The following is a 72,089-nucleotide window of genomic DNA, read 5'->3' as shown; positions in this document are numbered from 1 at the left end:
AACTTATGTTAGAATACTATGCCATTTGTATTTTCTAGCATTAAAAGAAATTAAGGATTTCAAAAAGTTCTCTAAACCTAACCATCACAAATGTCAAATGCCAACTCTATGTGAGGGTTTTGCTGAAAAATGATACAATCAATTTTACATGCAGCATCTCAGCAAAACAAATTAACATTACTAACTTATCAGACATTTGACATTTAAATGAAGATTGTCATGGTCAATATACTTTGGATAACAATATTTAGTACTAGTGATAGTATCTTTAATAAAATAGATTTTGAGAATTCTCCTTTTGTAAATGCGTTCAGAGTCTGAAGTCCAGTTTCTTGTACATTAACCAAGAGTGGAAATTGTTGTTCCTTTAAGGGCAATTCAACACAAGTGAGAAGGTGTGGAGAATTACTTTTGAAAACTGCATTCATCCTTCTGCTCCAGTCTTCTTAATATAATAAATAATGGGAAAACTAGACTGGATAAAATATAACCAAGATAATTGTAAAGTCATACTGAGCTTATAAGCAAGTAAGGAAAATGCTTAGCAACTGAAGATTGAAAAGGAACCTGCAAACCAGAGTGGTGGTCATGAGAAGTTGCTTGGGCTGCAACAAAGATTTTGCCATTACACGAAACATAGGTCTATGGCTTAAAGAGCTCAGTGGGGGATGGGAGGATATGTCTTGAATATGCTGATTGTAGATGCACTCAAATCAAAAATCTCAGTACACAATGGCTTAGAAAAATATCACCCTTGGAAAATATCTGCTTTGGCAAAAAAAATGTATCACCTGAGGATTTGTAACTACCTCCCTGCAATTCTCATGGGTTTGTAGTTAAAATTCTCATTCCTAGATAAGAAATTAACAGAAAATCATGGTGGCTTGTGACTACATTAACTATTTGGCTGAAACAAGGTAAAATTCTGAGGAGGAATATGCTAGTAATCCAGATTCCTTAATATTCCTGCATATCAAATCAGTAAAAATGATATTATAATTCAAAAATGTTTAAGGAATACAAAGGAAAATGTCATCCTGAACAAAACTTAGCAGAAACAATAAATAGCAGAAATGAATAAAATAGGATTTGGGATATTGGACATATCAGGTATAGAATATAGAATAGTAGATTCTTATTATTGAAAGAAATTTTAAAAATGAAAATCAGAGCAAAGATAAAATGATAAACCATGAATATTCACAAAAGTAATTTGTAGATTTCCTTTAAAAAATGTCATTGAAATGAAATACTCTTTTAGGAGTTAACAAAAAAATTAAAGACTCCTGAAAAGAGAATTTGTGAGCTGGAAGACATATATGAAGGAATTCCCCAGAATATGGGACATAGTGACAATGATATGAAAAGTATAAAAGAGAGTTTAAGAAATGTGGAAGTTAGAATAGTAGGCATTAAATTGGCATAGGAAAAGGAAATGGCTGAGAAGTTCTGAGACATGCCAAAAGGTAAAAAAAAAAAATTGGAAGGTATGAAGAATCTCAAGCAGCAAAATAAAAAATTGTCTACATCTGTTGTAAAACAAAGTAAGACAAAAAAGGAAAGATCACAAAAGCAGAGCAAAAGAAGAGAATGACAGTCTCTGAAAAAGCAGACATCCCAATAGTTACAATAAAAACCCGAAGAGACAAAAATAAAATTTTCAGAGTGCTATGAGAAAATAATCACAGCCCAGAAATGTGTACCTATATAAATAGTGAAAAAGGGATGACAAAAACATCGCCTACTTTTTTTTTTAATGCCAAAATGTTTTTCATGAATCTAATCATGATGGAGAAACTTGAAAAAATTCATATGGTGGGGAATTCTAAAAATTAACTTGATTGAACACCTAACAATATCAATTTTGTAAAAGACAAAGAAATAATAAAACAGGGAACTGTTCTAGATTTTAAAATACAAGAAGATGGGGCTGGCCCCGTGTCCGAGTGGTTAAGTTCATGCACTCCGCTGTGGGCAACACAGTGTTTCGTTGGTTTGAGTCCTGGGCACGAACATGGCACTGCTCATCAAACCATGCTGAGGGAGCATCCCACATGCCACAGCTAGAAGGACCCACAACGAGGAATATACAGCTATGTACCGGGGGGCTTTGGGGAGAAAAAGGAAAAAAATAAAATCTTAAAAAAAATAAAAATAAAATAAAATCTTAAAATACAAGAAGATGTTATATCTAAATTTAATAAACAATCATTGATTGGATCCTGAATCTGAAAATAAAACATCTCCTAATGATATTGTTGAGAAAACTGGGGGAATTTGAAGAGTGATTATATATTAGATTATGTTATTTTATCAACATTTAATTCCTTTGGTGTGAAAAGTTGGTTTTAACAAAGGTTTCTTTCTTTTTTCACTTAGCTTGTGGAAGATTGTCTTCGAGCTAACATCTGTGCCAATCTTCATCTATTTTGTACGTGGGAGGCTGCCACTGCATAGCTTGATGAGTGATATGATGGTCTGCAGCCAGGGCCCAAACCTGCGAAACTCAGGCTGTCAAAGCAGAGCAGGCAAATTTAAGAGCTACACCACTGGGCTAGCCCCTGTAGGATATATATATATATATATATATATACACACTGAATAGCTCTACTCTATCCATTTGTCTATGTAGAGACAAAGCAAAATGAAAAGAAAAAGAATTGGTTAATCTAGGTGAAGCATATACCATTTCACCATACTATCATTTTAACTTTTGTGTGTGTGTGTGTATGTGAGGAGGATTGGCTCTGAGCTAGGATCTGTTGCCAATATTCCTTTTTTTTTCCTTGATTAAGACTGTCCCTAAGTTGAGATCCATATGAAAGTTCCTGTATTTTGTTTAGGGGATGTCACCACAGCATGGCTTGATGAGTGATGTGTAGGTCTGTGCCCCAGATCTGATCCCAAGAACCCCTGGCCTCTGAAGAGGAATGCACAAACTTAACCACTATGCCACTGGTCCAGGCCTCATTTTAACTATGATGAAGATTTTACATTTAAAAATAAGAAGGTAAGGAAAAACAAGGAGAAAATGAAAGATTTTCATGTGAAAACAAATGGATAAAGTTTACCATCAACAGTTGTAGACTAAAGACACTTCTAATGACTGTTGTTCAGAAGAAAGTAATATGATCTCTGAAAAAAGTCTCAGAAGCAAGAAAAAATGGTGAGCTTAAAAGTTGGTAAACATGGGAAAAGTGGAATACAGGAAGTATAAAATATTAACAATATTGTCCATGGGGAAGTGATAAAATAAAAATAGATAACGCTAATATAGGATTGGGGGATTCATTAGATTTAAGGTGCTTTAAAATTCTTGTACTTTAGACTTTTACTTAGATGTACATATTTTCAATAATTAGAAAAGATAAAAATGTAGTTTTTTCAAAGTGTATGGCAATAAAGGGAATTTTAAAAATCAATCTGAATAAATATAATGAAAGAGATAAAAAATAATAGAAAAAAACTAAGACAAATGTAAATCACCTGAGAAGGCATAAATAAATCCAAATTAGTTAGTAAGAAAAGTATCAGTGGACTAAACTCATTGTTAAAATTCAAATATTGTCAAATGAGATTTTAAAAAGCTAAAATCAAGTCGGATATAATTGAAGAAAAATTGAAAAGAATATAAACAACTAATGATTAATGGTATAGAAATCATGGTATAGGAAAGAATAAAATACTTTGCATCAGTGAAGATGAAATGCCCTACATGGCTGCAATTTCCATATTAAATGACAGCAGACATTTCCTGCATGTCTTTCAGAGATTTCCATCTTTCCCCCAGCTTTATTGAGATATAAATGGCATAGGACATTGTGTAAGTTTAAATCGTGCAATGTGATGAATTTGATACGCATATATACTGTGAAATGTTAATCATAATGTTAGGTAACACATCCTTCACCTCACATAATGATCATGTTGGTGCTGTAGTTTTGACAGGAAGATTTAAAATCTACTCTCACAGCAACTTTCACATTTACAATGCAGTATTGTTAACTACAGTCACCATGTTGTACTTTAGATCCCCAGATCCAGTTCCTCTTATAACTGGAAGTCTGTGCCCTTTGACCAACATCTCATTTCTCCCACCCTCTGGCCCCTGGAAATCACTGTTCTACTCCAAGTTATTCTTAAGTAATTTTTTTTACCTTTTTATTGAGATTATGATAGTTTACAACCTTGTGAAATTTCAGTTTCACATTATTGTTTGTCAGTCTTGGTGTAGGTGCACCCCTTCACCCTTTGTGCCCACCCCAACCCCCACTTTCCCCTAGTAGCCACTAATCTGTTCTCTTTGTCTACATGTTTAACTTCCACCTATGAGTGGAGTCTTACAGAGATTGTCTTTCTCAATCTCGCTCATTTCACTTAACATCATATCCTCAAGGTCCATCCATGTTGTTGTGAATGGGACGATTTTATCTATTTTTAAGCCTGAGTACTCCATTGTGTATATATAGCATATCTTCGTTATCCACATTTTGCCTCCACATCTTGGCTATTGCAAATAAAGCTGGAATGAATATAGGGGTGCATGGGACTTTTGGAATTTCTGATTTCAAGTTTTTTGAATAGATACTCAGTAGTGGGATGGCTGAGTCATATGGTATTTCTATTTGTAATTTTTCGAGAAATATCCATACTGTTTTCCATAGTGGCTGCACCAGCTTGCATTCCCACCAGCAGTGTATGAGGGTTCCTTTTTCTCCACAACCTCGCCAACATTTTTTACTTTTTGTTTTGGTTATTTTTGCCATTCTAATGGTTGTAAGGTGATATCTTAGTGTAGTTTTGATGTGCATTTCCCTCATGATCAGGGATAATGAGCATCTTTGCATGTGCCTATTGACCATCCGTTTATCTTCTTTGGAAAAATGTCTGTTCATGTTCCCTGCCCATTTTTTCATCGGGTTGTTTGATTTTTGTTGTGGAGTTGTGTCAGTTCTCTATATATTATGGAGATTAACCCTTTGTCGGATATATGACTTGAAAATATGTTTTCCCAATTGGTGGGTTTTTTTTGTTTGTTTGTTTCAATCCTGTTTTCTCTTGCCTTGAAGAAGCTCTTTAGTCTGATGAAGTCCATTTGTTTATTCTTTCTATTGTTTCCCTTGTCTGAGAAGACATGGTGTCTGAAAAGATCCTTTTGATACTGATGTCAAAGAATGTCCTGCGTATATTTTCTCCTAGAAGCCTTATGGGTTCAGGTCTTACCTTTAGGTCTTTGATCCATTTTGAGTTTAATTTTGCGAAGGGTGAAAAAGAATGGTCAATTTTCATTCTTTTACATGTGGCTGTCCAGTTTTCCCAGCACCATTTGTTGAAGAGACTTTCTTTTCTCCACTGTATGTCCTCAGCCCCTTTGTCAAAGATTAGCTGTCCATAGATGTGTGATTTTATTTCTGGGCTTTCAATTCTGTTCCATTGATCTGTGTGGCTGTTTTTGCACCAGTACCATGCTGTTTTGATTTCTGTAGCTTTGTAGTATGTTTTGAAGTCAGAGATTGTGATGCCTCCAGCGTTGTTCTCGTTTCTCAGGATTGCTTTAGCAATTCAGGGTCTTTTGTTGCCCCATATGAATTTTAGGATTCTTTGTTCAATTTCTGTAAAGAATGTCCTTGGGATTCTGATTGGGATAGTGTTGAATCTGTAGATTGCTTTAGGTAGTATGGACATTTTAACTATGTTTATTCTTCCAAACAATGTGCATGGAATGTCTTTCCATCTCTTTATGATGTCATCAATTTCTTTCAGGAAAGTCGTGTAGTTTTTCGTTGTACAGGTCTTTCACTTCCTTAGTTAAATTTACCCCAAGGTATTTTCTTCTTTTTGTTGTGATTGTGAATGGTATGTCTTCTTGAGTTCTTTTTCTGTTTGTTCGTTATTAGAGTATAGAAATGCTACTGGTTTATGTAAATTGATTTTATACCCTGCAACTTTGCTGCATTTGTTGATTATTTCTAATAATTTTCCAATGGATTCCTTGGGGTTTTCTATATATAAGATCATGTTGTCTACAACAGTGAGAGTTTCCTCCTTCACTTCCTATTTGGATTCCTTTTATTACTTTCTCTCTCCTAATTGCTCTGGCCAAACCTCCAGTACTATGTTGAATAGGAGTGGTGACAGAAGGCATCCTTGTCTCATTCCTGTTCTCAGGGGTATGGCACTCAGTTTTTGCCCATTGAATATGATGTTGGCTGTGGGTTTGTCATATATGGCCTTTATTACGTTGAGGTAATTTCCTTCTATCCCCATTTTGTTCAGTTTTTACCTTAAATGGCTGTTGGATCTTGTCAAATGTTTTCTGTGCATCTATTGAGATGATCATGTGATTTTTATTCCTCAATTTGTTGATCTGGTGTATATGTTGATTGATTTTCCGAGGCTGAATAATCCTTCTGTGCCTGGTATGAATCCCACTTGATCGTGATGCATGATCCTCTTGATGTATTGATGAATTTGGATTGCCAAAATTTTTTTGAGAATTTTTGCATCTACGTTCATCAGTGATATTGGCCTATAGTTCTCTTTTTTCGTGCTGTTCTTGTCAGGTTTTGGTATCAGAGTGATGTTGGCCTCGTAGAATTTGTTAGGAAGTGTCCCATCATCCCTAATTTTTTGGAATAGCTTGAAAAGAATAGGTATTAAATCCTCTCAGAAAGTTTGGCAGAATTCCCCAGGAAAGCCATCTGGTCCTGGGGTTTTATTCTTTGGGATGATTTTGATTACTGTTTCAATCTCTTTCCTTGTGATTGGTCTATTCAGGTTGTCTGCTTTTCCTTGATGTAGCTTTGGGAGGTTGTAAGAGTCTAAGAATTTATCCATTTCCTCTAGGTTATCCATTTTGTTGACATATACTTTTTTGTAGTATTCTCTTACAATCCATTGTATTTCTGTGGAATCCATTGTTATTTCTCCTCTTTCATTTCTGATTATGTTTATTCGAGATTTCTCTCTTATTTTCTTTGTAAGTCTGGCAAGGGGTTTGTCAATTTTATTTATCTTCTCAAAGAACCATCTCTTTGTTTCATTGATCCTTTCTACTGCCTTTTTTGTTTCAATACCATTTATTTCTGCTCTGACTTTTATCTTATTTCTCTTCTGGTGACTTTGGGCTTTGTTTTTTCTTCTTTTTCTAATTCAGTTAGGTGTAATTTGAAATCCTCTATTTGGGATTTTTCTTGTTTGTTAAGATGTGCCTGTATTGTGATGAATTTCCCTCTTAATACAGCTTTTGCTGTATCCCACATGAGTTAGGATGGCATGTTATCATTTTCATTTGTCTCTTGATATTTTTTGATTTCTTCTTTAATTTCTTCAATGATCCCTTGCTTGTTCAATAGCATATTGTTTAGTCTCCACATCTTTGTCCCTTTCTCAGATTTATTCTTGTAATTAATTTCTAGCTTTCTAGCATTATGATTGTAGAGGATGCTTGTTATTATTTCAAATTTCTTTAAATTTATAGAGGTTTGCCTTGTTTCCCAACATATGGTCTATCCTTGAGAATGATCCATGTGAACTTGAGAAGAATGTGTATTCTGCTGTTTTCGGAGGGAGTGTTTCATATATGTTTATTAAGTCCAACTGTTTTAGCTTTTCATTTAATTCCACAGTTTTTTGTTGATTTTCTGTCTGGGTCATCTGCCCAATGATGTGAGTCAGGTGTTGAGGTCCTCTACTATTATTGTGTTATTTTTGATGTCTTCTTTTAGGTTTCTTAATAGTTGCTTTATGAACTTTGATGCTCCTGTGTTGGGTGCATAGATATTTATAAGCATTATTTCTTATTGATGTAGTGTCCCTTTGATCATTATATATTGCCTCTCTTTGTCTCTCTTTACCTGCCTTATCTTGAAATCTACTTTGTCTGGTATAAGTATTGTGATACTTGCTTTATTTTGTTTGCCATTAGCTTGGAGTATCGTCTTCCACCCCTTCACTCTGTGCCTGTATTTGTCATTGGAGCTGAGATGTGTTTCCTGGAGACAACAAACTGTTGGATCTTGTTCTTTAATCCATCTTGTCACTGTGTCTTTGTTTTGGAGAGTTCAATACGTTTACATTGAGGGTGACTATTGATGTATGAGGGCTTCATGCTGTCATTCTGTCACTCGTTTTCTGGTTTTCCTGTGTTTCCTTTGTTTCTTGTCCTGTGTGTTTTGGTCTACACTTTTACTTCTGCAGTTTCTTACGCTGTGTTTATTAGTTTTTTCCTTATTTATTTTTTGGGTCTCTGTTCTGCTTTTTAGTTTAGTGGCTACCCTGAAGTTTGTACTCAGAATCTCATGCATAACATAGTCCATTTTCTGATTGGTCTCTTATTTCCTTAGTCTAAACTGATTCAGTCTATTTCCTGCCCCCTTCCTAAGTTATTATTCTCATATCTTATTCCAATTTGTGTTGTGAGTTTGAGGTTAAAGTGACAAGAATGTCCTTGAAAACAAGTGGTTTTCCTTCCCTTTATCCTAATGCTATAGTTGAATATTTCCTATCCTGTTTGTATTCTGTTTGTCACCTTACTCAGCATTTTGTGACCCCTTTCTCCTTGTTTTTTTAATGTATGAGGACATACTTGAGGATATCTTGTAGGCAGGGTCTTGTGGCTATGAAGTCCCTGACCTTCTGTTTGTCTGGGAAAGATTTAATTTCTCCCTCATATCTGAAGGATATTTTTGCTGGGTAGAGTTATTCTTGGCTGAAGAATTTTATCTTTTAAAGTTTCCAATATGTCATTTCATTCTCTCCTAGCTTGTAAGGTTTCTGCAGAGAAATCTGCTGAAAGTCTGACAGGGGTTTCTTTGTAGATTATTTTCTTCTGTCTTGTTGCCCTGAGTAGTCTTTCTTTGTCATCCATTTTTGCCAGTTTTACTACTTCATGCCTTGCAGTAGGTCTTTTTACATTGACATATCTAGGAGATCTGAAAGCTTCCTCCACACACATTTCCATCTCACTACTTAGATTTGGGAAGTTCACTGCTATTATTTCTTTGAGCATGCTTTCTGCTCCATTCTCCTCTTCACCTTCTGAGATACCTGTAATTCTTATGTTGCCTTTCCTCATTCAGTCGGGTATTCCTTGGAGACTTTCTTCATTTCTTTTAGTCTTAGTCCTCTCTCCTCCTCTGGAACAATTCAACATGTCTATCTTCAATAATGCTGATTTGCTCCTCTAAGGTGCCCACACGATCATTCAGGGAATCCGTATTTTGTTTTATCTCTTCTGTTGTGTCTATCATCTCTAGTATTTCTGATTGATTCTTCTTTATAGTTTCAATCTCTTTTGTGCAGCAGCTCCTGAACTCCTTGAATAGTTTCTCTATATTTTCTTTTACATCATCCAGTTTTTTGATGATAGCTATTCTGAATTCATTATTGTTTAGTTTAATTATTTCTGAGTCCTCAGGACATAATTCTGGGTGTTTATTGTATTCCCTCTGGTTTGGAGATTTGATGAACTGTTTGATGCTGGAAGTATGGTTTTCCCCATTATGATATTTTGTCATTGCAATTACATCCTATCGCCAATAGATGGTGGTCTATAGCCACATATTCTGACCCCTCTGCCTATAGCCAAAACAGCACAGACCAGTGCAGGTAGGGGGCACATTTTCTCTAGCAGGGCAGTCCCAGGTTTCCTGATCAGCTCTCACTATCTGGTTTCCTGGGGTCTTGCCTTGGTGAGATCAACCAACATGAAAGCTTTGGCCCCATTAGAGTCCTTCCCTCTAGGCTGCAAGGGTGCTAGGGAACCCTGGGTGATCCTCAGGACATGCAACCCCTTCCCCTCTCCTTCCCTCAGGAAGCTGCCTGCAGCAGTGATCCCAGTCTTTAGGGGAGGGAGTGAAGTTCTCTCTTACTCCATTCAAGCTCCTCTGAGGGGGACTCCAGCCTCTCTGGCCTCCATTGTGTGGCTGCCATGATTCTCCAAGGATTCCTGTGCTATTAGAGTATTTTCTGATGCTATATGGTTTCTCCTTTTTGTTGTATGTTGGAGGGGAGAGAGTCCTGGGAAAGCTCACTCCACCATGATGCTGATGTATCTCCCCTTAAGTAAAGTAAATTTTAAGTCTATGCCTGACTTCTCCCTTTCTCAAAGTGTTAGTTTGCAACTAAGATGAATTATTACAATCACAAAACTTAGAGCATTGACAATATTCAAGACATTGTTTTAGGTACTGAATGCCCAAAGTGCTCCAAACTAACCCCATCAGCATATTCTGCTACTCTGTTTCCATGTTTGATTTTCAGGAGAAAGATTTTCTGGAGCCTGCAAAGAAGCAAAGATAAAATTTTTGGTGTATTTCTTGGAATTCAAGAGTTGGATTTTCCTTTCCTACAACCAGCATCTGCTTAGAAAAATACAAGAATTACTTTTTGAAAAGTCATATTTATATGGAATATCCCTTTCTACACCTGCTGTAAAGGTGATAGTTTTGCTTTTGTTACAAATGTGGGTTTATTTTTGAAGGCCGTGGGATTAAGACCTATTCCCATTTAAATCTTAGATACTGGGGACTGTGTTGAATGTATAGTATTGAGCTTGCCAGGTGAGACCATTATTTTTTTCCCCCAATTTTCCGTCCTTTAGGGACTTTGCACCTTGTTTACTTCCATGAGCTTGGGGAACATCTGTTCCAACTTGGGGCTAATCTTGGTTTTTGAAAACCAGTTTCTTCATCCTGGATCTTCCACTCATTCTCAACCTCAGTTTCTCCATTTATAAAATAGGGTTAATGACACTAGTCATAGCCACCTCAGTGGTGCTGGAAGAGCAAGCGAGGGAATGCACACGCACATTGTTTTTGAACTGTGAAGGGCTTTGGCATGAAAAGGTTTTCATGATTGTCATTTTTAGAAGGCTCTCCAAATCTGGGTGCCACTTTTTCCTCTTTCACTGCTGAAGCTGTTGTCGTTCTCACATAACTTGAGGACCTTCTTGGCCCCTATACAGACAGGCTCTTCCACTGAAGCTCTGCCTTGAAAAGCAGCAGAGACATTCACATGCCTTTTTAACTTGATTAGCTCCATGCCTCACTTTATTAACCTTGTGGTAGTTATTAAAAGAAAGACCACAGGCATTATTCTATAGTTCTAGACCATCATTTCAGAAAGTTCTTTACGTACCCTCCCTGAGTTCAATATATGAGAGATCCTTCAGAATTGTCGTCCTTTCTCCTCTTGTCTATAAATGCTCTCCCTGGTAGGGACTCTGGCCAAACAACAAGTGGTTGCCTTTTATTACTTCCTCTTCTTACATTCAGTGATCTCTCAGTTTTTATCAGGAAGTATTAAATGGCCGTCTTCCTTGATCTTTTTCCTAGAAGGATGGGCAAGGTGATAAGCTCTGTGGCATAGGGGTTTAAATTATGAAGTATTCGAGTCACCTATGTCCAAATGTTGATTATATCACTTATTAACCAAGTGAATATTGACAAAGTAGTGAATCTGTTGGAGACTTCAGACTTCAGGTTTCCTGGGTTTAAGGATTGTATGATGCATTCTATTATGTAATCCATGTTTATTGTAGTGCTTGATACATGTGAATCTGTTGCCTGAATATCTAGCAAGTAGCAGGCATCAGTGTCTGCCAGTTGCCAGCCCTGGTGGTCTAGAGATTAAGATACCTCACTCTCAGCACTACAGATATGGTACATTTCCCAGTCATGGAAGCACACCACATATCTGTCAGTTGGCATGCTGTAGCAGCTGCATGTTGCTGTGACATGGAAACCTATGCCACCAATATTTCAAATACCAGCAGGTTCAGCCCTGGTCGACAGGTTTCAATGGAGCTTCCAATCCTGATGGGCTAGAAAGGAAGATCTGGCCACTCACTTCTGAAAAACAGGCCATGAAAACTCTATGAATATCTGTGCAATATTGTCTGACATAGCACCAGAAGACGTAAGGATGGTGCAAAAACACTGTGCAGCATTCTGTTCTTCAGTACGTATGTTCACTAGAAGTCACAATTAACTTGATGGCACTAACAACAACAAAGCAGGTATTATTCCTGTTGTACTTTGATTGAACAAGTGATCACTGTACTAGAAGGATAATCCACACTGAAGATTGATATTGGTGATGAGCACAGCTTACCATGTTTTAATTTCATCAACTGTCCCACCACATCTTCATCATGGGCTGTGCTTAATCACTCATGACTCAAGTCTTAGAGCATGCCTAAAAGGAAATTAAATTTCACAATCCTAAAACTAATGAGGCCTATGGTTCCCTTCCATTGGCCATACTTGGGTTTCTCAATCTGGTTTTTGAACGCCTCGTAAACCCAAGTTAATTCTACTTCTTCCTATGTCTCCTACTTCCTATCTCCACAGCCAGTGCCTTAGTTCACAACTTTGCTACTCCTGCTCAGGGTTACAAACCTAACTTCCTAATAAAACTTATATTCACAACTCTTACCTCCCACAAATCCAGTCTTTCTTAAATGCACATCTGGTGATGCATCTTCTCTGACTTAATTCGTTCCATGATGCCTCATTCTTTCAGGATAAAGTTCAAACTCTTTGGCTCAGCACAGACGATGTCTCACCAACTTCCCCCTGCTGTCTGCTCCAAATGTCCCAAAGGCATCATTGCTGCTCTTCAAACCATGCTGTTTCCTGCAAAGCATTCTGAGACCCACTGTCGCATCCTTCCATCCACTTTCCCACAACTCACACTTTTTCTGACTAATTTGACTCTTAGTTCAGGGAAATGTGCATCTACTTCCTCCTCATCCCTTGTGACTCAGATATTTCTGTCTTTCTTCCCATAGCCAATAGGCATGTATGTATTCTTTGTCCCTATATGCTAGCTACTAATGTGGATCATTTGTTTGCAATGGATGGTGTGCTACTTGAGGGCAAGTACACTTATTTGTAGGTTATGCTTAGCATGGCATCTGGAAATAGAATGTATTCCAAACTTCATGGAATACATAAATGAATGAATGTGAATGAAAGAGGCAAGATCTTTGATAGAGAAATCTATCCCTTCAAATTTATGCCAATGACAACTGTGAGCACAAAACCAACATTGGCTACAGTAGTAATGTTTATTGAAGAGTTGCCATTTCAAGACATTGAACAGAAAGCTTTTACATGCATTGTCTTGTTAATCTGCCCACACCTTATGGTGTGAGTACTGTTATTATCTGCATTTTACAGACAAAGGAGAAGAGGTGCAGAGACATGAATGAAAGGAGTCAGCCAAGACCACAGGGATGGTACAGGATTAAGATGGAATTCAAATAAGTCAGTTGGAATTCAGAATTTAAGATCTTAGTCATCAGGCTGGACCGGACCCAAGATTGAAAAGAACTAAAATGGAGAAATATTATATCTTCTTGAGGAAAAACAAAGTTGCAATGATTGTATTTTAAATGTTCCATGTTATTGCAATAGATAATATTAGCACTTAATGCCTGCCAGATGCCTTTTTAGGCACTGGGGACACCTAGGAAACAGAAACATATGGCTATAACTTTCATGGAATTTGCATCCTAGTGTGTGTGGAGAGCAGAGAATAAACAAGGAAATTCACTAATAAGAAAGATAATTTCTACCAAGGATAAGTACAAGAAGGAAAATATACTATGGTATTAAGGTGCCTAAGAGGAGGCACCCCCTCAGTCAGGAGAGGTCTCTTTATTCAGATACTATGGTGGGAAATGCAAACACATCTGAGGCAAAAGATTGTTCATAATCTTTAAAATGAGAACTGGAATAAGCTTGCCTTGTTTGTGTGCTCCAAGGACAAGAAAGCAGCCTGGAGGGACAGAAGGAGAACACGTTACACATTGGGTCAGAGGCCCAGGCAATGGCCTTATAACATAGTGTCTTTGGGGTCTTGGTGAGGAGTTTGGCTTTCATCCTAAGTGTGATAGGGTGTCAATGTAGGGTCAGTGGGGAAGTGACATTGGATAAATCATTGCAGTGGACAAATTATTCTTGTTTCTTATTGGAGTATAGATTATATTAACAAGAATGGAAGTTGTGACCCCATATATGAGGCTAGTTCAGTCTTTCAATTGGGAGATAACAGTGGCTTGAGTAGGGTAATGTGAGGGAAGTGGAGACAATGATAATTAATTTCACTTTTTTGAGAAGGTAGAGTTTCTAGAAATTGCTTTGGTTTGAATGTAGTAAGTGAAAGAAACAGAGAAAAGCTGTTTGACTCTAGGATCTTATTCTAATCAATTGCGTGATGATGGTGCACTTAACTGTGATGGAGAAGACAGACAGAGTAGGGTAAAATAAAGTGCAGATAAATCAGATAAGACATTATGAAAAAACACCACAAAATCCAGCCTCAGCATAATTTAAATATAAAGTGGATTTCACAAGGCTTCATAAGGCACATTGTCAAAACTGAAAATGGTGAAAAACTGCTAACCAGGGTCCACAGGGGTCCAAGGAGACAAAAACAGATTCATTTGGTCCCTTTACAAAACTCCTCCATAGCTGAGTTGCAGAGTAAACAATCCCCAAGCAGCCCACTGCAAAGGCAAACAACCAGAGCTCCCATTTTAGCTGACCCCTTATCTGCTTAAACTTCCTGAGGGGAGCTCAGCTGAGTCCTTGTCAACCTCCTGTAGAAATCAGCAGGTAACCTACAACCAGACCTACAGCTTTGAGGGAGCAGGAGTAGCTTGTTTCCATATACCTTCTTTTCTGATAGTCTATAGTCTGTTGTTGAGGTAGGATAGGTAAGGCACATTAATCCTTTTCACCTGACACACCTACCTGTTTATTACCACTCCATACTGGTATCTCTTAGTCTTATTTGCCTTCCATGATCCATAAGGGTATTTCCTCCAATTACTTGCTACACAACTCCACTTAGGTTTTCTTTCACTACAGTAAACTCGTTAGTTAGAAGGGTCCTTTAAAAGCAACCCTTCACTTTTGCTCCATCTTTTCCTCCCCTGATTAATGTCACCACCTATGATTGAAACTTTAGTTTGTCTTTAGGTTTCCCCAGTGTTTAGTTACTTACCATGTTCAGGGACCCAGCCTTGGCACCACATCTCAATTTATTCATTTCCATTTCATATTTGTACCACCAGCTGCATTCAGGTTTCTTTTCTCTCTTGTACAGGTTGTGGCAATTGTCAACTCTGGTGTCTTACACTCCATGCCACTCACTCTTCCAATCTTCCCTTTGTGTGGCTTCAAGAAGGGTCCTTCCAGAGCCCAATTCCAATTACACTGCTCTACAGCTCAAAGATTCTCTGTGGACCCATGTCGTCTACCTAATCAAGCATTTAATTTCTAGTCTGACATTTTAGATATTTTTCAATATGAACTCAAATTTCACTTTCCAGGCTTATCTAGCATTTCTCTAATTAATTAATTATCTAAGTAATCATCAAAATATTTATTGAATGCCAAGTCAATGTGCTACAATGGACTAAGGCTGGTGATAAAATGGTGAGTAACTGCATACTCCCCTCATGGAGTTTTCAGTCTAGTGGGTGTACAGGCAGAAATAAGTTGTATAAGTGATGTACACAGGGCAAAATAGCTTATAAAGAGAGAATTAACCTGGTCAGTTAAATCAGAGAAGACGTCTTAGAGAAAACTAGGCTCATAGACATAACAGAAAAGTTTTCTTTCAATGGTGCTGAAAGGCCAAGGTGAACCTACTCTCAAGAAATGAAGTTGAAGCGATACTGAAGGCAAGATCTAGCACTCTGTGCCACAGTCCTGCAGACCCTCTGCTCTGCTCTTTGAACAGGAGCTCATTCCTGCCTCAGGGCCTTTGCACTTGCTTCCTATGATCCTGCTCCTCAGGATCTCATGGCAGCCTTCTTCACATTCTTCTCACATTCATCTTTCCCTGACCTCCTTATCTAAACTAGTCCCCTACTTATCAATCTCTCTCCTCATGCCCTATTTTCTTTATGCTATCATCTTGATTTTTCTTCCATTTACTTGTTTATTGACTCTCTTCTCTAGATTGTAAGCTCCAAAAGGCCAGGCTCCTGCCTCTCTTGTTCACATCACCTAGCCAAATGTGTGACATAAGGTAAGTGCTCAATAAATGTTGTCAAATGCAAAAGAAGGATGAAGATAAATATATTTATATATATAAATACATGAAAAATAATGAAAGATAAGTGTATGCATGAGAAGGTTTATTCTGTTTTGAGTTAATATTTGATTTTGCATAAAGTTAACTATATTATATTCCCTTAACATAGCAAAATTCCCTTAAAGATGAAGCTTCTACTGAATTTTCACCAAGTCTTTACTGAAGAGGAGAAATATGCTTTGTTGTTTGCATAATCTGAGGTTTATTTTTAAAAGTAACACTCTGTAAATTTACTTTGAAGTGCATTAACGAATAAGAGGGATTAATATGTAGAGAGATAGGTAGATGGACAAATATGAAATGAAAAATGTTTACTAAAATGTTCAAGTTGAAATTTAGGTGATGGCTATACACATGTTCATTGCAATATTCTTTCAATGTTGCTGTGTGTTTGCAAAGTTTAATAAATGAAGTCAAGAAAGAAGAAGTGCATTCTGAGTATAGTCCTGCCATCAATAGTGTTGAAGTTCAAACTCCTCTACTTTCTGCAACTTTAGAGTTGGTGCTTAACAGGGAAATAGTCGAGATAGTCCTTTATAATATACTGGTTGTGCAACAAATGGTGCTTATATTTGGTATGATTTCCAACAGTAAGAACTGTGCACTCACATGGTTAACCAGAAGTTTATCTGATTAGAACCCCTGGTTGTCTATGGTCCCTCAGGCCTGAAATGCGCACACTGGTCCCAGATGTTTTAACACAGTCAGACATGCAAGTTTACAGGGGTGTTACTTCTTGTAACAGGAGACATTCTTTTTTCCCTTGTGACTCATAAGCCTGTCATCTGTGTAAAAGTGCTCCAGTCATTGTTAAAATGACTCAGTGTCTTTCTATCCTTTGGGCCTATGTGATCCTAAAGCCTTTCTTGCTTTTGGTGGGTCTAGAATGAGAGGAACCCTCACTATAATAATAAGAACAATAATCAGCATCTGAATGAGTATTCTTGGTTTATGAAACTGTTCCATTTTCCTTAATTCATTTGGTTGTGCCAACCATGCTATGATTCATAAAGGCAAGGTAATATTATGCTCCATATCGATTTTAGAGATTGCAATAGGAAGTGTATAAAGGGTCTGGCCAATTTCACTATACAGCCTTAAGTGAAGGAACAGAAATTGGAATCTAGGTTCTGGACTTCCAATCCAGTCACCCTTAACTAATGCTGAACTGAATATGCACACAATTTCCCACAGCTTAATTTTAAGAAGAGGAGTGAAAATTTAGAGGATACAAGGTCCAGGAAAACTTCATGAAAATAGCTACAGGGAAGGTGAATTCTTCTTGCCTTGAATTCCTGCTCAGGAGCCACAAAATCTCAAATCCATTTTTTATAATGTTCGTCCATGCTTAATGGGTGTCTGTCCTTTATGAAAAGTTAAATCTCACCTTGGCTACCCCCAAATGAAAGTTCTGTGAGCTGGATACTCTTTCAGGATTGTTGGCTAGACGTAATCACCAGGGACGCTTTCTAAGTTGCTGCTGTGCCTGTCATGGGATCCTCACAACTTCTCCTCCCCAGGCACCTGTTCTTACTGAGATGGAATGATAACCACCTTAATGCTTATTCTTTCAGCTTCTGGGAACCTATTAGAGATATTCCAGAAATGCCAACTGACCCTGTCTTCTGCATTTCATCTTAGCCAAAAAGCCAATAAGCAATTGCCCTTGTCTTCTAATGCCTCTTAACTCCCCTTTATTTTGAATTGCGTGACATGGAAATTAATGAGTGTTGACTATGGAGTCAGTCATCCTTGGATCTGAAACTTTTTTGTTCATTTTCTACCTTGATATCAGGCGTGTTGTTTTGCCTCCTTAAGCCTCAAGGTTTTCACCTGTAAAATGAGATTAATTATAAGACTTACATCATGAGGTTGTTGTAAGGATTAAATGAAACAATGCCCGTGAAGATGTAGCTCAGTACTTATCGCTTTGTAGAGTCTCTTAACTTTTGGTAAGAATTTTAATAATTCAGAGTTAGAATGTAGAACTGCTCTTCATATATTTGCTAAAATTTACCTTTGTATCTAATTAGAATGAATTATATTCACATACATCTATTCCTTCCTTTGTCCCTCCCTTCCCCCCTCCCTTCCTCCTTTTCTAAATCCCTTTATCCCTTCTTTCCATCCTTCCTTCCTTCCTTTCCTCTGAACATCTTTATTGAATGTGTAACATGTCACCCAGCCCCTGCCGTGAAGGATATTGCAGACTAGAGTGGAAGACAAACAAATTAATTAAGGAATCACAGAAATACATGTAAAATTACACCTGTAACAATTACTACACAATATATTACAGAAGACCTTGACTTATGTTGGAAGCTTTCCTTGGGATGTGATAATGGTGCTGAGATCTGCAGGTGAGTGGCAGCTAACCAGGTGAGAAGGAGTGAGGGCAGGAAGAGTGAAGGAGCAGTTCAGACACTGGGTTCAGGAGCAAGGACCCTGCGGCAAAAGGGAGTGTGATGATTTGAAAGAAGCCTTTGGGGCTGAAATAGAGGAAGCAAGGGCCAGAATGGTACAACGCAGGGCAGAATGCATAGGGTAGGGCTAATGCAGGCAAAGTTTGTTGGCAATCTTCAGGGTTTGTCCATGGAAGAGTTTTAGGTAGGGCTGTAACATAACTCTCAGGAGTCATTTAGCTTAAAGAGGCAGAAGGCTGGCTGATTAAGCTGCTTTCATTCATACAACCACAGTTCAGAGCCCTACAGTATAGAGGGCAGAAATCAAATGATGTGTCACTAGGTGATTTCATGATTATGTGAACATCATAGACTGTACTTACAGAAACTCAGATGGTATAGCCTATTGCACCTAGGCAACAGGATACGTATGAGGCTGCTGCTGGAGTAACAGGGCATACTGTTTCACAGCAAACTTTCTTTTTCCTGCTTTTTTCTACCCTAATCCCCCCAGTACACAGTTGTATATATTTTCATTGTGGGTCCTTCTAGTTGTGGCATACAGCAAACTTTTTTTATAAGTAGGAAGAGTATACTCTAAAATAAGGATAAGAGTATAGTATATTAAATACGTAAACCAGTGAGGTAGTCATTTATTAAAATTATCAAGTATTACTTACTGTACGTAATTATACAGCATATACTCTTATTTGACTGGAAGAGCAGTAAATTTGTTTATACCAGCATCATCACAAACTTGTGAGTCACATGCCGTCCGTCAATGTTATGACAGCTATGACATCACTAGGTGATAGGAATTATCCAGCTCCATCACAATTTTATGGTACCACTGCTGCATATTATGTTCATTATTGACTGAAACCATATTATGTGGTACATGGCTGCACTATGAGAATCCTGAAGTCAACAAAGCCTTTTTTCCTTTTCATTCTCTGCCCAATTTCCCCATCTGATATTTTTATTTGATATTATTACCACTTCATTGCCCAATTCTCCCAGACAACCAGTTAGCTTTTCTTAGCTTTGGCATGCATGGCTTAGTCCCAGGACTGCAGAGCAATTTAACGTACTGTCATTCATTGCTCCACCTTGTACTACTCTGGCCCTTGTGCCCTCTGCCTCAGCCCCAATGGCTTCTTTCAAGTCATCACATTACCTTCTGCCACAGGGTCTTTGTTTCTGAATCCAGGGATTTAATTATGAAACAATCAGACAAAAAGAGTACTTTGTAGTATTTGAAATAAGGGAATGAAATGCTCCCTGGTAGAATACAAGAAAAGAGAGAAACTCATACTGTTGACTCATTTGGAGCTGAGGATGGAAGCTGGTAATATTGTCCATTCCCTCCATACAGCTAAGGTCAGCTTTAACATGCCCCCATGATTACATGAGCAGAAGCACAGACTCTAAATATTAGTATACTTCTGAGAATGTCCACTCATCCTATAGCATTGAAACTTTCTCATCCTAAGACATGCTTAACTCAATGCCAAGCTTGAAAAATGCCTTGACACAGCCTGGAGTCTACATTATAGAAAACAGTTTCCTTTATTTCATTAGGGTCACCCAATGACGAGGTACCATAGTTCTGTTCTGGTCGGGAGAGATTAGGCAAACAAATCTTACACTCAGGGACACTCAATTCTTTACTAGAACACTAATCACCTTCAAAGATTGAACCTTGATCTGCATGATCGGTTGCTTTTGGGACTGGATGTAGAAAGCTCCTTTAAGAGATTTCATAACTTGGACAAAAAAATGTATATCTATACACGTTTATTACACATAGGCATGTATAATATTGAAAATCTAAGGTGAATATTGAAATATTTAGAGACTTTAATGTTAATTATACTGAATTCTTAAATAAATGAAGTTCACACATTTGAAAGAAGAATAAGCAAAATTTCGTACTTCAGTAGGAAGTTCTTAAATATATGATTCTCTTCTAAAAGCAATTGCACTCATTTCCAAAGTACCCCATTAGTGGTCTCTGCTCTGACCCAATGCTGCCTATGCCCTCTTCATCAGTCAAGCTTTTGCCTGGTCCCTCGCTTCCTGCACAGTGATCAAGATAATCTGACTAAGGAATACTGGTAGAAATAAGTTTAAGATCCTATTGAAAAAAATGAAAATATTGGCTCCCATTTCCCTTTTGTCACCCTGACCAAAGCCACCTTGTGTTTCCTCTGCTTCTTATTTGCAGAGAAAACCTTCAGGGAAGGGAGTCATCATGTGTCCTTGAAATTCACACTTTTGGCACACTCAGGTATGCCAATGGTGTTCACAGTTAAGCAGGAAAAAACTCCTACACATTCACCTACCCCTTCAGAGATGCAATTATGTGCATATTAACTCTGAGATTCTGCATCATGTTTCCCTGTTTTGTAGTAAGCATCCTTCCAGAGGGCTCCAGATTTCTTCAGTGCCCTGTGGGAGGGGTAAACAAAATCACCAGAAGGTGAGACTCTAATATAAAAGGAGCTACTCCACAGATCATTTGTTCTTTTACCTGGTTCAGGGCAATGTTATCATTTTCAACTATATCTGCAAAATGTCTTTATCTGTTTCCCAGTAGAGGGAGTCAAATGCACTGAATTGATTTTTAGCAGGTGAGTTCATCTTTCCTTTATGGATGAGATTGAGGTTTTTTTTCAACTTATTTTGTTACGTACCCAAAAACATCACCTATACTTTTCTCTATTTAAAATAAAATTTCTCTGAGTCACTAGAAGATAAGGCAGATACTTGTAAACCAGCCCACCCTATTTCCACCTACCCATGCTATTTTATAATGTGAAACAAATTTTTTTAGGCTCTGGAAATACAGCAATGAAAAGAACAGAAGTGACTCCTGTGCACATGGAGTTCCTGGTCTAGATTTGGAGATATACATTAGATAATTTATCAACCAATATGTTATTTAGTCATTATTGTGGTAAAGGTCATGAATGAAGAGATCCAGGTACTACAAGAGCATGTGATGAAATTTGTGTTAGGGCCAGGGAAGAATGAGATGAGGAAAAGGCATTTGATATGAGCCTTGGAGAGTAAACAGAAATTGACTAGATGATATGAAGGGAGGGGGTGCGTTGGAGGAACCCTCTAAGCAGAAGAAAATGTGGCAAAAAAATAAAATAAAATGGCACAGAGCAAAGAGTTATTCAGCAACTGAAGGGAGGCCAGAAATCTGTAGGGTAAAAAAGTAGGAAGAGAGTCGCAGAGAGTCTCAAACTTGAGCAGTAGGCAGGGATCAGATCAGACTGGGCCTGGCGTTGTTGGCATCATCCAATATAATGTTTTGTTTTCAATCCTAAACAAAAGAGAAAGTTATTAAACTCAGATCACTGGCTGTTAATTTCACCAGCACAATGTTCTCTAGGGAACAGTGAATGCTTCAGGATGAGGATGGGTTTTCAGTTTCTCCAAGTCTGAACACTCTTGGTTAGTCACCCCTGTGGTCAGTATAGAGGAGATCAGTCACCCCTTCCTGATCCACACACTTATGCCCCACCACACCCTGCAGGTATCCAAGTTTGCAACACTGGACCAGATGATTTGACCATCTCTTCCACCACTTAAATCTAAAGCAGGTAGAGTTTCAGCAGGGGATACAAAGACAAACGTAGCCCTGATTTTAAGAAGCTTGAAGTTTAGTAGGGCAGTAGGGCACTTTCACTAAGAAGTACTTAGAAGGCAGTAGGTAACAGTAAGAATTATGATTATCATTACTGTCATTGATGTTGGGCCCTGTAGAGTCTCATGTCCACAGTGGGCATACACAGCTGCTCCTTAATGAATGTTTGTTGGGTGAATGAATCCAAAGTCAGAGAATATTCTGACGAATGGCAGTGAAGGGAAATGAGAGCTTTGAGTTGAGAGAGACTCTTTATTGCCTGACAATATCTCCAAACGCTTTCAACAAGGGCTTGTTCACATACTGCAGTCCATGCTTGGCACACAGTGACCTCACCAGAGGTGCCACCTTGTGATAATTATGGCGTGGCATTGTGGGGAATAGACTAGGGAAAGAGAGATGAGAGATATAATACTTGGGCCTAAAGAGAAACTCAAAGCACAGACGTCTTTCCCCTATTATTCAATAAAATTATATCAGCAATGCAGACACAACCTTGACCTTGCACAATGCTTCTGTTCTGGGAAATTCAAAAACTCTTGGCAAAACACTGTCATTTCTCCTCACCCTCTGTGAGCCCTGTGGGTGGCAAATGTTGAGGAAGGGCTAAGAGAAAAAATATTAGCTCCATTGAAAGTGTTCATATTTGGCCAGGGCAATGGAAGCTTGGGTTTTTTAACCATTATTTTGAAGGACCAAGAGAATTAGAGATAACCACACTTCATCTCTGTGTCTGTTTCTCTCTATCCTTCTAACTACTGTGTCATGGAAATGATCTAGTAATGATATGTGGGGAAAAGTCCTAAGACAGGAGTAAGAAGTGAGGAGAGGTGAGATTTTATGCAAGTTTTCTCTAATCACCAGATGACCTTCTAGAGTTTCGAGCTCCTCCTTGGTAAAATAGGAATAATAATCCTTTCTCTTGTTGCAGATGTTTTAAAAGACTAACATGAGAGCAAGGATGAGAACATATCATGAATAAATCTAAGATCTCTTTCCTTCTCTGACTGTCACAGAAATGGCTTAGACAGAGAGGATCTGGAAAGTCCCTCCCCTGAATATTCTAGACTGACTGACTCTCAAAGTATTATCATTTTCTCTTTCTTTGGGGCATGTCTACCTAACTGACCCATTGGTAAATTATTTCCAGGTACCATTCAGAAATTGCAGGAGGGATTGGATTCTCTCATGGATTATTTTCTAACCTTGGCTCTAAAGATATAGATATAGATAGATAATTAAATTGTAATTAAGTTAAACACAAATTTTCATCCAAGTGATAAAATTTTTCTTGGATTTTTCCAACAAACCAAATGCAAAAAAAAAAAAATCACCAATTTCTAAGTCATAGGAATCTGGAAATTCAGGCGCTGGTACTTTTCTAAGATTTCACTCCATCTACTCAAAACTATTATACATCCTTCTTTTATTTCTTCCTTTCCTTACCATTGATATTAATGGAAAGATAGATGCCTTTAGAGAATTCTGGTTCATATTTTCCTTCTGATATCTCAACACCAGGGCTCTGCTCTGGACTGTATGGGAGTGATGTTATAAGTGATAGCCCTTGCCCCTGTGATCACTAATATCACTGTTCCTATCACTCACTGGTACTTGATTTGGAAGTTCAGGTGCCCTGTGAACCAGTCATTGAAAAAGGACTGTTCAACATTACAGCTTGTCAAGACCTGCAAAGAAAAAGATTACATTAGATGTAAATGAGCCCAAGGGTCAAAGAAAGAAAATGTTTATTTATTCTTTTATTCAGTCAACAAGTGCTTATTGAGTACCTATTTTGTGTAAGAAACTGTGAGGGATAAAAATTATACATGGTCGTACATCTCAAGGAACTTACAATTTAACAAGGCAATAAGATATTTTGCTAAGAACTACATACAAGGCAACAGACGTGAAAACATATGTAGGATGTGAAGGGGCTATGTCACTACCATCCCTTGGATACAGAAGACTAAGGTGTCATGAGTGAAGACTTTGGAAGTTAGAAGTGGGATTGTAAGGATCTGGTAAAGATGTAGGGGTTAGAATACCATGTCCATTGAGTGGACTCCTAAATGCAGAGTAAGGCATTCAATAGTTCTGTGCATATTAGTGCAGTCAAATATAACTGGCTTCCTTTGTAGTATAATGTATTCTATTTTATGGATTTAAAAAACATTATTCTGAGAATGAATTCATAAGCTTCTCCAGACTACCAAGATTAAGAACCCTCATGAAGGTCATTTGATTCAACGCCTTTCTAAGGTTTAATTCCAGTTGGGGTTGTTGTCATTTTGAATGCAATTTTTCTATTTGTTCTATGTCAATGTTTCTCAAAGTGTACTTCAGAAAAACTTGGGATTCTGTAGGATTTTTTCAGGGGGTCTTCAGTTTCAAAACTATTCCTGTAATTCTTCTAAGATATTATTTGCTCTTTTTATTCTCATTCTTTTGTCCTTCTATAATGTATTTTTCCAGAGTTTACTAAACATGGGATGGCATCATGAATCTTATGTTTTCATGTATTGGTTTTATTCTTGTTATTTTAAACTCAATAATTTAAATTTTCTCCATTTTATTTTCAAATACAATAAATATAAATACATATGACCTATGTAAACAAAAGCTCTTTGAGCTTCTCAATAACTTTTAGAAATGTAAAATTGTTCTGTGACCAAAAGGTTTGAGAACCACTATTCTATACACCATGGAAGGTCCCTTGAGCTTGGGAAGGAACTTGGAGGAGGGATAAGCATATTGGCTGGATTCTGGAGTTAATTATGGCAGGACTACTGCAAGGCTGAGGAGGCAGGGGTGTTCTGCATTGATCACAAATCTGTTGATCATTAGTGGCATGCTTAGAGAGCATGCCATGTATTCTCTCTTAGACTCTCTTTATATAAATGAAAGGAGGTGAATTCTAGGGTCTTTCTAGGTTAAAACTTCATTCTGTAATTCCAGGAGTCTTGTAATCACTTGAAAGTCTGTGTCATGTGATGGTTTAAAGCAGGGGTCTGTAAACTTTTTCTACAAAGTGCCAGAAGGTAAAGATTTTAATCCTTTGCCAGAGCTACTGAATTCTGCTGTCATAGCATGAAAACAGTCATAGATAATATGCAAATGAGTGAGCATGGCTGTGTTCCAACAAAACTTTACTTGTGAAAACAGGTAGTGAGCTGGATTTGACCCTTGGACTGAAATTTATTGACCTTTGCTTGAGTGCAAGAGCTCTGAAATCCTACTGCTAAGGTTTAAGACCTGCTTCTACCACCTAGTATCTCTGTGACTTTAGGCAAGTTACTCAACTTCTTCATGCCTCAATTTCTCATCTATAAAATAGGAAAAATCATAGCACTTCCCATATGTAGTTGCATGCGAAAAAGTAGACAGTGCTTGGCCCCCAGCACACATTCAGTAAGTATGAATTACTATTATTATTATTAATTTTTTGAGTGGAGTTGTAGAAGATTGCTCCTGAGTTATCTGTTACCAATCTTTCTCTTTTTGTTTGAGGAAGATTCTCCCTGAGCTAACATCTGTGTCAATCTTCCTCTGGATGGTATGTGAGAGGCCATAACATCATGGCTTTATGAGCCCTGTGTAGGTCTGCACCCTGGAGCTGAACACAAGAAACCCAGATCACCAAAGCGCAGCATGTAAACTCAACCACTATACCACCTGGCCAGCCTCCAAATTATTATTATTTTAGGCAATCATACTCTTAATCAGTATGTTTTGAATTATCATCTTCCAGGATCTCCATTATTACCTGAGTGCTGAGCCAGTCCCGATTCTCTTCTCTGCTTATTTTCATTGGTATGTGTCTCGTCTGGGTGACATATACTATCCAGGGACTTTCAAGACACTTTTCAGAGAATAAAAGGGGAAGTGATGACTCCATGGGGTGCTATAGTTCCAATCACAAGGCTGCAAGAGCTAGCTGAGCATAGGGGGAAATGGAAGAGACTCAACAGTTACCCGAAAATGGTAGTCATTTGTTGCTCTTTTTATCTGGAGATGACACTTTCAGCATTTGTTTACATAACTTGTCATACTGCCTATTGTGTGAGAGCAGTGCCCCAATAATTTGCTGTAAACATTGGTGCAGGATCAAAAGATATCTAGAGAAATTAACTGCATATGCAAAATGATTGACAGCCTAAATTTTGTCATCAGGTAGAGCTGGTTCCAATCTCTGGTTTGGCACTGCCAGTGGCACTTACTGGCTTTAGAAACTTGGGAAAGTGATTCTATCTTTCTGACTTTGGTTTGGGGAGACTCTCTAGTCATGAAGTAACTTTAAAAATTCCTCTCCTTGTATTATCTTTGGGAAGGTTTATGGGTGTACAACTGGATTATAATTTTAAAGGATTTGGGATTAGATGGAATACTGAAATTGTGAATAAAGAAAGTGGGGGGAAAAGAGAAGATTGGTTAATGTTTTTCCAAGTATCTCTGTGTATTAAACTATTTCAACCAATTATTTTCACACTATTTTGCTAATGTCACAGTTATAGAGAATGGGACATATTGTCATAATCTTCTGAAAATCACAAATAGAGTAGACAAGGAATGTAAGAGGACCATCCAGGTTATTGGAATAAGAGGATATTCTTGCTTTCTTACTTGAACAAATAGATGAGGCCCAGGTTTCCACAGATTCCATAGAAATGGCCAAATATGATGAAATAGCGGATGTAAAAACTGCTGACCCAGGCCAGATCCTGTAGAGAGAAGTGCTCAAAAGTTAGATGCCTTGAACACAATTTCAATTCCCCTTCATTGGGCTAGGGTCCCTTCACATACTTGCTAAATCTTATGCCCTGTTATTCAAGGAAGTTACATCTGGAAGGGACAAAGCATTTTCATTTCCCATTTTCAACCTGATCTAGCTTCAGAGAACGAGTCAAGTTAATCACCCCCCACCACCTTCACAAGTACAGCAGTCGCACGGATACCCTGTTGACATATGTCAGCATGAATAAGGGAAGAAGAACTGAAGAAATACAAAAGAAAATATGGTGAATGAATGAGCAGATTGTGACCTCAAGTGAGCAGGAGTCTATCTTTTCCCCATGCCACCCCTGGAATATTGCCCCTGAGAAGGAATGCAAGGTGTAGATCTAAAACCACATCCTAGACTCCACTGCGCTTTTCCAGTCTTTTAGGATGAACCAGGAATTTGGTTCAAATTCCCTCAAGGAGAGTAGAAAAACTTTGAAGATTTGGGTCATTCTTGATTGAAGCATCCTGGAAGAGCTTCTGCTGTGAGCTTTCAAGTTTACTCAAGGTCGATGGAATCCATCAGTCCTTCAATTTCTTTAGGATTCATCACTGTCACAGTATGCCAAGGTGGCAGAAATAAAGAAGGTGTACTCATTGACTGGGTAGAGGGTTACGTACTTGCTTGTCCCCTAGAACCAATGAGGCTGCCTAGAGCACAAAGGCATTTATGGAGAGCCTTTGGGTTTTGACAGACTCTCTCCTTGACCAAACTTTAGTCAAGTCCTCTGAATCCTCTTCTTGACTAGGCCACAGCATTGGTCTACAAACTCTTAACCTCTGCAAACTCTCAACAAAAATGATTTCATCTACCCTCCACACTAAGAGACTTGAACAAACACCAGCATAGCTTCTAATAGGTCAAAGCCACATCTCTGGGATGACGCCAGCCCCCTTAAAGTTCCTTCCTGAGAAAGTTCAAGACTGCCCACAGAAGGCACTGCTTGTTCAAGCCAAAACTTGACTATGGGCCTCTGACCTCCCTTTTCATTTCTGCTAGAAAACTTACAACTATAAACCTTTTCTATGTCCCTTTGAGATGTAACTTCTACATGCAGAAATATCTTTCTCAAGGTCCTGGGAGTCATCCTTTGGAAAAATAATCATCAGGAAGGATAGGGCCCTGCATCCATGTCTCTGTGGGAGGGTAGGGGCCTAACACAGATTTCCTAATCACATTTAGGAGCTTCCCCTCCCATCAACGTCTTTCACTAATTTCCTTTAGCATGGCCCAGGGTTTAATGTCTCCCACTTCTTGATTCACCAGAATCGAGCTCCACTTATACAGAAGTTTCTGTTTCCTATGGTGGTAGCTTGAATAAAATCTGTCTTGCCAAGTTTAAGACAAGACCAGCTCTGTTTCTCTTTGACAACTTGAGGATGACTCATTTTTACCCATGTTGCTAAGCTGGCATTTGAAGGGACAGGGTACAGTGAAAATCTACTGCTGAGCGCAGTGTAGTTTGTTAGGTGGGCATTCTGCAGTGAATCCATGCCCTTCATCCATTCTTCACAAGCTAAGGGTATGTTGCATCACTACAGACATGGTAGGTGAGTCCAGAAAAGAAACTCCAACTGCTTTATTCTCTTATATGAACACACATCTACTTAGTCTGGGGGTCATATTCTTGTCAAAATGGGGCACCGTTGTCCTCATTCCTCTTTTTGGTCATGGAAGAAAAGGAGCAGGTGACTAGCATAGGAAGGGGCTGCAGAATTCCAGTATGTGCAGCAGTGGCAGTTGCCCCCATATCTCAAAAAATTAGCTTACGTGACACTCTTTTCAGGCATGTTACCGATGACCACTGGCAACCAAAATCTTGGCAAATCAGATCATATGCAACAGAGTTTCCCAGCCTTACCACTGTGGACATTTTGGACCAGACAATTATTTATTGTTAGGGATTGTCTTATGGACTGTAGGATGTTTGACAGTGTCCCTGGTTTTCTACACACCTGGCAGCTACTACCATATTTTCCTCTCTGTTATAATAACCAAAAATGTCTCCAGACATTGTTAAATGTCCCATTGGCAGCAACGTTACTCCTGGTAAAGAACCAGTGATCTGCAGGAGATGTTTGGGACATTCCCTGATTGGGGGTTATTTCCTGAATATTTTAGATGAGCATATTTTGAGGTTCCATGAAACCTTTATTTGGGAGCTCTTATGAGTTTAATTTTGATTTAGAGCAAAGCACTTTTATTACTGTCAGCATTATTCAGTTACCCGGGTTTTTTTTCACCCTGGACCAGATTCAGACCTAATATGTATATGTATATGTATATGTATATGTATATGTATATGTATATGTATATATAGATATATACACATATTTATATACATATACATATATATATGTCAAAAGATAGATATAGATATATAACAGGTACACATATGTATATCCAAACTATGTATATATATTATGGTCTACCAAGATATCTTGTACAGCTATGTGTAACCTGTGGGAACAGCCAACATTCCTTCACACAGAAGCTGTATAGGTGTCTTTTACTCCCAGAGCTCTACATTTCCTGGCATCATACTGTCCATGCTTTGGCATTCTTTTCCTATCTCTCTTTTCTCCTGATCCAAATACCGCTATTCTTTTCTTCTTGACAGGTCTTTAGTCTATCCAGGATGAGAGTCCCAGATGCAAATTCCCTTGATTGACATCCTGCCTTCCATCCTTCTTGGAGCATCTCCTTCCCTGCCTCATACCCAGAGTGATGAGATGACTATTAAAAATTCCCATTTGCTTCTCCATTTTACTTTTCAGATTTTCACCCCAGGAATTCTGAAAGAAGACATGCTGCTTTTCTCAGTCACAATAAGACAGTGGCTTGTCTCTGTTGGCGGGTTCCAGTCTGCCTTCTGGCTTGACAACTGCTTGCCTCAAGGAAATGGAATGAGAAGAAATGTGGCTGCAAGGAGACTCACCCGTGTAGAAGAACAGGTGCTGCTTCTCATAGTTGATGTATTTGATTTTCTTCTTGCAATACTGCATGGAGAGAGAAAGAAACTCAGATGGAACACAATACCTCTGGCCACTACAGTCAAGGAAATCTGTGTGTATGAATAAGTGGATATCTGAGTGTCTAAAATCTCTATGCAAAGAGCGATCTGATCAACGTTGACTGGTGGTAATATTTGAGGCACTAGAAGACCAGAACAGGGATGGGAGGAAATATTGTGGCATCTTTTTGCTTTAATTAAATGTGAGTAATTCTTCCAAGCATGGTTTATTATATTTGACCATGGGGATTGCTATCATATCTTCTTTTATTCACATGGGAACCATTTTGAATTGTTTTGTCCTTATGTTGAGTGGAGTGGTGATTGAGGAGAAAATTTCTTAAAAGTTTTCCCAGCTCTTCTTTAACTGCAGTGCATAGAATTGTGCTTGAAGCTCAGTCTCCATCTATATTTATTAATTCAACAGATATTTATTGAATAATCATGTGAGGAAAGATATAGGCATGGCCCCTCCTATTTATCTCATCATTCCTCCTTTGTGTTCTCATCATGGATCTCATGCTGTAGTTTTCTATTTCTAAGACATGATAATATTATATATATGATACCATGGCTGGGAATTTGATTCATTTTCTTGGCATCTCTCTCAGTTAGTCTTTGCACAAAGACAGCAAATACCCTAAGAGGAGAGATAAAAGTAATGCTTATATCTCCAGTAATTAGCAGACACCCAATCAATGTTTAATTGAAGGAATGAATAAATAAATGATAGTTCACATTCACTCTGTATTTTTGCTGTATGTTCATTTAGTTACAACTCCATGGGCAGTGCTTGACTCTTGCTTTCCTCATTCCCTTGATAACTTCACTCTTACATATAGTTTTCCTCTCTTGTGGACAGTAGAAGTTTTACATCCTTCTTTTATTGTCACAAACAAAAAAGAAATATCATGGTGATGAAGTAATGATAGCTATTCGCAGTTACTCTCAAACTTCCAAATATTTAAGTAATGGAAAGCCTGGAAGAAAGAATAGGTAGAAAATGCTTGGGCGTTAGCGAACTGAGGTGAAGGGCTGACTTTGAATGTCTCTCCACAGGAGGACCTTCCATGTGCAAGGGACCCAACACATTGAAGATTTACTTCACGATTGTTGAAGGATAGAATGTTTGAAGACATTGGTAGAAAGATTCACAGTAAAATGAGAAGAAAGGAAAAGTTCAAGATTCATAAGAACTAATTTTTGTTGTGAAATAACTGAATTTAAGAATTTAAATAAATTTAAATAATGTCTGCTGTGGTAGTTTTGAAACTATATTGTACAGAAGTCAATGTTTCAAGGGATAAGTCCCAAGAATAGCTGTAAACCCTGCGAGGTGGCTTCCACCATTTGTGAAGAGGCAAAACACATATAGAATATGGCTCTAAAGAAGGCACTTCTGGAGGAAGTCAGGCTGCTTCATGAACTTCAATGAGACAAATCTCTCTTTCTCTGGGGGGATAATTAGAGAAATTAAAATGTCACAGTTTGGGTTATGAGCATATGAGTCCACAGACATCACGGTAGTCCAAATTGTTTGTGGAGCCATGGTTAAAAGTAAGTGATTTGTGATCAAACCAAGGATTTTCTTTTGAAATCTTGGCAGCATATTTCATTTCCTAATTCAGCTGGGGAAGAGGATGAATTCCCCAAAGATGGCAAAGCCTATTTTCAAAAAGTTGTACATAATTTTTGGTTTATGAACCACAGGGCTTGGGCAGCGATGACAAACCTATGCTCTTTTATTTTTATAAAACTCCTAAATTCTTCTAGAAAGAGACAGCACCCTCTTCCTAAGTACCTGATCCTCATGATTCATCATTTACCCATGAGAAGAGATACTTCTGTGGTTGTCCCTAAATCTCATTTCTTGAAAGAAGATTAACTACTAAAAACCTTAGCAATTGTTCTTGACATGATGACTTTAAGTTGAGGTTTAAAAAAAAAATCAATGTGTGGAGAGTTTCTAGAGTTGAGTTTTCCGTTTTGTTTTCTGTAGTTGAAGAAGTCCATATTAGAGCTGGTGTCTCTAAGTGTCTTCAAGGCACTTGGGCAGTGGTTCCTGTATAAATCAACCAAAATGGACATTAAGTAAAAATAACAACATAGTATCTTCTAGCTGACCTGGAATTAGTTGAGATAATTAGCTATTTAGTTGTTTGTGATTTAGCAATTATTGAATATACTGACATGTCTTCTCTAAGTGAATGTCTCTATACGCTTGTTAAACATTGAAGAATCATTGTCAACCTCAGTCATCTAGTTTCACCGTCTAACATTAGCTTGGGTTGTCCAGAGGTACTGACAGGCACTGGGCAGGGATCCAGCCCTCTGCCACCAGGATTGCTGAAGCAGAGTGATATGGTTATCACATTTTATATGGCAGGAAGTCGGACTGGATGACCTTTATGGTCATAGAGTCACACACTCCACATCTCCTTCTGTTCTTAAAACCCCATATTCAGTCATTTCAAATTTGTAGCCTGGACTTAAAGGAGAGGTACCCTCAGACTATGCTTGAAGCTGGAACCACCAACTTGATGTTTCCAAAGCAAGGCTCAAGACTTTTCCAAGAACCACTTCCAGGAACATTTTTCTGGTGCCCCTGATTTCTAAATGTACCTTGACAGGTTGCAAATCTCCAACCAGAAATAGTGGTACCAAATTAATATCTGGGTCTTTGTAGTAGATGTTTGGTTTTACATGATGCTGGAAGTGTGCATAATTCCACCACTTTCTCGATATGCGCTGAGGATAAGAGAGGGTTGATTAGCCACGAGATTTCTCTCCTGAAATATCCTTTACTATCGCAGTTTTCTTCATGCATCTCCAAAGTCAAAATAAAGTATTTGAGCTTCTCAAACTTGTCCCCACAGCCAGGTCATAGGATGATTCACTGGACAGAAGTTCTCAAAGCCTACAAACAAATAATTATGTGATTCAGGAACATAAATTCAAGATAAAACAACTCTTGATAATGAAAAAATCATAAAAACCTGTTGAAATAAATTGTTTTTCCATCCTTCTGTGTTTTGATTCTCATTTAAACAAAAGTCTGAATGTAGGTGGGGCAGAGAGTATTCTTCCTATTTTACAAATAAAGAAACCTCGGCTCCAAGGCTTGAATTAGTTCTGGGGAAAAAAATTGGTCTTTCATTTTGATGAATCCAATTTCAATGAATATTTCACAGAATTATGGATCTGAAGTGATCTCCCAGTGGGGCTTGGCTCAGATCATTGCATGAACAGATTTCAATGCTGTCATATACAAATAAATGTGAGTAAGATTATTGCAGCTGATGCCAAGCTTGAATCATCTCTCTCAAGATGGTTGTGGTTTTATCTCTTTGAGTGAAAGTTTGAATGTCTTAATGTCTTAATAAAGCAAAGTATTTAGAAACACATTAACTTGTTTCACAAACTAGATAGATATTGCTGTGTGGTTTGGACAAATTACACATCCTCTTTGAGGCTCAAGTTCATCCCCAGTAAGTATAGTATAATGACGTTTATATCCATGGGGCATTTGGGGAGACAGGAGACGCTGTACATAACATGTTGACACATTGACATATTGAATTTCCCCTCCTTTCTCCTATTATGTTAATAATTTATAGAAGAATAAGCAGTAGCCATAGTTTTTCTTTAGTATTTGACATCTCTCCATAACTGGTCAATGAATGTTTTAGATTTGCACTTTCCAATTAAGTAACCCCTAACCACATGTGGCTGAGCACTTCAAATGTGACCAAAATAAGATGGGATGAAAGTGTATAATACATACTAGATTTTGAAGACTCTGGATGAAAAGGGACTGTAAGTATCATACTAATAACTTTTATACTGAATACAGGTTGAAATGATAACATTTGAATACATATATTGTGATAAGTTACCTTTTAAAATGTGGCTATCAGAAAATTTGAAATGATATTTCATTTAAAAGTGGTTGGTATCATTTTCATGTTAGACTACGTTGATTTATTCATCTATGGTAGGGAGAGATGAGTATGTCTGAAAATCTGTAAGTTTTGCCTTTCCAGAGTATTCATTGAGTCTTCTCTTAGCAACCCACCCCCCATCCCAATCCATCAGGAGAAGGATTCTCTTCTCACTTCTAACACTCTCTAATACCCTTACACTGGAATCTCTCTCTCTCTCCGGTCTAGATCTCCCTCTTGAATTTTATGCTTGACTGGGCAATCACTTTCCAAACATTTCCTTTTGGAAGTCTCATGATATTTAAAACTCAATGTGTACTACTCAATTTCTATTCCTCTTTCTGGGGCCCCACAATGCTGCACACTTCTATCAAAGTGCATACCAATCACTCACTCTTAAAATTGTGTATTCACTCATTTATTCACCTATTCATTATTTATTCCGAAGTATCTCCCATGTGACAGATACTGAGCTAGGTGTTTGGAATATAAAGACAGAAAGGATAAAGTGGTGTTCCCACACTAATGAAACATACAACCTAATGGGTGCAGTAGACACTTAAACAAGGACAATGTCGTAAGCAATGATTCTTGTTTTCAATTAAAACCTCTGAGAGCCATCATTTTGCCTAAACCAGTACCTGACTGCACCCTGTTAGATAACGACTACATGTGGAAATTGATAATATGAGTGACAGGTTTTGGTTCATGACAGATCAGGAGTAGATCTTGACAGCTCAGCGTCTTGGAGCTTAGAATAGTGGTCAGAGTGATTATGGGTGAGATCCAAAGCTGCTGGACCCTCTGTCTGGAAGACACTATTATTGGAGACCAGGGAGAGAGTGATCCATAAGGAAGTATAATTACTAGCTTCATGCATAATGGACTGCTCCTGAACCAAGTTCCATGCAGAACCCACCCTCATTCTTTATTTCCAAGATAGGTCTTGTCTTGGTGCAGTATAGAGAATACAGACTCTGGACCGAAACCATCCTGAATTTAAATCCTTGCTACTAGGTATGTGGCACTGAGCAATTTCCTTATCTGTAAAATGGATGAGGTTACAGGAAGGATTACAGGAAATAACATGCTTGACACTCCTCCCCACAAAAGTGTTTCAGGATGGAGTCATGGAAAGAGTATGGGCCAGATTTTCAGACAGGGTCTTAATTTCAAATGTTCTGCCTCTTTATCCCTATAATAACACTCGATTCGTATAGGTTTTGAAATATACACACTGGAGAGCAGTAGGAAAATGTGCTACAGGGAGTACATTTGGATTTTAGCATTGCACAGAAGTCCGTAATGTGTGATATTTTGTTTTCTATTTTCAGAAGGGCTATTTATTTGTGCAAAAGCTCCAAAGATCAGAACATATATATTTTTTGCACAGCTAGTGAAGGGGAATTCCAAATTATCTCAATATCTGTGTGTTTTTCAGGGGGAGGATAAATTGATACCAAATCAAGTTTTGAAATTTAAAATTATGATGTATGCATAAGGCAGGGATATTGATGTTTATATCTTAATTTTCTTTGTTATCTCCCTATCACTCATTTTTCTTCCCACAGCTAATCTTCTTTCCTCACATAGCTGAAGCCTATATTCATATTGCTCGTGAATGATTGGTTTTGTCTGCAAGAAGGCAGAGTTCACTTGATTTGGTTTGAGCTATTTCCCCTTACCCTGTTCAGGAGTCATCAAAGTTATATTGATTTAAACTAATGCAAAAATATTTCTGAAAAATAATTTATAGAGAACTGTGTACAAATTTGGACCAATGGGAAAGCAGTGAGCTTTTAAAAAGCATTAACAAGGATGGGGCTGATCTGAAATATTCCATACAGTGGCACCAAATCAACTGCCAGTTACCACTAGGGCAGATGAGTCTCACTTTTCCTCTGATTTTCTCATAACAGGGGAGGGAGGGTCAAAGGGTCCATTACCTGAATCTCATGATGACATAAGAAACTATTTCTGAGTGAATCCAGAAACACTTCAACTATCTAACACTGGTGGACAGTGTGCTTACAGAAATTTTGTGTTTAAAAGAATCTTGTCACACATAATGACAAAATATTATCCATTTTAACCATTTTAAGTGACAGATATATTTCTAATATGAATCCAGATCCAACCCTTTGTTGTTAAATCTAGTTAAGCCTCAGTTTTCTCAACTGGGAATAAAGTAGATAAGAAGACTAGGTGATTCTAAGATTCTTGCAATTTTATGATGCTGTGATTTATGGTCCACTTCGCTATCTTCTTAGTAACATCATGATTAAACATTTTTCTTAGTGATTCTGGGTCATAATTTTGATTATGGAAAGACTGTGCCTAATATTAGTAACAGCTGAAACTTATTGAGCATTTCCCATATGTCATGCTTTGTGTTCAGCACAACACATGAGTATCACACATAATCTTAACAACATCCCTATCGAGTTGAAACAATCATCTATCTCCATTTTACAATTGAAGAAAGTGAGGTTCATAGACATTAAGTAACTTCTTTAAAGTGACCCAGATAACTAGTGGCTGAGTTCCCATAGAAGGCAGGTCTGTTGTTAGAGCAGAAGTTCTAAATCCTGGCTGAAGTTTAGAATCACCTGAGGAGATTTCAAACCAGTGCTGAGGGACAGACCTTACAAGAGAAGAATTAAATCAGAACCTCTAGAGCGGGTACCTGGGAAGCATGGTTTTCTAAATCTCTTCAGATGACTGTAAATCATAGCCAGAATTAAGAAGCCAGAATGACTCCTCTGGAGCCTGGAGGATTTAATACTCTGCTATAATTTCTCCAACTCATCACCTTATGGACATTGGCTCAAATAGGTAATTAACCCTTTGGACATCAGTCTTCTCTAACATGTAGGTGCTATAATCCACCATGTCATGAGCATTATATAAGACAATTGTCTAAAGGGGCTAGTTCTGAACCTGGAATATGGCAGGCGCTCATCTAATGTGAGTTTCCAGCTGCCTTCCTTATCACTTGTTGTCAGTAGTTTCTGCTGACTAACTACTCTCTGGGCCTGACCCCAGCATTCCCTTCACTCTCTTATTACTTGACCACTTCCAAGTCACTAGAGGCTAGGGAACCAGATAGCCAGGAGTACATCTATTATCTGGTTAAATGAAACTTCTCACATAAAAAGGCAATAGATCATCTATTATAAACATTTAGGGGACAGACATATTTCTAATATGAATCCAGATCCAACCCTGTGTTATTTAATATACTTAAGCCTCAGTTTGCTCAGCTGGAGACAGGGTAGATAAGACTAAGTGATTCTAAGATTTTTCCAATTCAATATAAAACCAGCCTGTTAAGGAAAGAAAAAGGTTCTGAGCCAGTGCTTATGAGTTTTCCTAAGATGGTCTGGTCTGAATGCAATGATTTGTCTCATGGAAGGCTCAGAGGAATTCTTTCCCACCTCTCCCCTGCCCCCAGTTTGTGCAAGAGTATATAGTCACCAAATCCTAGAGTTTCATAGAAAAAAAATCCAATTTAACTTTCAATATTAGAGATGAGAACACTGAGGGCCAGAGATAGTATGTGACTTAAACAAGGTCTCATGGTGAGCGTTATCGGAGCCAGGGCTGGAAGCTTCTTTTAGCAGTAGTGTACTATTACCATGTTTTTTTTCATTCATTCATTCATTCAACAGATATTTATTGAAGGCCTACTATGAGCTACGCACTCTGCCAGGTGCTGCAATGCAGTTTGCATTGCATAGGACAGTGTTCCTACTGTCCCGGAGCTTATCTTATGGGGGATAAGACCAACTGCCATCACTGCCACCTGTTTTTCCAGCAGTCTACGTTTTGTAGCCCTCAACTGTTGAACAGAGCCATCCGAACTTCCTTTCCTATTCTCTGTCTTTCTCTTCCTGTTTATCTGTTTTTCTGTATTTTTGCTTTATTTCTTCATAGACTTACCGTTCCAGAACTCATCAGGCTTGCTGGCATCCCCTAGCTTCCCCAGCGATAAATATCCTGATCCCTTCTAAGAATAGTCCCTCTCATGATTTTACAGGCACATCTTCATTTGTAAAGACACAATATTTTTTCTCTGAGGTGGATTCTTAATGAGGTACCAGGGATTGGGCCAAATAGTTTACTGGGTTAAGGAAAAATATTAGAACTTCTCAAATAAAAATAAACTTTTTCCTCATAAAATTCTAATTTTAGCATATATATTATAATGTTATATTACATATTAGTATATATAAGTGTAAATATAATATCTACATTGTTAGTAGATTTACATTTATTTGTGGTGGTATAAAAAACAGTTTATATTTATATGAGTACATAGTCAAAGAAACTTGGAAACCTGTGCCTTAGGAAATGACATTCAAGAATCCCAGCATATTCCTCAAACATCTGGTACCTTGAGATGACACATCACAAAGTCGTGCATCAGGTGGTTCTACTTGCACTTCTTAAATATGGATTGGTGTCCTGTAAAAATTCACCCTGAACCTAGAACAGACGAAGTTTTTAGAGAAATTGGGAAGTCAAGAAGTAATTAATAAATTAGCCTGCTAGTAGATTCAGAGGCCAGCTGGAGAAATTGAGTGGGAGATCTCATTTGACCTCAAGCTAAGTTTACTTTGCATTTCTCACACATGTCACTTCCTTTCCATTTCCATCCTCCGTGATTTTGCACAGATGGTTCTCTCAGCCTAGAATGACCTCCTTGCCACCATCAAAATCTTCCAGAGCAGAGTGGAAAGAGCATGACCTTTGGAGTCAGGCTGATTTGGGTTCTAAATCTTCTTTGCCACTTATGAGCTGCACGACTCTTGGTAAGATATTGGTAGCTCGAACTTCAGTTCTTCATCTGATAAGCAGGGATAGTAACACCTTTCTCATGGAGCTGTTATGCAACTTAAATACATGCAAAGTGACTGGGTTATGCTAAGCTCAAAACAAATGTTTGCTTCCTTTCTTGTTTCCAAAAGTTGCTTTTCAAGGAATAAAGCAAGTTAGCTTTTTAAAAGAAAAGTAACATATAAAATTCTGGCATTAACATTGCTGCTAATTCTCCATAAAACCTTCCCCATTTGTTCCAATCAGAATTAAATGTCTCTTTCTGCTCCAACAGGACATGCTTGTTCCTCTCCTTGACATCCATGTCATTTTGTCACATAGTATGTTTAGATATTTGAATGACAGTCTCCTCCAGTGGATGACTCATTTTCTAAGGGCAGGGACCAGAGACCTTTATGTCCACAACACAATGTTGTGCTCATTGAAGGCCATGCTCAGATATTCATTCTTGATTCAACAAAGATTTATCAAATGCCCTTCTATGTGCCAGTTCCTGGTTTTCCTTTATGGCAAAATCCACACATTCTTAATCCTCATATAATAAGATATAATCTCTACTATTGGAGAATTCACGTTTGGATGCATTGGTAAATCTTGGTTGGTAAATGAATGAAAGAGAAAGATGAGTGTTACCTGGCTAAGAATGGAAATTTAGATACTGAAGTTGTATGGATAAAATTAGGTAAAGAGTAACAACTGTCATGAATTAAATATTTAGCATATACTAGATGTTTTCCACATTAAATTGTTTAGCCCTCCTCATAATATTTCCATACAAGATTTGTTATCCCCATTTTACAGACAAGAGAACTGGGACCCAGCGAGGTTTGGTAACTTGCTGGTGTGAGACACTGATGAAGAGGTTGCCAAGAAGTATCAGGCAGCAGCTGACACAAATCCAAAGACAGAAGAAAAATTCTAAGCCTTCATTTGAAGCCACTTCCCGGCCTTAGGATGCCTGCTTACCTGAGAAATTGTGAGAAGAAAGGAAATGAATATCGTAATAAGCCAGCCATTTTCCAAAATGTCACAGTATTAACCAAGCCAGTGCTTCCAAAATCAAGATCTGGGCAAGGTGAAGGAAAAAGAACCACAGGTTGGCATTGAAAATATTCATAGACTATAATTTCCTCCTCAATTCTTGGAAATCTTCCACCAACTAGGACTGTGAAATAAATATTCAAGGAATGAATTAGTTCCTTAGGGGAAAAGGAAGAACAAATGAACATAATTGAGAATCTATTTTATTAACTTACTAATTCTTTAGTTTATGAGTAGAAATTTATTAATATGAACAAATTTAATTAGACAGAATTATAAACCAAAAAAAGTGAACAAACAAAACCTTTATAAAAGGTTATGATATTTATTTTTCTCTTGAGAAGAGAAAGATGAGTAGTGATTTGTAAACTGTCCTCAAACTGTTAGATAATTCAGTTAGAATTAGTTGCTTTTTCTGAGTGAGGGTGGTCAGTTAAGAGATACATATGTGTAATAGTTGTCTTCTAAACCATCAGTATTATTTCAGGTTCCCACTGATCTCTGGTTATGTTTTGGGGAACTCTGTTGTCTATATGCATCTGTGTTACTATAGTTAGTGGTACAGTTTACACAGTGTTTTCAATGTCATCACCTGTTTGTACGCACAAAGGGCTCTTGCATAGAAAATGATCAACACAGATAAAGATAAGTCAACTAGATTAGGTCAAAGGGTGACTTTCCCATGAGCTGCTCAACTGATCTCCAGAAACAAGACACAGGGTCTTCAGCGGCATTAGTGTATGTCTGCTTATGGGAGGGGTCCTTGTCCTGTGTACATATAGTATGCATATCCTCATGTTTGTATATGTATAATTCAAGCACTGGTTTACAAGCTTGCCACATTATACTGGAGAGTCAGTGCAAAGGTTGGAAAAAAATATCTCTTAGCTTAATGACTATAATGAGTTTAAAATAAAAATAAATGAGAAAGTAATCATGGTCTAAGAAAGAGAACAGGATTGCTCAGATGTAAGACAGATGAGAAATTTGAACCAAAAAAGAAAGAGTTATGAACATAGTTCTAGAAAATTTTATTTCAAAATTTACTGATGCATCTTCTAAAGGATCCACTGCCTTAGAAATGTCTGGATGGGCTCATCTCTCAAGCCCTCGTTAACCATGGAATTCTGATGGCAATCGATAATTTTAACAGTTCATCTCGAGAGTGCCTCCCAGCCTGGTCATCTTTTACAACTCATTTATTTTACAGAGTAGGGGGTCACCAAAGCCCCAAAAATGACAGGTCTGAAATCATCAACAAGTCAGTGGCAAAAATCTTTTAGATAATGAATAATTAACTTATAACTTTCAGCCACTAGTTGCATTTTCTTTTCCATAAAGAAAATCTTTCTGAAAAATAATTAAGCTTTGCGCCATCTTCCCTTTTAAACCTAGGGCTTCCTGCCCTAAATTATGGGGATATATCTAGAGATTTGTCAACTACTATTGTCACCATTGAGTTCATGCCATTGATAGCATCTAAAATTTGTTTAGCGTTTCCTATGTTCCAGACCCTGCACTTTTAATACTTTTAACTCTTTCAACAATCTCCCAATAATATTTATGAGGTTGGTGGTATTGTGATTGCTATTTTATAGACAGAGAAAGTGAACCACAGAGAGATTTGGTAAGTGGTTTAAACCACCACAACTTGTGACTGTGCTGGGTCATGAGGTCAGGCTGTCCACCCTCAGATCCCACTCTTTTAAATACAGAGCTGTGCTTCCTGACACGCAGCCTTGCAGGATGAACAGCATGCATGAGGACCTAAGGAGCAAGCCTGAGTGTTTGTCTCAGATCAGCACCTAACCTGTTCTGTTATCTCAGATGCCTCCTGTCCCTCTGTGAGTTTGTTTCCTCATTTCTTAAAGAAGAAATATAATCCTTATTTTATCTGTCTCACAATGATATATGTAAAAGTACTTTGTGGAAATTATTTTAAAAGAATTATGCAAATGTAAGCTGTTTTAAAAAAATACATTGTGAAAAATGAAATGTTAAATATTAGTTAAAATCCTCTTAAGGTTAATGTAAGACCATCCCAGTAAATTTTTAATCTTCAAGAGACCCTGTCCTTTGAAAGAAAGTATTTCAGGTAACCAAAGTGTTAGACAAAGAAAGAGTGGTGCCCTGCCTTGGGAATAACTAAGAAACTGGGCCAAAAAGAAGTGACTTGTAGACCCAGTTCTTTGATACACCAGTTGTGGGAATTTCAGAAAGTAGTTTATTCTACCTGAACTATAGTTTCTCCAAACGTAAAAAGGGCTGTAGTTAAGATATCCACATCTTTCATTCAACAGCTATTTATAGCATCCTTAATGCATGTCTGATCCTGTGCAGGTAGATCCTGAGGACATAGAGATAAGCAAAACAGACATATTCTCTGCTCTTGTGGACCTTAGTTTCACAGGACACATAGATCTAGACATTAAATAAATAATTACAAGCCATCACAGGAAAAAAATATAGTTTTAAGTTTTCTGACATGCAGTAGGTGCTTAGAGACACGGAATTACTGTTTGGTGCAGGACCAAAAATTCCATTCCTTCGTTTTACAGAAGTTTAAGTATTCTGAAAGTCTAAAGAAGATAGCATATTTTTTCATATAAGCAGAATCCAATCCTTCATGCTATTGTAGGTCCACCAAGGCATGATGGCTGATTTCTCACAGAAAATGATAACTTGGCCCGGAAATATATCTTATCCCAAACCCTCTACACACTCTTGGGTCCTTAGACTTCACTCACATTTTTGTTTCTCTCCTGGATGGCCTCTTCTGGGATAAGCTCTCCAATGAGCAGGGGCTTAAGGAATAACTGCACAATGTCAAGCTTTGGGTGCATGGCTCTGAAGGCATCCTGTAAATCAGAGAGGGTTGTTAGAGGCTTAAAATAGACATGCTGATCCATAGATTAGTCCCACTCCTTACCTCATCATCTGCCCAACTTTGGAACTAGCAGGAACTTTGTTATAAAGGGCTTGTTTGAACTCCAGGTTGATGCTTCAAGTTGATCAAAATTACCTTTGGGAACCCTCTGTGAGAACCTCCTGCTGGAGATCCACCTACTAAATGCACTTCTTCACTCAGTAAGTCCAATGAAGCCAGGCTATCCCTAAGTATTGAAAGAGAACACTGCTTACTTTACTGAGCACAGAAGAAACGTTGAGTTAATGGGCCATGATGAATCTTCAACTTCCAACACCAGGCTTGATGTGGAAGTTGCTCACACTCTCTGAGGCATGCAGCAACAAAGACTGGCTATGCAAACCCTATCTCCCAGCAAAGTCTCTCTCTTGGTTCTTGGCCAAGGCACAGGGGAATGAGACCCTTCAATTAAGTTCTTTCTGGAGAAAGGTTAAATTTGATGATGGTAGCTTAAAACAAATGCCTAAGAGAGCATGGGAGCACAGACCTTAAGCACTAGGTTGTTCGAAGTGGCTCACTCTTGGCTAAGTTTTCACTGAAGTAGTCTCATCACTATTCCTAAAATGTACCAGAGCAGTCTCTGCAGGGTCTTGTGACAGTCAGTCACAACTGCGTTTTCCATCTCAGGTCCCACGTTAAATAGCAATTCCAAGAGGCTTTGAGAAGCAGCAGTGGTGCCTGTATCCTGGTTATATTTAGAAGTAAGAGATATTCTCTCATGCCCTAGGGATTTAAACAGTATTGGAGGAAGGGAGATTTTCCAAGAGAAAGATGCTAGACTTCTTGCTTTTATGGCACTGAGGACAGGAGTGATTAAAAATGAAATATAACCAAGGTCGTAACTTGAATACATGGCAGTCATACACATTACTCTGGAGTGCTGGTGTTGCATAATACTAAGAAAGTGGACCATGGAGCAACTTTCCTACATCTAAAATCTGGCTTTGCCACTTACTAGCTATGTTATGGTTGACAAGTTCTTGACCTGTTCCTTCTTGTATTTTTGCTTCTCCAACATGGAGGTGATCATAAGAGCAAGAGAATTCATTAAGTTATTATAAGGATTATGTGAATTCATTAGAATCTGATTGGCATATAGTACATTCTCACTGTATAATAACTATCTTTCTTATATTTATACCTATAGTGACAAGAACTCACTACATACCTTCTTTTCAATACAGAAATTCAGAGATTTTGTGCCCAAACACCAATGTCTAATGTGGAATGAATTCTAATTAGTGCATATAGTAAAACTTCCATCTTCAAATCCTATAAGAAGAATTAGATACAAGCCTATTCATAAGAAACAGCTTACGTAATGAATATGGTTAATTACAATGGTGACGTTACTTGAGCCAGATATTCATAACTCAGTTTAGACTCTTTCATCCTGTTTACTCATCCAGTTACTCATTGAATATTATAAGTTATGTCTCCTAGATATCCTTGGCACTTATCCCCTCTTCTCCATTTCTGTTGTAAACGCCTTTTGTCAGGCCTTTAACAAGTTCCCGGGACGCCTTCCTTCGTTTTGACTCACTCTTCTCTATTTCATTCTTCACTTAACTGCCAAGCTGGGCTTTCAGAAAGACAGAATCTTCTCATGGCCTATTTTCACCTGTTAGCACTGTGGCACTTCTCTCTCTAATCCTCTATGTATTTTTCAATTTGAACCATCATTCAAATGAGAATCCGGTTAAGACATTTTGACAGCCCAGATTATATGCAATTATTACTTTCCTTTCAGCCTCAGCTTAGAAACCTTGGTGAATTTTGTTGTGATGATTGTGAACGGGGAAGGAATGCTGTGCTAGTTAAATGCCATGTGTAGCCAAATGAGAGGAAGACATACAGTGAGGGCAAAATGCAGACAGCTTAGCTCAGCACACAATACACTTTCTCCCTCTCCTCTTTCTCCTTTCTCTTTCCTTACCTCTCCCTTCCACTCATCTCCTCCTCCTCCTTCTCTTCTCATCCTTATGCCATGACAGTCACTGGCATTCATTGAGCACATACTCCTTGCTAATATTGTGCTAAACAAAATAAGTGGCTAAGCTGCGATTCCCATTTTGGCTGAGCATTTACCTCTATCATGAATCATATCTGTACTCCACCTCTGTACATATCCTCTCTTCCCACTGCCCAGTCTTGCCTCTGTTGGCTCTGCTCATTCCAACCCATTTGATTCTCTGTTTTGGAGCTCTACACAACTCTACCCTCTTTCACACGGCACTCCTCCAAATAGTTGAAATGGACTTTGCTATATTTCCTCTAAGTTTTTCTCATCCTGTCCCTATTATATTGACTTTTGACTCTCATGAGAAAGAACTTGAGGTTCTCAGTGTCCTTCCTTGAGTATGGTGTCCAGGAATAAGGAGTGGACTGTCCAACACACAGGATAAGAAACCTGCTTTCTTTGTTCCAAAGATGCTGCTCATGGGCACACTTCACAAGACTGCATTTACTTCTTTCATTAAGCACAGAACACACTCTTGCCTTATATAAAACTTGTCTCTAGTTTACCTTTACCCGTCTCTCCCTCACCCCACCCATTACCTTCTGGTAACGAGCTATCTGTTTTCCTTATCCATTAGTGGTGAACATGATGCAGTTTACACGAAACTGAAATATAGTAATGTACACATGAAATCTATACAATGTTATAAGCCAATATGACCACAATAAAATGATTTAAAGGCAAAAAAAATATGCACCCAAATTTCTCTAACAAAATTGCACTTCTGTCTATGTCATTATATCATACTTTAAAGAAATTGATTAAATTCAATTATTTCTGGGGAAAAAAAAAGAATGTTGTGGCTATTTATTCATATGCATTCCTTGTCATCAAATGCTTTGTAATCCTCATTTTATTGATTGCAAAATAGCCTATCATATGGATATTGTTATCTATATGATCAGTACTTCTTGGATTTATAGGTTGTTTCTGGCTTTTCCGGGGTGAGCTCTTCCAAGTGGGAACACCTGGCCTAGATTCTAGTTATTAGCACTGGGCCATTAGGTTTAAATCATATAGTTGCAACACAATCAGATAACTCATATATGCAGTAATAGGAGCTGATTTGCTAATTTTGTTTTAGGAACTTATTTTCCTCAGTAAGTTCTTTGGAAAAATTGCAACTGATCTCAGGAGAAGTAACAACAAAACAGAAGAGTTGCATTTATTGAGTGTATGATCTGTGACAAGCACCAAAGGGAGCACCTTATTTGATCTCCACTGACTTTTACAACAATACTGAGATGAAGGTGTTATTATCGCCACTTTCCCCATAAGGGAGCCAAGGTTCCAAGAGCTTCAGCAAACTCCTCAGGACATTCTTTGTAAGTAGTGGAGCCTAGATGAAAAGCAGACCTGTTTCCTTCCCAAACCTGTACTCATAATCATTAAAAAGCCTGGAAACCTAACAAGAGTTTTAGAATAACCGACTACATGAATTAATTAATTAATGACCCTATAGGACAGACCACTAGGTATCATTATTCAACTTTACATCCTCATAAAGATGTAGGATTGGAGAATAGTTTCTGTGTAAATAGGAAAATGGTGCCCCTTCCAGGCAGGTGCAGCCATGGGTCCAAAGCTGGCACTCAGAGACCATACTTGGTCCATATTTGCCTTTCGAGATGCAACCTGTAAACCTCTTAAGTTCTAGAGTAAGTATTAGACCTCAGGTCCTCTGACTTTAGGTTCTGTCCCCCTTCACTAGAGAGCATGATGCTCTTCCACTCCTCAAGGACCCCTCTGTTCCCAGTCAGATGACACCAAATATAATCAGATTTCTAAGCTAGTGGTAACCAGGAAGTAAAAAATCACATCCCGAGGCTACAGGTGCTGGTGATATGAATAATAGTAACTATAATTTAATGAAGTTTTATTAAGTGTTTGACATTATGCTAAGCACTTTATAACCATTAGTCTTATTTACCATAAACCAATTAGATGGGGAAGGTCATTCCCATTTTGAAGATGTTGAAGCTGAGGTTCAGAGCATTTCAATAACATTCCGAGGTTCACATCTGATTCCAAAGCTCAGGCTCCCCATACTCTGAGTAGCCTTGAAGTATGGTGCTTGTCAGAATTCTCCTGGCACTTTCCCATTCTTCTTGAACCATGTCCCTTTGGAACATATTTTCTATGAACATTTTTGGATTTACTTTCCTTAAGTCTAAGGTAAATGGCTGACCATTCTCAGAATTTTCATTCTAAAGTTATGAATCCTAAGGTGGCATGGCTATTTTTCTCTAAGGTTCTGATGATTTTTATTTTATTAATCAATTCCTCCTTCTTGGCTAGAATTGGATGCAGAATCATGGTCTTTTCCTAAGTTCTAGGAGGTAAAAGTTATCAATACATTACATATTTATCAGCTGAGCTGCCTCAAGATGAGTGAGTCTATCAGTTATTTTCACAATGGTTGAAGGTTCATGTCTTTACCATCATATCCTCTGAGCTAATTCTCTGACTTTTGTAAGGAAACCACTATGCATATTATCTCTGAGTTGGGGGAATGGGAGGATGGGCTAGACAGGAATTTGTAGTATTGGTTTCATTTTATATTTGTTATTCTCTCTCCTTTTGTTTTTTATTTTATTATTATTATTATCATCATCATCAGTTTTGGTGAGAAAGATTGGCCCTGAGATAACATCTGTTGGCAATCTTCCTCTTTTTGCTCTAGGAAGATTGTCGCTGAGCTAACATCTGTGCCAATATTCCACTATTTTGTATGTGGGACGCCACCACAGAATGGCCTGAAGAGAGGTGTATAGATCTGTGCCCAGGATCCAAACCTCTGAACTCTGGTCGCTGAAGTGGAGCCTGTGGACTTAACCACCCCACCACCAGGCCATCCCTTCTGTCCTATTATTCTTGGACAAATGCTTTCCACTTTGCTTCGTGTACCCTTAGCTCTCTGGATTCTGACACAGCAAGTATCTTCCTGGCACACACAATTCTCCCATACCTTGTTCCAAGCTCATGCTCACTTTCACAAGAAAAGTTTGACCTTTGTTTAAAAAATATCAGATCTGACAGAAACAGTGAGGATGTAGCAAGGTATGTTCATAAATGAATAAAACTGACTACAGAATCAAGAATCAAGACAAGAAGTCAGTAGAAGCAGAACCTAGTCAGAGAAAGGGCATGAGAAATTGGGTTAAAAAGATTTGATAGCATCAAAAAACAGAATCTTGCTTATTTTGCAAATTTGCTTCTTGTGCTGTTACTAGTGCAGTCCCATTTACAGAGTGGTGTGGAGTGAATCGGTGTTTTCAATCCTATGCTTTAAAACCAGTTGGAGAATTTATATACCACATGTGAAAACAACAAGGGCAATGAAGTAAAAAAGGAAAAGCCAAAGTTTAACTCTCTGAGCAATAACATATTAATTTCTGAGTTTCGGTTAGTTATTTACCTCCTCTGATTCTCTGTCTGTACCTTGTGCAGAATAAATTTCCTAACTGGGATAAAACAAACTTCCTTATGGGATATTTTAAAAGTTATTTCTAAATGCATTTAAGGGTTTGAGAGACCTTCCTATCAAATATTAAGTGGAAAGTTTGGTAAGGTCTTAGCCATAAAAGGCTGTATGGTCAAAAACCTATGTGATTTCAAAATTTGGCACTATTACCTGCTGGCTGTGTGATACATTATTTGACTGAACATTAATTTTCTCATCTGTGATAAGGGGATAATATCCACCTTCCTCATGGGGAGGGGCAAGCGGGGTGAGGCATTTCAATGTGTCTAGAGTATTCTAGGTATCCAATAAATGTTATGGTATTTTTGATTTTCCTTAGCTGTTTTGCTGGGGGAGGCTGATGCGGAGAAGCAGTGTAGATAAGTGGAAAAACTAGAATTTCAGAAAGATAAGTTTTGAATCTGCGATCTGCTGCTGGGTGACCTTGGGCCAGTCACTTAATGTCTCTGATTTCAATTCCTTTATCTGTGAAAGAGGGTTGTATTACCTGCATTACACTGAATGAACTACAGGATGCAAGAGAGCTCTGCAAATTCTACAAGCCTATGTAACTGTAGGTTTTCATCATTGTTATTAACAACCTTTTGATGCCTAACAGATGAAATGCTGTCTTTGTTTTAGACCCTCCAATTATGCAAGCCTGAGAAATTTCTCTTGTGTGCAGACATATTTTTCTAGAATATACTCACCTATTTGTAAATTTCTTCTTATAAAACTGAGACTCCACTTCAAAACAAAACAAAACAAAATACGAAGAACACAGAAAAACAGGAATATACAAACATAGTATCCACCCTCAACATCTGAGTTCATCCACAAACTGGCACAGATTAAAGCTAGACCTTGGGGCTCAATTTGTTTCCAAATTCTTGGTTGATAAGATTCCTGGAAAAAAAAGAGGAGCAATTGCAGTGCTTGCACATGTTCTTGAAATACGTTTGGGAAGAGAACCAAGGTCCCAGCCATCCAGCAGCTGGAAGAGAGAGAAGGCAGAGCTTTGATTTCCTTACTGTGGCATCTTCCCCGGCATAGTAGTTGAGGACCCAGCGTCCACCTGGATGCCTCTTGGCCCAGCCAGTGACATCGTAGACCTTGCGATTGATCACCAGCTGCTGGTCAGCCACTGATTGTGTCTCTGGATCTCCTGCCAGATATAAGTGTTGAAGATTTTTCTGGGCGTATCACAACACTTCCCATTTGCCTCCTGCTTCATAGAAGCCTCAACTTTCTCATTTTCTACTGGTTTCCAACTCCCCTGATGCTTCTCACCCAGGTAGGGTTGACTCTTTCCTACAAGGCCCCCATTGCCCTCATGATTTTCTTCAAATTTCATCATCACTGAACCCCTGGGGTTTCGGGATTGACTCCTGAAATTTCTAATCCTAACCTCTGATTGTATCATTAAAATGAGGCTTTTCCTCTCTTTTTATTCTGTTGCAGTATGATGCCTACACAGAAAAGACTTTCACTTCATTGTCTTCTCATAAGCCTGAAAGTGAGCACCTTCTCTGTTGTTAACTTCTCTGTCTGTCCCAAATCTTTTCTGCCCTGATGGATGATGAGCCACCTTTTTTCCTGGGAGGTAGGCTCACCTGTCTCTCCCCCTGGCTGATCTCTTAGTAGCCTCCTCCCTCATCATTAAATGTCTCTCAGTATAGAGCTGGGGCCAACGGCGCTTGCCTGAATGCTGTGTCATGCCCCAGGGAGGAGGGGCTAGGCTTGGGTCGCATGACTCCTCTCTCTGTGTCATGCTGGTTTGGGTTCACCAGCTCTCTGACTTGCATGTGAATGAAGACATTCAGATTTTTTAATTCAACGGGTCAGAGTTTTTAAACTTCTTTAAAAACATTTTTTCAAAGAAAGGTTTAGGTTTCCCCAAAAAGAAAATCAGCAATAAACCAGTTTATCTCTTTTACTTCCCTTTGAAAGCTGACTAGCTCTGTCAATATGCCTAAAGGTAATTGAGCAACTGACATTTGCTAGAACACATTATGATTTACACAGTCCTTATCACATGCTTTTCCTGATTTAAACCTCAAACTGATTTTTTCAGAAAATTGCTATTAGTGTCCCATTTTCCAGGTGAGAAAACACAGGCTGAAGACCTCAGGTAACTGGCAGAGACAGGCTGTCAGTGAGAAGTAAACTGGTGCATGAATTCAGATTTTCTGATTCCAAATCCCAACCTCTTTCCACTCTATTCTCCAAATCTAGGGTCTAGACATATATATGTAATAATTTGACTTAGTGGTTTAGAAAGGAGGCAGAAGGAGACATTCCAGGGTGGCAGTGGGTGTGGGGGGGTAAAATGGTCTTAATTTTAAGAAAAGAGGCAGCATGAAATAATAGAAAGAGCCCATTCTTGTATTTGCAGATCAGTTCCAAGGAAATCAGCAGTAAATCAGACCAAGATTTATGTACTTAAATTTTTATTTCAGTGCCACTTATAATTGTTAAAAATCAGAAATTGACTAAATGTATAACAATAAGAAAAAAGGCTGATTAATTGTGAATATATTGAATATTATATAGATATTAAAAACAAAGCTTTGTAGATCTTTTAATGGCAGGGACTCGTTTGCAATATAACAAGTGAAAAAAATCAGTCTATAAAAGTCTATTTACTGAATAGTATATGATTAGAAGCAAAACCAAAATGTTGGCAATAGTTCTCTTTGGATCATAGTATTATTGAAGTTTTTTTCCCTCTTTATTCTTTATGATATGTTGCAAATGTTCTATAAATTAAGTCATGTTATGTTTATAATATATAAAAAGGAAGGATTTTTTTTTTTAAATAGGGAAACAAAGAAAGAAAGACAAAGCTTGGATTTTGGATCTACATAGATCTTGGATCCTATATCAGCTCTACCACTTATTAACTCTGGAACATCATGCAAATTACCTTACTTCTTTGGGCTTTAGTTTTCTCATCTGTAAAATGAAAGAATAAACACAATTCTCAGGACTACAGTACATTAACATCAGTGCTATGATATTTACAGCAACTCTCAGTAATTTCCATGATTTCTATATGGGAATCTCAAAAATCACTACATATATGCATTTGGCACATTTAGTGGGTTAAATGCATAAGTTCAGGATAGCCGCAGAATTTCAGTGTAAGTGGAGTTTGAGGGCAACCATCTTGTTGGAAGTTTGTTAGTGGAAGGTAAGGGGCTTGTCCAAGGGAGTTGACAGGTACCTTATATAGCCTTGAGATAATATCATTCTGTCATATCACACAAAGCAGACATACTTGTGGGAAGTGTGTGTGTGTTTACTGAGAGAGGTAGCTAAAGACCTTCATATCCCTCCTCTGGTGTTACCATTGGCAACACTTGGTGCATAGCAGGGGCTGTGTAATTGTTAGTTTCCACTCTGTGCTTACTTGGATACCAAGTAGACTATAAAGGTAGCTACCCTTTCCTTTAAAACATTTATACTTGATTTATGTTGCAGGCATGGGGGCTTGTTTACAATACTGGAAACAACATAAACTTTGGAGCCAGAAATATCTTAGCTAAAATATTCTTGCACAAGATTCTTATTATCCTGGTACCTCAGCTTTCTTATTCTATAAAACTGGGTGAACAAAGACTATACTCATAAGATGTGGAGACCATTAAATTATGTTATATATACCAAGAAACTTGGCTAGTGCCTAATGCTTCAAGTTATTCAAAAGATGTAGCAGCTGGTATTAGTATTTATCATACATATTTCAATTTTTCTCAGGAATGTAGGTACTTTTATTTGTTAGATATTCTCTTAGCTCCCTGGGCTTTACTTCATTTTTCTGTTTTTAGTGTCATTTAAATGACCATTGCTATTCAGGCCCAGCAACCTTACCATTTTGACTAAGTTTGTTTGGAAAACAACCCAATTAGCTACTGGTACTTTGGCTTTAAAGAATCTCATGGTTTCATTGCAGACATTCAGGAAGGGCTGCTTTAGTCATAGAGGCTCCCAGCACACAGCTGGACTCCTGACAGTGACTGTTTGGCTGGCCTTTGTCCTACCATGAGCAGGATTCAAGTGGGGCAGCATGACCTCATATTCTTATAGCCTTATCACAATCACTTACTGTTGTTGTCTAAGCTACTGCCTTATCTCATGCACAGAATGGAGAAATAGGCACCTAATCCTGAAAAGGGAAACGTGAATGGCCATGATTATTTCTGTTCAACTCATCAAAGAAGAGATGAGATTGGCTAGAGGATAGAGCAGGAAATTAAATTCTCAAGTCCAGGAGGGCAGTAATTTTACCTGTTTTGTTTGGCGCTCTATTTGTAGAGTATGGTCTAGGATTAGATTCTCACTAAATATTTGTTAAGCGAATAAACATGTGAAGGTATGACAAGAGGTCTGGCACCAAGTTGCAGGTTTTCCAGTAATCTTTAGCTGGTCTCTTGGGTACTTCATTTTTAGAGAGAAAGAGTGAAGAGAGGAGTCTTTTGTCAAGCATTTGCATATATTCATCATATTCACTTACCTCATTTTGCTTAATTCTCACAATAGTGGTATATGATAAGTATTACTAGCTCTATGTATTAGGCAGGATAAATCAGATTCAGAGAGATTAAATATTTTTCAAGGGATTAGATTGCTCAAAATTGGTGGAGATGGAGATGGCCTCTTCACATTTTTTTGCAAAACACCCTCCAAAATTCGAGGAAAATAAATGCTTGCCCTGGTAGTCATGCTCCAAGTTGCTTCAAATGACTGGTTAATTCAGTTTTATTTTAAAAGTTAAGGGCAATTTGATTCCTCGTCAGTAATATCCAGTATGGTCTGATCTCAATTTTGGAACATACTCTATGTTTGCTATTTGTTTTCATGAGACACTTGGCTCACGTTCCCCAGGTTGATAAACTTTGCATAATGTCATTTGGCCTCTAGGACCTGGAGGTCACATTTAAAGATATTTACACATTTCTCCTGCATGTTCACTGTGAATTCCTGGGGTCAAGTTTGTGGGCAAGCATTATTGTAACATGCTGATTTCTTGAAACACACTCCTTCACACAACTGAAATCTTGATTCTTCTTCTCTCCGATTTCTTAACTTTTTCTTCTCTCTTCACCTTGCCCTCTCCTCTTCTTTTCCTCTTTCTCCCTCTTTTGTTCATTATCCTTCTTTTCTTCCTTTCTGTGGACCTGTCAGAGATTAGTAAATTATGTCCGCTTCACCATGTCTCTTCAAGTGAAGACAAAACTAGTGCTGTGCTTCTCAGGATCTCAATGGTACTTCCCCTAAGTGCATCTGTAATGTCTGTGTGTGTCTGTGTGTGTTTTACAACGGAGAAGGAAGAACCGGCCTGAGTAAGCTGTTCTGCAGAATGATTCTAGACTGGCCTATGTGTGTGAAGTTATGAATCAACTATGGTGATTCATATGATACAAGGAGGCTTTTTTGAAAATATAAATTAAAATATATTTATTGGTTATTTTGAATTCAACATTTTTAAATTCATTTTCCACACCTCTAATACATCAGCCCTGGACGAAGAATTAGAAACTTACTGGTTAAGATGCATGTTATGCATTTTCTAAATTATCATAGCAAAGCAATTTACCCTTTTAAGAATTAAAGATAGCAAATTTAACATTCTGAAAAAAACAGAACATGAAGGCTGTTTGTGTGAAAGAGTTAGTTAAAATTCAGAAAGGAATTGTGGATGATCAGGGCAAGATTTTATTCATCAATGACCATTGCAACTTTTGGAGCTCTTGGCTTTAAAGGGAGATGAAATCTTAGTACTTTCAGAGAGTTTTTGAAGTCCATAGTTCACAGTCATTTAAGAGCAAAATCACTTGGTTCAGGTTTCTCCCCAAATTTTCATGTTTTTAAATCTGCATCCTACATAAAAGTTGCAAGAATACAGAAGTAAATACTCCTACATCTAACAATTAGATTCACCAATTGTCAAAATTTTACCATAATTGCTTTATTTCTTTTTCACTGCATATGTAAGGACACCTGTATCTATCTATCTACTTATCTATCTGTTAATCTATCTATTTGTATGAGTAAAGATTCATGGATTCTTTTTAAATCAGTGGACTTTTATCCATTCCTATAATTATTTATCTAGCAAATTTGCCAATTATTACCAAAGGAAGCACTTTCCAGCTGACTTCTTGTTTTTAATTTAATTAATTAACTTTGAGGAAGATTAGCCCTGTGCTAACATCTACTGCCAACCCTCCTCTTTTTGCTGAGCAAGACTGGCCCTGAGCTAACATCCGTGCCCATCTTCCTACTTTTTATATGTGGGATGCCTGCCACAGCATGGCTTGCCAAGCAGCACCGTGTCTGCACCCAGGATCCCAACTGGCAAACCCTGGGCCGCCAGAGTGGAAAGTGTGAACTTAACCGCTGTGCCACTGGGCCAGCCCCTCCAGATGACTTCTTGATCATCTGAAATATTCCCATCAACTTTTGAGCACATCCTTACTTCCTGGCATACAAAGACGCACCAGGTTCACTTTTCTTGCTCCAGCCCTGGAATCAGCCACTTGGTACATATTAATAGGATACTGTATTTGGAAACAAAGATCTTGGAGTGATCAGAATGTCTCCAAGATTTTGACTGTGTCTACACTTCCAGAGAATTTCTTGTGGTACCAGTCTGTCCTGAGAGGTTCACAATATGTTGCAAAAGTGGTGAAGTCACTTTAGGGCAATAAATTCCCATATAGGACCAGTCTAGTAAAATTGGACCAAATTAGAGTATGGAATCCTCCCACTTCCTTTACTACAGTCTTCTTTTTGCTGTTTTTATCTGTTGCAAAGAAAAAGTCCAAAATCACTCTTAGAAGAGACACCTGGTGTCATATTGCTTTCCAAGAGAAAAGTGATGATCAGAGAAGGCAAGTGACTAGCCTTAAATTACACAGAAATTGAGTGGGAAAGAAGGGTACTGTACACCTTTCTTATGGGTTGTTATGAGGAGTGAGAAAACACATTTAGCTCAAAGCATGGCACGATGGAAGAAGCAGTAAATGTTAACTGCTCAAAATAGTTTTGTCTAGCAAAATGCTTAACAATAATGAGGGTGACTGCCACAAAATGATGCTGGGTCATCCTCTATCATTTTATTTCCATCAGTACCAAGTAAACCCTGAGGTTCTTATGCTATGCAAGGGCAGATGGTAGCACTAAAAATGCTTGATTTTGGACACTCTTGCCAACATTTGGGGTCTGGAATTAGATTTAATATGACTTAGAAAGAATATATTTGCTTAGACTTGTGGCTGAAGGTGAAATGTTCAGTGAATTTAAAATAAAGAGATGTGGAAGTGGCTGAGTGATCCAGAAGACATGGGGACAAGAGAGAATGGGGTGATTTAGAGAGTTATTGCAATAAGGTTCAAGAAACCCAAGTAAAGACCTTGAACTATTATGAGAATTAATTTTTAGCTGTATAGTAGTTTTTTTGCTTATTGCTCTAAGACTAGACCACATGACCACCTTGGCTTCTTCTCAAACACCTTTTTTAAGGTATAATTGATATACAGTAAACTGCACATATGTAGTGTATACAACCTGATGAGTTTTGACATATATTTATAGCCGTGAAACCATCACCACAATCAAGATAGTGATTGTATGCATCCCTCCCAAAGTTTCTTCATGCCCTCTTGTAATAATTCTCTCCCTCTTCCGCCTGAAGTCCTATCCAAATTCCATGCAATCACTAACTGCATTTCTGTTATTTTTCAATAATTTTATATAAATAGAATAATACACTATGTATTTTTTGGAGGCAGAGCCTGGCTTTTTTTCACTCAACATAATTACTGTGAGATTTATCCATGTTATAGCATATACATTAAGAAACATCTTACATTTTGAAGTGTCACAATTAGACATATTTTTAAAATGTCCATCTGAAAAATGTATGGAGGATAAATCAGAAAGTAGATTAAAGGCTAGGAGATTAGCTGGTAAATTTCTTTGAGAAGAGATCATACAAGGAATAGAAGAGTGAAGGAGGATGCCAAGGAGAAATTTCCAACTTACATTTTTATTAGGTAAGATTCCAATTGAACTATTTTCTTGGGAGGATGATTTTCAAAGGGTCACACTCCCTTATTAAAAATCTTTAATGGATCTTTTATGTTTCTTGCATAATTTCTAAACTCATTAGCCTGGTAGTCAAAATTTTGGCCCAGTCTATCTCCTACTGCTCCCCAACACTTGCTCTACCTCAGAAGAACCATCTTACCAAACACATTAATTTACCCCTCTGAAAAACCTAGCTTACTTCTGATTCTTATGCTTGCTCTCTATTTTATTTCTCCAATGTGCAGTAAGATCGCTTCTTCTCTGAGAACCTTTTAGCAATCAATCAGGCTGGAAATGACCTCTTTCTCCGTGATTCCATAATTTTACTGTACTCTTGAAAGATGTATCCATATTAGTAACCACTCCATGAGTGGAAAAACAAAACACAAATCAAATTGATTTAAAAAATGGAATCTATTTCCCCAAAAATTAACTTAAAAAGGTAATTAATTAATTAACTGAAAAGTCCTGAAGTACACATGCTTTTAAGCATGACTACATCTGATTGGCAAAAGTAATTTTTCCAAAACTTGGTCCTTGTCTATTTTTCTCAATGTTCAACTTGGTTCTTCTCCATGCTGGCCTCATTTTCAAGCATATTACTTCCTTGATAAATGCTAGAAGTTTGAGCTTTAAATCTATACAAATAGCAACTCTTTACTAATAGTGCAAAATAGAGACCCAGATTAACTCTCATTCTATGGCCTCAGGAAGAGAGATGCCAGGTTCACAGACCTCAATCCTGGATCCCACTCAAGAACTAAGACCAAGAAGTCATGAATCCACTTGATAAGGTTAGCTCCCTAGAATCAAATTTTTGTCAATTCAGGAGAGGTAGTTACCTGAACGAAAATATGTGAGTATTATTACCAGCAGAACAAAAAGTAAAACAGCAGATATCCACCTCTATAGAAAATATGCAGAAGAAGGGAAATCACCTTTAATTCAATCATACAGAGATGGCCAACTCCCTTTTACCTAGATGATTATATACACACATATCCACATGCACACATAAATGTACATATACATACATATGTATTTATACTTTTAATAAGAATTGGCAAATTAAATAATGTATGCTATTTTGTTTCCTGCTTTTACATACTTAGCATATTTTTATAATTTCCTCTCTGTAAAATATTCTTTGAAAGCAGCATGTTAAATGGCTACATAATTTTCCACACTGAGGATATAACATCCTTATTTTGCAATATCCCTATTATGGATTAGGTGATTCCATTTCTATTATGAATAATTAAGTAATGAAATCCTTTTACCTAAGTATGTATCTGCATTATTTCTGTAGAAGAAATGTCTTGAATGGGAAGTACTGGGTCAATGTGTTTGTTTTTAAAGCTTTGACACCTTTTATCAAGTTTCCTTTGAGGATTTATGCTCATTAGTTTCATTAAACATTTAATAATTGCATCCCTATTAGAATTTCAATGACATTTTTGATCTAAATAGGACAAAGAGTTCTAAAATTTGTATAGAACAACAAAAGAACCCAAATAATAAAAGCAATCCCGAGAAAAAAGAACAAAGATGGAGACATCACACTTCCTGATTTCAAAGTATACCACAAAGCTATAGTAGTCAAAACAGCATGGTACTGGCAGAAAAACAGACACACAGATCAATGGAACAGAATTGAGGGCCCAGAAATAAACACATGCATCTATGGACAGCTAATTTTCAATAAAGGAGCCAAGGACATACAATGGAGGAAAGAAAGTCTCTTCAATAAATGGTGTTGGGGAAACCAGAGAGCGACATGCAAACGAATGAAAGTATACCGTTATCTTACACCATCCACAAAAATTACCTCAAAATGATTCATAGACTTAAATGCAAGACCTGACACCATAAAAGTCCTAGATGAAAACAAGGGCCGTATGTTCTTTGGCATCATCATTCCAAGTGGATCCTTTTGAATATGTCTCTTCAGGCAAGGGAAACAAAAGGAAAAATAAATAAGATTACATAAAACTAAAAAGCACCTGCATGGCAAAGGAAACTATTAACAAAAGGAAAAGGCAACCTACCAATTGGGAGAAGACATTTGTAAATCATATATTTGATAAGGGGTTAATATCCAAAATATATAGAGAACTCATCCAACTCAGAAGCAAGAAAAACAAACAACCCAATTAAGTTTGTTTGGATCTGAAGAGACTTTTTTCCAAAGATATACAGATGGCTAACAGGTACAAGAAAAGATGTTCAATATAATTAACTATTAGGGAAATCCAAACAAAACTCCAATGAGATACCTCTTCATTCCCATCAGAATAACTGGTATTAAGAAGACAAGAGGGCCAGCCATGTGGCGAAGTGGTTAAGTTTGCACATTGCACTTCAGTGACCCAGGCTGCTCTAGTTCAGATCCTGGGTATGGACACGGTGCCACTTGGCAAGCCATGCTGTTGTAGGAGTCCCACATATAAAGTAGGGGAAGATGGGCACAGATGTTAGCTCTGGGCCATTCTTCCTCATCAAAAAGAGGAGGATTGGCAGTCATTAACTCAGGGCTAATCTTCCTCAAAACAAAAAGAAAACAAGAAATAAGTATAGGAAAGGATGTGGAGAAAAAGGAACCCTTATACACTGCTGGTTGGAATGCAAACTACTGCAGCCACTATGGAAAACAGTATAGGGAGTCCTAAAAAAATTAAAAATAGAACTACCATATTATCCAGCTCTTCCACTTCAGTGCATTGCCGCCAAAACATGAAAAATCTAATTCAAAAATACATATACACCCCTATGTTCATTGCAGTATTATTCACAAGGCATACCTCCTGGATTACATACTCAAGATGACAAATATATTCATCTAACATTTATGGAGGTTCCACTCTTGGCTATGTGCTTCACATCTGTTATTTTGTTTCTTCTTCATCACAGACAGGTAGATATTTTCACTCCCATCTCACAGATGAGAAAATTGAAGGTCTTAGAGGTAAAACACCTCATTCTGGATTTTATATTTAGCAAGGGACTGAAGTGGGATTTAATCCCTGGTCTGTATGAATCCAAGCCGTGCTGTTAACTTTACTATAGGTAATTCAGTATGGATAGTGTTAAATATTCATGCCTAGTGCATTTGGGTGACATGGGATGTGTCAACTATTTCCATCAATTATAAGAGTCCTTATTTTGCCCATTGTTGGCCTTAGTAATTCCAAGCTTGTAAAGGGAATTCCCTTCAGCAAAGATGGAATACATATTTTTAGGAAGGCTTTTTGAAAGGCTAATGGGAGAAATATCAAGACACAATGTTCACTAATTTATTTATTCAACAAACATTTGCCAAGATCCTTTTACAAGCTGGGTGTTGAGGACACCAAAAAGAACAAGACAAAACTCTGACTCTCAAGTGTCTTGGTTCAATGTGAGAGAGAAGCATTCATAGGATGTTATGATATCACAGAAAGAGAGGGCCCAAAATTGTCTTTGGGTATTAAGGGAAGCCTTGGTGGAGGAGACCCTAAGCTGAGTTTTGAAGAACCAAAAGGCCCCGCAACAGACTTTATGAAAATGGAGTTTCTTAAATGAAAGATTTGCCCTGCAAAGCTGATAGTGGGACATGATCACTGCCTTCTAGCCTAATCTATCTTCCGCAGATGGCCCCAAGGCCATGGATTTCCTGCACATAGGGATAAATGGCAAGTGGAGAAATATGGGCTCTTAGCTTATTCTCTTGCCCTGTGTCCAACCTCTAATAGAACATCCTCAGTATTTCCTTGATCATGAGCTCATTTTCCTTTGTCTATACATAACCACAAGTTTAATCAATGTTTAATTCTATATCCTGAAGCTACCTTATTTTCTTTTCCTTCACTCTTACCAATTTTTGAAAAAGTAGACTTTAGGTACTGCTCCAATTCTTATGCACCCACTTACTTCCATGTTAACTGACTACTTCCCCCAGCAACCACAGAAAATTCTCCCCTGGGTTACCATGATTACTTAACTGCTCAAACCAGGAGCTCCTCCTCAGTATTCAACCTCTTCATCTCGAGGCAGCATTTGGCCCAGTTACACAGCCTACTCTTTCCACACCTGGCTTCTGGATACTGAACTCTCTTGGTTCTTTGCCTTCTCCTATCATTCATCATTTTTTCTCCTACCATATGAGCACTTCCTAAGACTTATCCTCCTTCTCATGTACCTTTGCTCTTTCTGCAACAGTGTTGACTCACATTACTTCACCACAAGAGTGTCTCAATTTCTATATGTCAAGATCAGATCTTTTGCTGTGGCTCTAAATCTTACTTGGCACTCTGGTAAAGCCTATGGAATTCTTCTTGGAAAGATGTTTTAAAAACACAAAACAAAATATAGAATATTATTAAAAGGGTCAGGTATATTTAAAGTATGTTTAAAAATCTGAGAATCTATTTGCTCTGTCCAATAGAACTTTCTCCCATGATGACAATATTCTATATCGATGCTGTTCAAGACAATAGGCACTAGCTACATGTGCTTGTTGAGGACTTGAAATGTGGCTAATGTTGAAATGTGGTAACTGTGACTAAATTTTTAATTTCATTTAATTAATTCAAATTTAAATGTAAAAAGCCACATGAGGCTAGTGCTTAGGGCATAGGATAAGTGCAGATCTAGATATCTATTTCCTCATATCGGCTAGATAACAGTTAGTAAATTACACTCAATATTCCTCAAAACCTGTTGAATTCTATTCTAGAACAGGCTGTTATCCTGACATCTCTTTTAATATGAATGACTTATTTGTAACCAGGACCTCTCTCATCTTTTACTTCATTTTCTTATATGCCATTTTCTCCTAAAAATAGAAAAATATTTATTAAATATTCAGTATGTCTCAGGCAGTGTGTTAACTGTCTTCTATACTCTATCAAATTGCACAAAAAGTATGAAGCAGGAACCATTGTGTTTTATAGTTTACAATAGATTGGAGAGGTTAAATACCTTATAGGATATCATACTCATATTAACTGACAGATCCAGTTGTTTCCAGGTTTACAAAAAGTACTAATATTTCACGTAAGATCCACTAGACTCACTAAGAAGTCAGGTTCTTTGCACTTGGCTGAAATTCATTGAACTTATGATAACACTATGAGTTATCACATGGCAAGCAGAAGCTCCAAGTGGCAGTTATTTATGTTCTTAAGAAATAAAACTTGGGGAGATCTCATCAAGATGGTCGTGTGAGCAGATGTTGAACTCGTCTCCTCCTACCAACACAACCAGTTTACAACAATTTTTGGAAGAATTACCCTGGATTGAAAGCTAAAAACTGGATAAAAAGAACCCGCACGACAAGGGACTGTCCTGACAAAGGCAGAAGAGGCAGTAATTACTGCTGGAGAGGATAAAAGCCACCTTTGGGAGCAGCAGAGCTTCTCAGTTGGCCAGGCGGGAGTCACCCTAAGGTACGAAGCTCTCTCTGGAAGAGTGAGGTCCAGAGCGGTGGCAATACTGCTATATGCATCCTTAGGACTCTGGCCAACTGAGACGGAGGTCTCACCATCTGGCTTTGCTGGCTATTGACCGCAGCAGGGACAACCCCAGAAAAGCTATCAGCTGAAAGCCAAAAAGACCCGGGTCTTAAAGGGCCCACGCACAAACTCACTCATTGCAGCAACCTAAAATCACCAGAGAGAAGGCTGACTGTCCTTTGATGAAACAAGACTCACCTAGTGGGCTCTGGGGGCATCTTGGTGAGAGGAGGGACCTCTCTGGAGACTGAGACATTGGTGGGGGCCATTGTTCTGAGCTGGTCTAGGCATGCTGATATGGACACCTGTGGGGGCCATTGAGGTTCATCCCTTGGGCTGTTAGCCCAGGGGTCTACTATTAGTAGCCATGCCCACTAAAGCACAGATTTAATCCAGTTCAGCCAGAGCAGGCAACCTGCCCTAGGGAATGGCCCCACCTAACAGCAAGCCCTCAGGCTACTTTTCAGCCTGCATTAACTGGGTGCCTTCCTCCTCTGCAGGCAGGCAAGGTTGTCTGCCTCTGTGGGGCAGGGCCTGTGTGAGGACCAGGTGAACTGGGGGGGGCATAAGTGGAGAGGTGGGGGCATCTGCAATGGGGCATCAGGGTATGCTCCAGGGGGTTGAGAAAGCTACATAGACCAGGACTGTGTTGACAGTTATGTGGTCCTGTGGGGGGTAAGGTTTATCAGCAGCAGAAGACTTGTGCTTCACAAGTAGCCATAAAAAGGATCAGACATACCTTCCAAAGCATGAAACTATTGAGTGCCCCCATGCCAAGGGCTAGCCACATTCAGCTGCACTCCTAAGAGAACTGACAACAGCCTTGTTGGTCTGAGGCCTATCACAACTTTACACCCCTGAGCCTAGCAAGAGCTACACTGGGTACCAACCCAATTAAGAGGAAAACTTCAATAAGAGAGTGCTGATAGACTTTGTAGCCAACAGTGCTGAGGCTCCCCAAACCAGATTTACAAACAGCTGACCAGGGAAGGAAAGATCAGAATCCCTGGGTACCTGCAGTTGGAGCAACCCTGTCACAGCAGAAGGACACAAGGAGGTCACAAAGGGTTCACTCCTGGTTCTTATGGTCTGGTGATGAGAGGGAAGCACACTGCTGAGCCTCATAAGACATCTCATACACAAGGCCACTTCTCCAAGATCAGGAGACTTAGTCAACTGACCTGCTACAAAGAAAACAGCACAGAGAAAGAGGCATAATGAGGAGGCAAAGGAATACTTTCCAAGCAAGGGAACAGTACAAAACCCCAGAAAAAGGACTAAGTGAAACAGAAACTAGTGACCTACTCGACAAAGAGTTCAAACCAAATATCATGAGGATACTCACAGATATGTGGAGAAGAATGGATGAACACCGTGAGCACATCAGCAAAGAACTGGAAGATACAAAAAAAAAAAAAAAAAAAACCAGAAATGAAGAATACAATACTCGAAATGAGAAATTCACTAGAGGGACTCAATAGCAGAATAGAGGAAGCAGAAGAATGGACCAGCGAGCTAGATGAAAGACTAGAGGAAATCACCCAAGCAGAATAGAAAAGAAAAAAGGATTAGACAGAATGAGAACAGTGTAAAGGAACTCTGGGACAATATCAAGCGTGCTAACATTCAGATTATAGGGGTTCCAGAGGGGAAGAGACAGACAAAGGGGCAGAAAATTTATTTGTAGAAATAATAGATGAAAGTTTTCCTAACTTGAGGAAGGAAACAGACATCCAAGTTCAGGAAGCACAGAGAGCTCCAAACAAGATAAGCCCAAAGAGGCCCACACCAAGACATATTATAATCAAAATGTCCAAAGTTAAAGACAAAGAGAGAATCCTAGAAGCAACAAGAGAAAGGCCACAAGTGACATATTATGGGAAGCCCATGAGGCTATCAGCAGGTTTCTCAGCCGAGACCCTACAGGCGAGAAGAGAATGGCATGACATATTTTAAGTGCTAAAAGGAAAAAACGTACAGCCAAGAATACTCTATCCATCAAGGCTGTCATTCAGAATGAACGTAGAGATAAAGAGCTTCCCAGACAAGCAAAAATTAAAGGAATTTATCACCTAGAAACCAGTTCTTCAAGAAATGCTGAAGTGACTTATTTAAGTGGGAAAGCAATGACCACAAATAGAGATTTTAAAAAAATCCCGAAAAACAAAACAACAACAAAAACCAGGCGATAAAATCACTTGTAAGGTAAAAATATATTAAAGGTAGCAGATCAACTACCTGTGAAGATAATATGAAGGTTAAAAGACAAATGTACTAAAATCACCTATTTCAATGATAATAGGGTAATTGATAGACACACAATAAACAAGAGACAATATATGATTTCAAAAAAATATAATGTGGGAGGAGGTGAGTGAAAAAGTTTAGCTTTGAGAAAGATGTCAAGGTAAAGAGTCTATCAACTCAATGTAGACTGTTACATGCATAGAATATTAAGTAAGATCCTCATGGTAACCACAAATCAGAAATCTATAAGAAGCAAGAAAAAAAGTAAGACAAAAGAAATCAAACATATTACTAAAGGTAGCCATCAAACCACAGGGAAGAGAGCAAGAGAAAAAGAAAGGATTAGAGATGAACTACTAAAACACTCAGAAAAAAAGTGACAAAATGGCAATAAATTTATGGCATATTTATCAATAGCTACTTTAAATGTCAATGGACTAAATGCTCCAATCAAATGCCATAGGGTGGCCAACTGGATAAAAAAACAAGACCTATGTATATGCTGTATACATGAGACACAATTCAGACCTACACACACTCACAAACTGAAAGTGAAAGGATGGAAAAAGATATTCCACGCAAATGGCAAAGAAAAGAAAGCAGGGGGAGCAATACTTATATCAGACAAAATAGACTTTAAAACAAAAACTGTAATAAGAGACAAAGATGGGCATGACATAATGATAAAGGGAACAATCCAACAAGAAAATATAACACTTGTAAATATCTATGAACCCAACATAGGAGCACCTACATATATAAAGCAATTATTAACAGACATAAGAGGAGAAATAGACAGTAACACAATAATAGTAGGGGACTTTAACACTCCACTTACACCAATGGATAGATCATCCAAACAGAAGATCAATAAGGAAACACTGGCCTTAAAGGACACATTAGATCAGATGGACTTAGTAGATATATACAGAACATTCCATCCAAAAAACAGAGAATACACATTCTTTTCAAATGCCCATGCAACATTCTCCAGGATTGATCACATATTAGGCCACAAAACAAGTCTCAATAAATTTAAGAAGATCAAAATAATACCATGCATCTTTTCTGACCACAAAGGTGTGAGACTGGAAATCAACTACAGAAAGAAAACCAGAAAAGCCACAAAAATGTGGAGATTGAACGAAAGGCTACTGAACAACGATTGGTTCAATGAAGAAATCAAAAAATTCCTGGAGACAAATGAAACTGAAAACATGGCATGCCAAAATCTGTGGGATACAGTAAAAGTGGTTCTAAAAGGGAAGTTTATAGCAATTCAGACCTACCTCAACAAAGAAGAAAAATCCCAAATAGACAATCTAAAAGTGCACCTAAAGGTACTGGAAAAAGAACAACAAACAAAGCCCAAAATCAGCAGAAAGAAGGAAATAATAAAAATCAGAGCAGAACTAAACAAACTAGAGACTAAAAAAAACCGTAAAAAAAATTAATGAAACGAAGAGCTGGTTCTTCAAAAAGATAAACAAAATTGACCAACCCTTAGCTAGACTCACCAAGAAAAAAAGAGAGAAGGCTCAAATAAATAAAATCAGAAGTGAAAGCAGAGAGATTACAACGGACACCTCAGAAATACAAAAGATAATAAGAGAATACTATGAAAAGCTATATGCCAACAAATTGGATAATCTATAAGAAATGGATAAATTCTTAGAAACATACAACCTTCCAAAACTGGACCAAGAAGATGTAGAAAATTTGAATAGACTGATCACCAGGAAGGAGATCGAAACAGCAATCAAAAACCTTCCCCCCAAAAAAAGTCCAGGACCAGATGACTTCCTTGGTGAATTCTACCAAACATTCAAAGAAGATTTAATACCTATCCTTCTGAATCTCTTCCAAAAAATTGAAGAGAAAGGGGTCTCCCTAACTCCTTCTATGAAGCAAACATCATCCTGATACCAAAAGCAGACAAAGACAACACAAAAAAAGGAAATTACAGGCCATATCACTGATGAACATCGATGCAAAAATCCTCAACAATATACTAGCAAATCGAATACAACAATACATTGAAAAGATTGTACATCATGATCAAGTGGGTTTCATTCCAGGGATGCAGGGATGGTTCAACATCTGCAAATCTATCAACGTGATACACCACATTAACAAAATGAAGAGTAAAACACACATGATCATCTCAATAGATGCAGAGAAAACATTTGACAGGATACAACATACATTCATTATAAAAGCTCTAAATAAAGTGGATATAAAAGGAAAATACCTCAACATAATAAAGGCCACATATGACAAACCCACAGCAAATATCATTCTCAAATGGAGAAAAACTGAAAGCTATCCCTCTAAGAACAGGAACCAGACAAGGATGCCCACTGTCACCACTTCTATTTAACATAGTATTGGAAATCCTAGCCAGAGCAATCACACAAGAAAAAGAAATAAAAGGGATCCACATTGGAAAATAAGAAGTGAAACTGTCAATCTTTGCAGACGACATGATTTTATATCTAGAAAACCCTAAATATTCCACTAAAAAAAACTTTTAGAAATAATAAAGGGATACAGTCAAGTCGCGGGATACAAAATCTACATAGAAAACTCGGTTGCGTTTCTATACACTACAACGAAGTAACAGAAAGAGAAATTAAGGATACAATCCCATTTACAATTGCAACAAAAAGAATAAAATACCTAGGAATAAACTTAGGTGAAAGATCTGTACACCGAAAGCTATAAAACATTGTTGAAAGAAATCAAGAAGACACAAAGAAAAGGAAGGATATTCAGTGCTCTTGGATTGGAAGAATTAACATTTTTAAAATGTCCATACTTTCTAAAGCAATCTATAGATTCAACGCAATCCCTATCAAAGTTCCAACAACATTTTTTACAAAAATAGAACAAAGAACCATAAAATGTATATGGACCAACAAAAGACCCCGAATAGCAAAAGGACTCCTGAGAAAAAAGAACAAAGCTGGAGATATCCCACTCCCTGATTTCAAATTACACTACAAAGCCATAGTAACCAAAACAGCATGGTACTGGCACAAAAACAGACACACAGAGCAATGGAACAGAATTGAGAGTTCAGAATTAAACCCACACGTTTATGGACAGCTAATATTTGACAAGAGAGTGAAAAGCATACTATGGAGAAAGGAGAGTCTCTTCAATAAACGGTGTTTGGAAAACTGGACAGCAACGTGCGAAAGAATGAAAGTAGACCATTCCCTTACACCATGAACAAAAATCAACTCAAAATGGATTAAAGACTTGAATGTAAGACCCAAAACCATGAGACTTCTAGAAGAAAACATAGGCAGTATGCTCTTTGACATCGGTCTGAGCAGCATCTTTTCAAGTCCCATGTCTGACTGGGCAAGGGAAACAAAAGAAAAAATGAACAAATGGGACTACATCAAACTGAAAAGCTTCTGCATGGCAAAGGAAACCATCAAAACTAAAAGACAACCTAACAATTGGGAGAAGATATTTGCAAACAATATATCAGATAAGGGGTTAATATCCAAAATATACAAAGAACTCATACAGCTCAACAACAAAAAAGCCAACAATCCAATTGGAAAATTTGCAAAAGATCTGAACAGAGATTTCTCCAAAGAAGATATAGGGATGGCCACCAGGCATATGAAAAGATGCTCAACATCATTAGCTATCAGGGAAGTGCAAATCGAAACTACAATGAGCTCTCACCTCACTCCGGTTCAGAATGGCTACGATTAATAAGACAGGAAACAACAAATGTTGGAGAGGATGTGGAGAGAAGGGAACCCCTGTTCACTGCTGGTGGGGGTCCAAACTGGTGCAGCCACTATGGAAAGCAGTATGGAGTATCCTCAGAAAATTAAGTATAGGTCTACAATATGATCCAGCTATCCCACTGCTGGGTATTTATCCAAAGAACTTGAAAACACAAAGGCATAAAGATACTTGCACCCTTATGTTCGTTGCAGCATTATACACAATAGCCACGACATGGAAGCAACCTAGGTGCCCATCAAGGGATGAATGGATAAAGAAGATGTGGTATTTATACACGATGGACTACTACTCAGACATAAGAAATGATGAAATCCAGCCATTTGTGATAACATAGATGGACCTTGAGGGTATCATGCTGAGTGAAATAAGTCAGAGGGAGAAAGTCAGATACCATATGATCTCAATCCTAAGTAGAAGATAAAAACAACGACAAAAAAATACATAGCATTGGAGATTGGATTGGTGCTTACCATAGGGGAAGGGGGGAGGGGGGAGGGCAAATGTGGTGATTAGCCTCACATGTGAGGGGATGGACTATAATTAGTTTTCGGGTGGTGAACACAATGTAATGTACACAGAATTTGAAATATGTCGTACATATGAAAATAAAAAACAACAATAACAACAAAAAGTAATAAAAACTGGGAATAGAAGTTTGTGTTTCAGAGAAAATGACATTTACTGATAGAATGTTTGATTGAGGAGTCTCTTTTGTTGAGATCTAAAAATAAATGGTTTTATTTTCTTTAATAACTGCTAGTTACTGTACTCTTTGGGACTTCTCTTTGCAGGTGTCGGTGTCGCAATCCAATGTACACATCAGGATAGATGCAGAGAGGCTTGATGGCCACTCTGAGTTTATTATAACCGCATTTCAATATATACATAGTTTACATCTGTTAAACATACACAGGTGTTCTGGATGAAGTAATTAGCGAATGCCAAGAATTCTTAGTGATTTCTCAAGGAGCCCTCCCTTGGCCTCTGTTTTGATATTATCATGTTATTGCTGTGCTCTTAGACTTTCTCTCAGAGCATGCAAGGTCTCCTAGGCAAAGGCCCTCCTGCTCCCTATATCGCATCTCCATCTGTGCCCCCGGGCGGCCGATGCCTGTCTTAGGTTTCCTCCCCCTGGAGGTCTTACCCATCATTGGCTAACCGTCCTTCTCACCTCTGGGTCACAGTTTGTTGGCAAGCTTTTTCCAGTGATTATTAACCCTTCCTGTGTCAGGGGCAGCTACATTTCCCTGCTTTCTGTTTTTTAAAGCAAGGAAGGTGTCATGTTGTGCTGAGGCCAGAAGACCCATCATAACCAATGCTTGCTCTTGTTGACTTTGTTGTTTTTTCAGGGAGCACAGAAGATGTAAAGCATAAACTATTAACATGGATAATATCAAAATCACACCAGCATTAACAAATATGCATAAATTGAGGCCCGAGAACCAATTGGAGGACTCTAGCCAGTGTAACCCATTTTCAATGTCTTGAAATATTTTTTGAGAGAACACCTTATGTACTTCTTGTAACTGCCTCTCTAACCGAGCTTGTAACCCAGTGATGTCATTAGCCAGGGAGGTATTAAATGCCCCCTGTAAATGTTTTTTTATTTCCTGCTAAGATGTCAGAGAGCTATTATACAGTAGGGGGTAACGCATTGCATGGTAAATTGCCAGTCACATTTTAATTTCATACGCATATATAATGCATTTTGCTGCTCTCCCAGCCGCTCTACTGCTGCCTATAATGCCTGCAATCCTGACATTAGCCCTTTATCAACATCCACCTGTGTCTGTAATTCTTGAATGATATTTACCAAGACGGACTCCACCTTATGGGCTGTTTGAACACTGTTAACCAAGGCAGTAGCAGCTGATGCAATGATAATCACAGCGAACACAACGAACGCGATTAGTGTAGCCAAAAACCTATTAGGGCGTAATTTTCTCATGGACTCAAGGAGGATATGTAGAGCATGCTCTTCAGACCATGTCCGATTTAGAGAAACAGGTAACCAAATATGTGCTCTTCTTTTAACACCACTACATGGGTCACATTCAATGAGGTTACATTATAATGTGTTAAACAATCAGAATACCAATAAGGAGGAGAAATATTAACCACATACATACCAGAAGATTCTTGGATAGCAGGGACACTGTTTCCCCATAATAACACATAAGGATGGGTGGTACAAATCATAACGGTATCAGAAACATTTTTGACCAATGTTAGTAAATAATTGCCAGTTTCATTCCCATACTTGCCAGGGGACAATTGTCGTGATATAAAAGGCAACCCGACCCTCCATATTCCTTTGTGAGGGGGCTGTACACTGTCTCATTGTGAGATAGTTGTAAAAGGGGTCCGGATAGGCTGTGTTCACTCCATGTTATAGGTTTCTGACTTGATCTGTTGAAGGCCCAAGTATGACTGTCACTCAAAAGATGTCCATGAGGTCCCTAATCCACCACGTTGGCCCCAAAGATGTTGCCCCACCTTGGATATGCTGTACGGCAAGGGGACCACTGTACTGAGTAATGTTTGTAACACAATCGGTTTTTGGATAGCAAATTGGGATGGAAGATACTTGTGTGACATTACTTTTGTCTTCGTAAGATGTTGATATAGCAGTAATGTATGTCACATTGGCTGCCTGTTGTCCTTTCTTAGGTTGGTAATACAAATACATTTGTTCCTGAAAGGTGACACATGTTGTGCTTTTGTTTTAATAAACCATACAAAAAGGTGAATTGTTAGCATACATCACCAGAGGCTCTTCTTCCTTTTGGTGCAGGCCTGTATGTTGTTGTCGGGGTACCCCGGTTCCTCCTGTCCAATCATAATCGTTAGAGGACAAAGGGGGATTGGCATGCCACCAAGTAACCGGAGTAGAGACAGGAGGATTAGGAATAAAGGCCCAATATGTGAGATTCTCATGCTCTGAAATCACCTCAACATGCATTAGAGATGAAAAGAGGAAAAAGAAAAAAACTGATTTACTTACCCGTTTGTCCATTTTCCAGTTATTCCAGAGCAGGCTGTGTGCGTTTTGATGGAATGCACTCAATGCCTTTATCTTCAAAACACAAAGAGCTCCTCTCTTCCCACATTTAACCATAAAAGGGCCCTCCCAGATATCCGTATAAGGACGTTTTAATCCACACTTTGCCACGATGTTGTGTCAAAACAGATGTGTGTAATGCGGCCTTTGTTGGGCCATATGGTTCTGAGTTTGACCAATATATCTTTCTGCAGCTGATGTACCATCCTCTGCCAGATTCAAAACATTTTAAGTAAATAAGGCGAGATTGAGAATACCTTGCAGATCATTCTCATAATACTCATTTCCCCCTTTCATTTTTTGTAAAGCAGCCTTTAGCGTTCTAAGACATCGCTCAATAATAGCTTGTCCTGTAGAATTATAGGGGATGCCAGTTTTATGGATAATATTCCAATTTGCACAAAATTGGCAGAAAATTTGCACTGAGAACTTAGGACAATTATCAGTTTTAATGCATGTAGGAGACCCCACGAAAGCAAATATAGCAAGCCAATGATGAATGACTTGTTTAGCGCTATTTTTTGTATGTACCAATGCGAAAAGAAATCGAGAGTGAGTGTCAACAGAAGAGATAATATACTTGAAACATCCAAAAGGCGGAAATATTGTTGTGTCCGTTTGCCAAAGATCATTGCTGTATAGTCCACGAGGGTTAACCCCATCAGCAGCGAAGGGACAGGTGGCTAGGGAAGATTGTTGACAGGCTGGGCAACCAGCAATTATTTGGGCAGCCTGTCCTTTTGTTAAGTGAAACCGCGAGCACAGGGCTGGAGCATTACAGCAATGTAAGGCATGAAACGAACGTGCTGCTGTAAACGCAGGACAGTCAAGTGAAACATTGGCTACAACAGAATCAACAATAGCATTCCCTTGAGATAAAGGACCAGGAAGAGGAGTGTGAGAGCATATGTGTGCAATAAAGCAGGAGTGAGTATGCTGGGACAATAATTGCTTGATTTTCAGAAAATGAGTGCAAAAGCGGGACAGCATTAGCTTCATAAGCAGAATCCGTAAGAATATTCAAAGGAACAGAAGGAAAGGTGCACAGCTGCCAATTCTGCAATTTGAGTAGTTGAATGTCCGTGAGAGAGTTTGGTCAGCCAGTCACTATTAGCAAACCAAGCTATATCGGCTTTTCTGGTTTTTCCGGAGCTGTCAGTGAACAAGGTTAAGGCATCAGGAATAGGTTGGGAAGAGATAACCGAGGAGATGATTAAATTGAGAA

The 72,089-nt window shown here is 38.2% G+C and overlaps 1 pseudogene; it reads right to left on the bottom strand.

Annotated features, from left to right (window-relative positions):
• Window positions 1-20,490: 20,490 nt before the first annotated feature.
• On the bottom strand, window positions 20,491-49,550 carry LOC100066361 (fatty acid desaturase 2-like protein FADS2B; annotated as a pseudogene).
• Window positions 49,551-72,089: the final 22,539 nt, after the last annotated feature.

The sequence above is a fragment of the Equus caballus genome, chromosome 12, assembly GCF_041296265.1.
Source record: "Equus caballus isolate H_3958 breed thoroughbred chromosome 12, TB-T2T, whole genome shotgun sequence".
Classification (NCBI taxonomy): domain Eukaryota; kingdom Metazoa; phylum Chordata; class Mammalia; order Perissodactyla; family Equidae; genus Equus; species Equus caballus.
Note: the sequence above shows the minus strand (reverse complement) of the source record. Positions and strands in the feature narration are given on the sequence as shown.